This window comes from Malus domestica, chromosome 04, assembly GCF_042453785.1.
Source record: "Malus domestica chromosome 04, GDT2T_hap1".
NCBI lineage: Eukaryota > Viridiplantae > Streptophyta > Magnoliopsida > Rosales > Rosaceae > Malus > Malus domestica.
The window spans coordinates 6,412,070-6,484,158 of record NC_091664.1 but is presented as its reverse complement, the minus strand read 5'-3'; the positions used below and the strand labels follow the sequence as shown (position 1 = coordinate 6,484,158).

The following is a 72,089-nucleotide window of genomic DNA, read 5'->3' as shown; positions in this document are numbered from 1 at the left end:
GGGGATTGTTCTTTTGCCAAGGGGTGTAAACATGTATTTATAGGCCCCAAAAACCTTAGAAAATCAGGTTAGGTTAAGGATGAAATGCATGGCAATTTGTGTGTGTGGTGTGCAATGGTCCAAGGGTGAAAATGAAGTGATGATGCAAAGTGTGAAGGGTAAAATGGAGTGGTCTTGTAGCTAGGGGGCATGAATGATTGTGTACATTGCATAGAGATGGAAAGGGAGGTGAAAATGTGTCAATAAATGGGTCAAAGGTGCAGCAACATGTGGTACACAAGGCATGGGATTCCAAATGTGAATGATGGAGCATCAATTGGTGCATGTAATGGATGTAAATGTTGTCTAAAATCTAATGAGTGAAGGGAACAAGAGGTATCAAGCAATTGAGTGTAATAATTAAATGAATTGAAGCATGAAATTAGAAATTATGTAGGGGACAAGAGTGATCAAGCATGGCATGGAATCCAAAGGGAATTCTATGTGGTTTGCATGGCAAGGAATGCAAGTTGGGTGACAGATTTTTGGGCTGTTTTCTTCATCTTTTGGACCATAATTCTTCATATTCTTGGCCTCTTTAGTTCTCAAATTCGTCCATCCACTTGGCCCATGCATTTGCTATCCATTCCAAGCCCGAAACATGCTCCAAAGGCCTCCAAAATGCATCTTCTTGCACACTTTGTACTTAGAGTCTGAAAACACACGAAAATGACTTTAAACATTAAAATAACTAAGGAAACACGACATAAATGCACAAGAACAAGCCAACTAAGTCGCATAAATATGCTCCTATCAGCTGGTGGCTTCGCCATGACAGTCAATTGTTCTGGGGGTCGGGAAAATTCACAGAAGCATTTCAGCCTCCCCCTGGCCACCATCGTGCGATTCACTAGCGTCATGAATCAAATTCAGTACGTGCCCTGTGGAATACGGACCTAGAATACGCCATCACCATTAGGCCACTCCGTGGTGGTTAACTTAAACTTGTTTCAAGCTTTAGCTTTTCGTTCCATTTTGTAAACCATTATATGTACCCATCCTTCCTCTATCCTTCATCTCTATTGGTTATCAAGTGAAAGTTAAAAGAGCATCTCCACCCTCCAAAAAATTGCTCCAGCCCAGTCCAAACAAGTATGGCTACATTGAAAAGCAAAGAGGCACAACTACTCACTCGGGCCAAAATCGTCCAACCCAATGCCTGAGGCAGTTTGACGTCACTCACGTTATAATTTTTTTTCACTTGAGTGCACGCGAGTTATCCAACAAAATCCAAATGGCAGGCCCATGCTGCAAATTCTTTAAAACATGGGAGATTTTGAATTGTTGGATTTCTAAAGATCATGTGATCGAACGGCCATAATAATTCATTTTTTGGCTTTATAGATTAAAAACAAAAAATTTGTTTTGTCATAGAGCAAAATCTGATCACTGAAGAGATTATGCCACGTGGCACAATCTATTCGCTAAAGCAGTAATTGCCTTAACAAATTTAAGTTAACAAAATGGGAGGGGAGAAAGACAAAATTGTTTCAAGACCTAGTAATTGCCTTAAACTTGTTTCAAGCTTTAGCTTTTCGTTCCACGTGGCAACAATTACCGTGGAAGGGTAGAGTTGCTCTAAGACATGGTCATTGTTCAGCAATTCGAAAATTTTGGGTTTCAAATCGGGTCGGGCCGAGTTCGTTGGGCTGATCAGATTGGACTCCAAATTTTGAAAACTAGCCTTTTTGAAATTCCAATTCTAATAAAAACCGAAGATTGAGAGGCATAGTTAGCTTTGAATTTGGACATGATGTAGCTTAAGCTTGATTGATTTGTAATGCATGGTTGCTTTTGGTTTCGTAGAATTTTAATCGGACATAAAATATCTACATTTTACGTGCAACATTAAAAATAAAAACTTGTGAGGAAGGTAAGGCTTTTTTGTCAAAATGGTTCTGAGTTTGACATAACTTTGATCTTTAAAATTAAAATTAATAGAATTGATCTCAGTTTGTCCACCATCAATAATTTTAATCCTTACGTAAAAAAAAATTGTTAGAACCAAAATGACAAAAATAACCTCAATTTAATAAACAATGGGCCAAAATGATTAATGGTGAACAACCTCAGAGACCACTTCTATTAATTTCAAATCTCATGACCAAAGTGAAAAGTTATGCCAATGTCAGGACCATTTTGACTAAAAAGCTTGAGAGATCATTACCATAATATTCTCATATATATATATATATATATATGAAACGAACGGAAACACATTGCAGAAACAACCCAAATGGTATTGGCCAGCTTGCAAGCAAAGCAACCATATAATACAAGAGAAAGAAATGAAATTTCTTGAAACATTAGTTAGTATCACAAAACACATGGCTCTCAATCTCAGGTGTGCTTCAACTATCAGTATCCGATCGAAACACGAAATCTTTTCACCGTTGGAAGATTAAATAAAAGCCTTTTGCAAGAGATGCCACTCAAATTAGCTGAAAAGTCGCATAATTCCACAAATCTACCAACTCACAAGTTACCAACTTTGAATTAGTGAATCAACGTACAAGTCAAAAGAAATCTTCCATAGCTTCTCATCATCCTGCAAAACGCAATCTCTTTCTTCTTCAAGGCACATAATCCTCCTACATTATATATTTCTTACTTCTAATTTACCTACACAATACAAAACATATATCCTAAATCATCCATTAATCTTAAAAGCAAACTTACAGAAGCAAGTCTCCGCTCAGCTCTCCAATCTCCTTTCTACGATTCGTCAAGCGAGACGACCTTCATCTTCTTCTTCCTCTTGGTTTCCCACAATGCCTTCACACAAGCATCCACCATCTGCTTCTCTGACTCCATTATCAGCTGATTTTGCTTCATCTCCATCTTCATTCTCATCTTCGCCATCTCCCCCGCCATCTCCATCTTCCTCTTCTCCATCTTCACAAACACTTCTCCCAGAAACTCTATGGAAGACGCCATCGCTTCAATCGGATCATCCGCCCCTTTCCCGGATGAACTCCCACCCAAATCTTCTAAACCAACACCATTAGAATGCATACCCCCTCGAAATTTCTGATTAAACCCACTCCTTGAACCAACTCCATTGCTGCCACTGCGCTTCGAGATAAGCTTGGGATTAAACTTCTCGTTACTTTTACCATAACCCTTGATCCTAAAATCTGAAGGCCCCAAATTCCTATCCCCCAATGATTTTACAGGAAACTCACTACCACCATCACTTCCTCGACTACCATATCGATCATAACCAGCTGAAACTCCTGAATTCGGACCTCGAACAGGATCTTTGACCCGAAACCCACCTCCGAATCCGGCACCTTTTGGGGTTGTCTCATCTGGGTCACTCAAATTTTGATCAGAATCAGCTAAGTACCTGTAACTTTCATAATTTCTGACCCGAAACCCCCCTCCATATTGGACACCGACGCGGATTTCCAGATCTGGGTTGGACCCGAAAACGAAAGGAGAGTCGCATTCCAAGTCGATCATGGGCTGAAACAGATCCCAGGCAGAGAAAAACGGAGCCGGATCCGGGTGTATGGAAGCGCGTTCTTTCTCAGTCCGAAAGCGCCTCCGGAGCTTCTCCATCTTGTGACGGCACTGTATGGCGGTCTTGGGCGGCGAGACAAGCGGGCATCGGTCATTGACAGAGGACGCAACGGAGTCCCAGTCGGCGGATTTGAGATTGGATCGGCCGAGAGTTAACCATCGGTCCTTGTAGACGGCGATAAGGGCGTGGGACTCGTCGTGGGTCCAGCAGGGCGGTGGGAACGTGCGGGATTTGGGTTCGGCGGGTGGGGACATGGTGGGTTTGGGTTGGGGTGCAGGATAAGGAGGAAGAGGAAAAGGAGGGTGGGGGTTAGGAGAGGAATGGTGGAGGAGGTGGTGGTTGTGGAGGGCATTGTAGTTTAATTAGTTGGGTGTGAGTGGGTAATGCTAATGTGCGCAGGTGGAAGCAGTACGCATGTAGTCTGTCGAGGCTACTATGTACAAGTTACAACTGGAGAGGGTAGGGAGCCACTGCGCCTCCAGGGTGAGGCTGCCCACTACTGTACTTCCAAAAAAGTTGGGGGACAGGCGGTGGTGCCTCAGCCTCTCTCTCTCTCTTCTCTCTCTCGTTGACGTTTTACAACCTTTCTGCTGACTCTTTCTCTCACTTGAATTGAATTGGGCCTTAAGATGGGCCTCAAAAAATAAAATGAAAAGGTTAAAAAGAGCGGGGTTTGAACCCGACGTGAATCGAACACGCAACCTTCTGATCTGGAGTCAGACGCGCTACCATTGCGCCACGGATCCGATGTTGATAGTTGCGTGCACATGCTTGCAAATGACAATTTCTGTTTGTGCCCTTGTAGTAATTTCGGTTTTTTTTTTTCTCGGTTGGAATGTTCTTGTATTGTAGTATTTTGCCTCCTTTTTCATAATTTTCCCTCCATGAGATGAGCCCAGTGCATTGGACCGATGGATAAGAGAACTGACTGAGTTGGCCTATCAAACTATCGTGCAAGTTAACTAACTAACACAATCAATTGATTTAGTCGACATTTGCATACTTTTGCTTCCATTAATACAAATATATTGGGAATTTAGTCGACATTTTCGAGTAGTTGTACTTTTTCTTCCATTGACACAATCAATTGATTTAGTCGATATTTTTTGACATTTGCGTACTTTTTTGGGCATATTAACTTCATATTACGCAACTCTAAAGGAATACAGTATAGTCGTCGTCTTTCACACAACTACTCAAGGCCACATGGCACAAGTACAAGCCATGTGTGTTTTAATACAGACTAGGATTTTCTCCTCTCTTTTTTTCCCTCCCCTTCCCTCTTTCCCTATTTGAACGGTCATGGTTAAACCACGTCAATATCTTATATTAATTTTTTTTATAGAAAAAGAAAGATAAAATAGAGAAAGTAAGAGGAGGTGATGGAAGAGGACGTAAAGAGGAGGGGAGAGAATCCTAGTTTTTTTAATACAACCTAGGGTGGAGACAGAATCCCATATTCGGCATTCATGTCCATTCTTAATGAGTGAGAATCCTCGCTAGATCTTCAAATCATATTCGTTCATCATATATTGTGGTGATAAAAAATTATTGTAAATTCTTTTATTTAAAATTGAATATAAACCGTACTTGACGAAAATTGACCGCATGATATACGATGAACAGATGTGATTAGAGGATTTCCAATATCCTCACAAAGAAGATCTGGTGAGAATCCTCACTCATTCTTAATTTCAAATTGTGTTCTTCTTGTTATAAACCACACCAAGAATAGTTGTGGTAACTGCAACTAGTGATTTATTTGTCAAGCTTGACGTAACAATTTACGTAATAACACAACACATGAGGAAAAGAAGAAAAATCCCCCTCATGATAAAAAGTGCAAAAAATTCCAAAAAATATTTGTCAGACTTTAAAAGTGACACAAAGCTATCTCCAAGAAGTGAGAAAAATATTTCTCATACTTTAGAACTGCCATTGACCGGAAAATCTTTGTTAGATTTTAATCTGTCTTTCCTCAATCGATCTGCTATCAAAAAGGCCAGTTCAAGAGACTGGGATGCATTCAGCCTGGGGTCACAATGTGTGTGGTAACGAGAGGTCAAGTCACTGTCGGTCACAGCCTTTGACCCTCCGATGCACTCTGTCACATTCTGCCCAGTCATCTCCAGATGCACTCCTCCAGGATAGCTCCCTTCTTGTTCATGGACGTCAAAGAAAGCTCTCAATTCAGCCTGAGCCAAAGCAAACAGCCACCAAGTGATCAGTAAAATGGACTAGCAACTCGCATGTAATAAAATGTGTAGGATGAACACAGTTTTAGCTCCACTAGTTGAGTACTTACCCTGATTGCATCAAATGGCCGTGTCTTCAGCCCACATGGAGCCTTTATGGTGTTCCCGTGCATGGGATCACTGACCCACGTGACGATAAGCCCTGCCTGGCGCACAGCTCTGATCAAATGGGGGAGCTTTTTCCTCATATTTTCCGCCCCCATCCGGGTAATTATTGTCAGTCTACCAGGTTTGTTATGAGGGTTAAGAACTTCACACAATTTGACAAGCTCTGTTGGGTCCATTTTTTCACTCACCTGCACGAGTTCATACATCATTACCTAATTATTAATGGAGACAAACTATTTTGCAACCTCTGTTTTCATCTTACAAAACCATACTAACTACAAATAAAACTCGCATTTTATTGTTTCTTTGAATTCTAAAGTAACATCCAAATTACCTTAATGCCAAGAGGATTGGATACACCCCGAAGGAATTCAACATGTGCTCCATCCAATTGTCGAGTCCTCTCGCCTACCCACAGCATGTGTGCGGAACAGTCATAGTAGTGTCCTGTTGTCGAATCCTCTCGAGTCAAGGCTTGCTCGTACAGTAAATGAAGGCATTCATGAGATACCCAAAACTCCACCGTGTTCATTATTGGATTGTCACTAGTAGCCCCAGCAGCATCAAGGAAACCAATAGCTTCATCTACTCTCTGTGCAAGTTCCATGTACCTATCCTCATCCGGGAATAATTTGTTGCAACCAGAAATAAACCTCGTCAATGTGGATACTGAAGTATCATTTCACACCAAAAATTTCTAGTAGAGCATGAGAATAAAAAAGATCTGCATCTGGGTCATGTAAAACATGGTAGCAAACTTCTAGGTGCTTGACTCCATCAATCACTTCCAGAACATAAAGAATTTAATTTATAAAGTACACAAGAGAGCTGTAATTTAATTACAAGAACCACATCTTGGCAACTTGTCGCACGCTCCAGAACATGAGGAGGATAATTGATAATATTTGAGACCACTCATATGGAAATGCTAACTGCTTAAGAAAAGGACAATTGCATGCTCAACGTGTACGTAGCTTTCTGCGTGCCTAGAAGTGCAGGCTAATTTGCAGAAAGCCAACAGTTATGGTTGGAAGTATCACATGAAAGTCAAGATGTGATTTGTAGCAGATACACACCTGTTTCCTTGCTCACTATGTTCTACGAAGTCCAGATTCCAATCTGAGACTCTTTGCATGGCAGCGTATCCACCAGTGGCAAATGCTCTAAGGAGATTCAGTGTGCCAACAGATTGAAGGTATGCTCTGAGTAACCTTTGTGGGTCTGGTATTCTGGATTTTTCATCGAAGGCATCACCGTTGATATTGTCTCCCCGATAACTTGGGAGTTTCACGCCATCTCTAACCTCAAATGGTTCAGAGCGAGGCTTTGCAAACTGGCCCGCCATTCTTCCAACCTGTCATGTATAGTAAATATCAGGTTATGTAAGTGATGTTGTGTTTCAGATTTGGCTCGTCAAAATACCAAGGCCAAACAGGTTTCGGTTTCCAAATGGTGTTGGGAAAGGAGAAAAGGGATGTGCACACTTATTTCCATAAGAATTGGGAAATAGGTTTTTCTTCGTGATCCCAAGCAGTTTGCATAATACCGGAGACCGATAAGTTTGGTAAATTCTTTGTGTTTGTGTGTGGCATGTTTACTTTGTTGTTCATATATTCACATAGCATCATCTTATAAGTTTGCATAACACTGGAGACTATCGATAAACAAGAGCAACTAAGGGGGATTAGAATCAACACAGTGCATATGCTGGATTATCAGGCCCTTCAATGACAGAACCCAAAGTTAAACATAATGAAGCAACTTAGAATTTGGCCATCATGCGAAAGGTTTGATGTAAGTAATTATATACTTATATTAAAGCAGGATGAGGCCTGCTTATGAGCACTCGCTACAACCTAGGACAATGATATTTAAAAAACCTAGCAAGGAACAGTGAATCAATCATCCTTGTTGATGAGTGCATGTAGCAACCACTATATTTCTCCATCCCAAACCAATACAAGATTCAAACTTCTGAATTGTTTCCCTTGTATTGTCAATTAGCATTGGGGAGAAGGTTTCACTCAGCAACTTAACAATTCGTGCCATGAAACGAAAACCCAATTAATAGAGTGGCCAAAAGTCAAAACTACATCTTTTTTTGGGTCATTTTACTCACACCTGCCCAGAAAACTTAAACTAAAACATAAACCAATCCAATGGTAACATCATAAGCTCAAGTGCAAACTCAATCCCATGAATGCATAAACTAATCCTAAGAAAATATGTGGGGTAGGCTGTTCTCTTGCACCCGTGTTCGGACTCCCATTCCTTGTACCGACGTAGTTTAGAATAGAACACCGTTTCGTCAAAACTCAAAACTTTAAAAGAGTGTAACTTTCAAAAGGAGAAAAATTAAAGGAGATTTAACGGAACACTCGGATACTGTTTATTTTTAACGAAAATGATATCTTTATTTAAAAAAATTACTCATATTCACTTACTAACATTTTTTTATCATTTTAATCAAAAGGTAAAGTTTTTATACATTTTTCATTAGTTTTTTTTTAAAATTAAATACTCAGATAATTAAAAGGAAAACCCAAATTATAATTAATTGGAGAGAACGAAGAAAGGAGGACCTTGATGACGGGCATTTGGGCGCCGTAAATGAGAGTAATGGCCATCTGCAAGAAGACCCTGAAGGTGTCTCTGATGTTATTGGCATTGAACTCCTTGAAGCTCTCGGCGCAGTCTCCGCCTTGCAGCAGAAACGCCTCTCCCACTGCGGCCTTTCCCAGCCACGTCTCCAGCCGCCTCGCCTCTCCGGCGAACACGATTGGCGGGAACGTCTCCAGAGTCGTCAGAACATCCCGGAGCTCGTCTGGGTCCGGGTAAACCGGCAGCTGATGGGCCTGCTTGGATTTCCACGAGTCCAAGGCCCATGCTGAAGGCCCAAGATTGGTGGATGAAAGCGTGGAAGAGGAAGAAGGAGAGAGTGATGAATGAGTGGCGATGGTGGGGTTGGGCTTTCTGGTGAGGTGGAGGAGTTTGAGAAGGTTTGTGTGTGGTGAGGAGGCGGTGGTACGATGGAGGAAGGGGTTTGGGGCGGTGAGGTTAGCAAAGCCTGTGGCTGTAGGTGTCAGAGCCATGTCAGGTTTATTCTTCTGTGCTTCAGTCAGACTGTGATGCTGCTGGATTGATACAAGATTCATCTCTCTTGTCTATCTATTTATTATTTTAATATTATATCCTAATGTTGAACTCTCGTTCAATCCTAAACCCTAAAGAGATCCTCTTTGGATCTCTTCCCTCTAATCCACCAAATCAAGAAATTCAGACCTTTAAAATTTGATTCAACGGTTATAAACATGGGATCTCTTCAAAAATTATAATAATTTTAGCCGTTTGATCAAATTCAAGGTCCGGATTATTTGATTAGGTGGATTAGATCCGAAGATGATCTCTTTCCCTAAATCCTAATCTAATTCTTCACCTTCACACAACAGTCGAGTTGCCGCGTGGCATCCTTGCTGAGAGACACATCACGTATGCTGAGGTGGCGGTTTCAAAACCAATCATGTGATGCCACGTGAAAAATTTAAATGTGTAACAACGCGTGGTAGATTTAAAAGGCGACCACTTCGGTGTTCCCCTTTCATAGCATTCCTTCTTATGAATGCATTAAAGAGCAAAATCTCTAGTACTTCCGTTTCCATTATTTAAATAAGAAAGTGTTTCTAGTAGTAGTAGGTAGAGGATAGAACTACCTCAAATATAAGTATATATTTTAGTGAAATATCAAAGTACGCGACGTACAAAATTACAAAATAATAAGAATATTATTAAATAAACAAGAATGCCGAAACGGCTACAAAACTCGAGGAGACTACATTGTGACTAACTTGCTTTTCAAACTATATTACAAGCAATATTTATAGAGAACTAAACTTAAGAAATCCTAACTTGGATGGACTAGGCCTAAATCCTAAACTAACAAGCAAAACCTTGATACGTGACATGAGCAAATGCGGATGCAAGCTTTATTATGCTAATTTTCGATGCCAATTCCAATTCGAAATTCCATCGGTGCAAGTGCAAGATTCCAAATGTCAATGTCAATGCAAGATTCCAAATGCCAATGTCAATGCAAGATTCCAATGACAGTGCTAGTGCAAGATTCCAATGCCACAGTGCAAGATCCTCATGCCAGTGCCAGTGTAAGATTTCCATGCCAATTGTGAGCTTGTGAACAAACATGAACAAACAGGCTAAAAACCCAACTTTCGCAACATCACTTGAGTGGTCACCAATCCAAGCACTTAAGCGATCGTTGCGGTAAGCAGTGCAAGATTCCCATGCCAATTGTGAGCTTTCAAACAAAACTGAACAAACAAGCAAAAAACCCAACTTTCGCAACGTCACTCGAGTGGTCACCAATCCAAGCACTTAAGCGATCGTTGCGGTAAACAATAACAGACAACCAAATAGCATCAACAAACTCATTATGGGACTCCAAACCAGGCCCATTAGTAGCTTCAAACAACAAGTGGGGCCTAAATACTTCAAACAAACTAAGCAGCAAAAAAAACTAGAAACCTGTATTGGCCTCAAACCAATTTTTTCTTTTTCATTTTTCTTGTTTCTTCCTTTTTTTTTTCTTTTTATTCCATTATCCTTCCTCTTTTTGGTTTGCAGTGACACAGACTTGCGGGTTACTCCCACAGGTTGCAACAGCAGCATTCAAGGGTTTAGAAACAACGTCAGTGCAAGTGGTTTTACGAAATCCAGTGCGGTTGGGGAGGTGCAGACTAGAGTGGCTGGGGATACGGGCGGTGCAGCGTGGTTCACAGATTCGTTCGACAGCAGGTCAGATTGCAGTGGTGGTAGAACACATTTAGGTACAAGCAGATGATGGTGCAGATATGTGGACCAGGTGCAGGTTAATCAAACAAGTTGCATGGGTGTAGGTCAAACAACGGAGTACAGGACAAAAACTATTGAAACCAATTATTGGATCTCAAGGATAGTTTTTAACCATCACTTTTTTTTTTTTTTTGGAAATTTTAACCATCACTTTAGCAAAGTCATGAGATAAAGTGATATCTACAACCTTACCTATTTGTCATCCCATACCTTGTCATTCATACTTACCTTTTTGTCAATCATTTTCCCTTATTTCAAGGGTCTCTTTTTCTTGTAAATGATTATTAGTTTTGTCCAGTTGTTAGGGCTTAATTCATGGGATTGTGTAGGGTTGGTTACCTTACAATCCTTGTAGTCTACTTCTTTGGCTCTCTATAAGAGTTGCCTTCTCTCTTATAAAGTATCTTATGATGAAATACAAGACTATTGAAGCTAAAGGTTAACATGGAATCAGAGCATGAACCATGTGGTATTGTCTCTGTCTTTTTTTTTTTAGTTCAATTTTCTCTTATGTTCATCATCAGTTGAGATGACAGAAGATAATCCTTTTGGCTATGGGGCTAAAAACAGCTCAACATTATCTCCCAGCATAACTCATGGTGAGACCAATCCAAACCAACGATTGTGCTTAGTGTTGTTGACCAAGTTCAATTATCTCCCTTGGTCACAAGCTATCTCACTTGCCTTATGAGGAAGGTCGAAGCTAGAGTATGTCAATGGAAGCATTATGCCTTTAGAATTCTCTTCACAAACTTATGATGCATGTCACTCCACTGATCAACTTGTCATGCCCTCAATACTCAACTCCATGGAGCCCAAATTGTTTGAGCTATTCAGCTACTCAAAATCCTCACATCTTCTATGGGAATCTACGAAGGAAATGTATGGCAACCAAAACAATGCGGTGTGTATCTTTCAACTAAAGAAGAACATTGATGGTTTGAAGCAAGGTGACCAATCCTTTGTTCAACATCTTGGAAGCATGAAATCCATGGGGAATGAGCTTGATATGTACCGTCTACACATAACTGACTTTGTTATGTTGTTGAAGTTGGTTGATGAAGATTAAGTGTTTCAACTCCCGACAAGTTTGGGAACTGAGTATGAAGATCTTCACAGTCATTTATTAATGACACCAGAGTTACCATCTTTCATCAGTGTGTGCCATGCAGTCTAAAAAGAGGAAACTCAAAGAAAAATGATGCATGTTGAGCCCAATTCTAACTCCGAGGCTAGGGTTTTCACGTCCAACCACAAAACAACTGATGAAAGATTTTTTGGGAAGAAATATGACTGGAAGTGTACATATTGCAACATGAAAGGGCACTTGAGGGGAAAATGTTGGATTTTGCATCCTGAGTTAAAGCCTAAGTTTGATAGGGAAGGCAGGATGATTAAGGATGGGAAAGGGTTTGCTCCAAAAGCCATTCACACAACTAGTTATTTAGCTAATGGGATGGCAAATTTCCCATCAAATCCTATTGCCTTGATAAATGAGTTTGCTGCTTTTCTCCAAAAGAAGAAGGGAATCACTGAGAATGAAGAGGTGATCAATGAAATCCTACTGTAATGTTAGGGAAATTTGTTGGTTTCTTGGCAGGCTTAGAGAACACATCACAAGACAATATTACAGGTATTATCAGCGTCATTTCCACTACTCTTAATGCAAGTCTTACTCATGTTTTTTGGATTATAGACTCAGATGCCACTGATCATATAACTAATAAACCTTCGAGTCTTCATGAGTTTCAAAAATTAATCAATCTTACTCATGTGTCAGTAGCAACTGGGAAATGGGAACCTATTCTAGGAAAAGGGAAAATTAGATTGATGAGTGATGATGTAGAGTTCACTACTCTCTACGTGCCTTCATTTCCACTTCAGCTTTTGTCCATAGGAAAAATCACAAACACTTTAGACTGTCTTGCCATATTCTCTCCTCATAATTTTGTGTTTCAGGATTGAGTTACTCAAAAGAAGATTGGTGAAGGGTTCTTCTTAAATGGACTCTACTATCTCTCAAATGAGTCCAATTTTGTCAAAAATCTCAGTGCCAACTTAAGTCATGCTTACCAACTTTGGCACCAATGTCTTCCTCATCCCTCATAATCAGTGATGTTCAAGTTATTTCCAATTTTTTGTATAACCACACTTGAGTGTGAAACTTGTCAAATGTCAAAAGCCACTAGACTTCTGATTGTTTCCTTTAAGTCTAGAACCAGCAAGCTTTTTGAAGTAGTTCACTCATACATCTGGGGTTCTTCTCGTGTATAATCATTTGATGGTTACAAATATTATTTTACTTTTGTTGATGACTATTCTAGAGTAACGTGATTATATCTCTTAAAGCTTAAAAGTGACTTGCTTGATGCCTTTAAGAATTTTCATAACCTAATCATAAATCAATTTTCCTCTATTAAGATTAGATAATGGCACTGAATACACCTCCAATAACATGTGTAATTACTTGAGCAATCATGGCATCTTGCATCAAACTAGATGTGTTGGTACATCATAACAAAATGGTGTGGCTGAGAGAAAGAATAGGGATCTATTGGAGAAAACTAGATCTCTTATGTTCCAAATGCATATACGCAAGAAGTTTTGGTCTCAAGCTCTCCTTACTACCACATACATCATTAATCGACTGTCAACTCATGTGTTGCATGCCAAATCTCCTTTTGAAGTCATGAAAGGTAGGACCATAGACTTGTCTCACCTCAGGACCTTTGGTTGCACGTGTTATATGCCCATCCAAGCTTTTCATCGTGATAAACTTGATCTTAGGGCTATCAAATTTGTGTTTATGGGATACTCTAGCTCTTAAAAGGGTTACAAAGTTTACAACCCTCATACTGGGAGGCTGGCAGTCTCAAGGGATGTTCGATTTGATGAATCTTCTCCTTACTTTCACACATATTTGGAGACTTGATCCTAATAAGAAAAACTTTATGGAAATCTTCCCACTGCCTACTCTTGCAGAAATACATGAATGCATCCCTGTACATACCACCATTGAGCATCTTCACTTCACTAAGATTGCAAGTGAAGAAGTTCCTAGCACTTAGGGATCACCAGAACCAGAACTTGCCCCACCAAATGTCGTTGCACCAAGAAGGAATCCTGCACGAGATAGACATCCACAAGTGAAGTTATAAAAGTACATTACTTACATGTAAGACACCCTATTTCTGCAGCCATTACTTATCAAAGATTGTCACCCTCTCATGTCTCATTCCTCAATAAATTGTCCAACAACTTTGAGCCAAGGAATTTTCAAGAAGCTGTGTGTAAACCTGAGTGGCAAAATGTTATGACTAAAGAACTTGAAGCACTGAATGATAACCAAATGTGAAGTGTGGTTGAACTTCCCAAAGGTAAGAAGGCAGTTGGGAGTAAGTGGATATATAAGACAAAGTTCAACTCTAATGGTACCATTGAGAGACACAAGGCTCATTTGGTAGCTTAAGGCTTTACATAAACCTATAACATCAATTACAAGGAGACATTTGGTCTTGTTGCCAAAATGAACACTATGAGGGTATTATTGTCTATGGTAGTCAATCATGAATGACCCTTATTTCAAATGGATATGAAGAATGCATTCATTCATGGTGATCTTGAAGAAAAAGTGTACATGAAGTTGCCTTTTAGCCATCCAAGAGAGAGGGAATCCAACAAGGTTTGCAAGCTTCACAAAGTTATATATGGTCTTAAACAGTCTCCTCGAGCTTGTTATCCAAAGCTCAATTTAGTCCTTGAAAAAATGAGCCATTCTGACTCTTCTTTGTTTGTTCGAAGTGTAAAGCTGGCAAACTAGTTATGCTTATATATGTTGATGACCTAATTATTACAGAAGACAATGTGAATGAAATTAAGGCCCTTAAGCAATTTCTTCATTAACAATTTGCCATTAGCATTGAAATACTTTCTTGGAATTGAGGTGGCTACTTCTTCAAATGGATTATTCTTAAATCAAAGAAGTATATTTTGGATCTTTTAAATGAAGCGAACATGATGGAGTGCAAACTTGCTCGAACTCCCCTAGCGAGCAAGCTTCAGTTACATGATAAAGGTGAACCTCTCTCAGACCCTAGTGTTTATCAACGAATGGTTGGGAAACTCATTTATCTCACCATTACTAGGTCTGATATCTATTATTTAGTGACCCTAGCCAATCAATTTATGCACTCTCTTACATTAGCTCATTGGGAAATCATCAAAAGAATACTTCGTTATCTCAAAAGCTTAGTGGGTAGGGGCATAATCATGAAGAACAATGGTTCCAATCATATAATGTCTTACACCGATGCTGAATGGGCTGGAAATGCACTGGACTGAAAGTCTACCATAGGTTTTTGCACCTTTGTTGGAGGCAATCTTGTCACTTGGTAGAGCAAGAAACAAAATGTAATTGCATGATCTAGTGCAGAAGCTAAGTATAGGGTCATGGCAGCAACAACTTGTGAACTAATATGAGGGTCTTCTTTCCAACCTTGGTTTCACCAACAAGACACCAAGCTGCCATGCACATTGCCTCCAATCTTTTTTTCCATGAAAGGACAAAACATATTGAAGTTGATTGCCATGTTATTCGTGCTCAAGTTTAATCCAAAGTGATAAACATGGTTTTCACACGAAGTCATGATCAACTTGCTGATCTCTTCACGAAAGCCCTAGACTCTACTTAGTTCCAACGGTTGTTGTGCAAGCTTGGATTAATCAATCCCCTTGATCCAACTTGATGGGGAGTATTGAAACCGATTATTGATCTCAAGGATAGGTTGTAATGATCACTTTAGCTAAGTCATAAGATAAAGTGCTATCTACAACCTTACCTACCTGTCATCCCATACCTTGTCATTCATACTTACCATTTTGTCAATCTTTTTCCCTTATTTTTGGGATCTCTTTTTCTTGTAAATGATTATTAGTTTTGTCCAGTTGTTAGGACTTAATTCATAGGATTGTGTAATGCTAGTTAGTTTACTATCCTTGTAGTCCACTTTTTCGGCTCTCTATAAGAGTTGTTTTCTCTCTTATAAAGTCTCTTATGCGGAAATATACAAAACCATTGAAGCCAAATGTTAACAAAAACGAACAAATAACTTTTTTTCTTCTTATAATGAAGAATGAACTACAATTTTCACGATAAATCTAAACTGAAACAATCAAACAGCGGAAGACGACAACAAATTGATATGAGACGAGCATAGTAAACACCAGAGGATAAAATCTGTTCTGATACCAAGTTGAATAATAGAGTGCACAACCAACAATATTACAAAATAATAAGAATATTATTAAATAAATAAGAATGTCGTAACGAAGACAAAACTCGAAGTAACTACATTGTGACTAACTTACTTCTCAAACTATATTACATGCAATATTTATAGAGAACTAAACCTAAGATACCCTAACTCGGATGGGTTAGGCCCAAATCCTAAACTAACAAGCAAAACCTAAATACTAATATTTTCCAACAATTTTGAATTGGAGTTGTTACCAGGATTCCAAAAATCTCATTGTACGCTTCAAGATTTTGTATATTAGAAAGAAAAAATTGATATAGAAATACGATTTTTGAAGTGTCAGTAATAGCACCATTTGAATATACTAATTTGTAATGACTCAACAAGAAAAATACGACTCTAGTTCTAATTTTTTAGATTAGTGATGCTAAAGAAATCACATTTGGTAAACCGCATCTAAATGACCTCTCTAATAGAGATAAGATCTAGTTCTATTAAAAATGTATTTTGAATGTGATCTACTAAATGTAGTCCCCTTGCATTTTTCTTTAGAGAAAGCAGCAGCAAGCCACCACCCATCTTCAGTGATTGCCTTCCATCATCATGATATTTTTCTACATGTCTAAAAATAGTGGAGAAGAAAAAAAGTTACAACCTCTTAAAAATACTTGTGGATGCAAATTTCCGCATTCTTCTTCTTGGACAAAATTGCAACTACAAAACAATTAACACCTTAAGTCAAGACCAAGAGCCTCACGCTCCCACGATGAATTGGGGAGGGGCTTTGGCCGAAGAACCTCCGATGCCAAAGTTAGAATTTAGAGAGAAAAGTATTTGGAGAGTTTTTGGGAGTTTTGCAAGAGTATCAACTTATCTTTTTAGATGAAATAGGGTCATATATATAGGGAATGAGGTGTTATTTGGTGATTCAATTAGCAATTAATATATTAATTAGGTATAAATATATTAATTGGCTAATTATCATAATAAAAGAAATGTTTTGGGAGGTTTTTGGAGGTTATGGAATGAGGATGGATGAGACAAATTTGAACTTGTTATCTATTTTGGGTACTCCTGATTTGGTTGATGGATGATTCTCCACTGCTCGTGTGTAGGAGACTCGGTATACCTCGAGGGTAAATTTGTCATCTTCATCCAAAAATCCACGTGTCGCTTTGTGATTATCTTTGGCTCCACAAATGCCCCCACACTTGTTGGGCTGTCGTAGGAAAGTGCAGCAGGTGTAGAGATCTTCTTGCTCTAGGAAACTTAGGACTGCTTCCTGTTTTGATGTAGATTCCCTTTTTAATATGAAATTAGATCCTTATAGGAAAGAGAAATAAATTTCTCTCAAAGCCTATTTAAGTCCACCTTAAGTGGATTATTAAATCAACTTTGGAGAGTGATTTATTCTACCCTACAAGAGAGAGAGAGCTTAGAGGATATTTGTTCCCCCTCCTCTAGCAATATTCTACATCTTGCATGTGCGAAGATCGTCTTTCGTTGCTTTCTTCGTCTTCTCTGTGCCGCACCGATTTAAGGAAAACTTAATTCTCCTTGTCTTCTTCTTGGGAGGTGCTGCCACGAGGCAGCCGTTGGGGTTGTGCGGCACGTCGGCTGGCAGAGGCCAAGAGTCAGCTTGTCATGGGCCAATGAGATGGCGTGGCATGGGTAACAATTTAGGCTGCCATATCTGGCCTACTTGCAAAAAATGAGGAAGTTGTTTAAGTTTGATTTCTCAGCTACCATAGATGGAGCAGTCAAGGATAAAGCTGTCAAGATCGGAGCTACTGAAGATGAAGTGTCGAATGAGTGAACTGTTAAGTGCAAAAGTGGCTGCTACTCCTGACCATTTGCTGCCTAGTTGATCTTCAAGCATTCGATCTTTTAAGTTATGTGGCCTTCTCGCACTAGAGAGCTTACCCAGATGGGTGTCGGGGAATTAGTTTACCCTTTCGCACTGGAGAGCAATTAGTTTACCCTACCGCGCTGTAGAGCAATTAGTTTACCCTCTTGCATTGGAGAACAATTAGTTTATCATCTCGCACTGGAGAGCAAACCCATATGGGTGTCGGGGAATTAGTTTACCCTATCTCACTCGAGAGCAATTAGTTTATCCTCTCGCACTGGAGAGCAAACCCATATGGGTGTCGAGGAATTGGTTTACCCTCTCGCATTGGAGAACAGACCTTTTTGGGTGTCGGGGAATTGGTTTACCCTCTCGCACTGGAGAGCAATTAGTTTATCCTCTCGCACTGGAGAGCAAACCTATATGGGTGTCGGGGAATTGGTTTACCCTCTCGCATTGAAGAGCATGGAAGTCGTTGTCGTGAGTGCAGCTGAGGAAAACTGGATTGCTGGGACAACTGAAATAATCCTTAGCCTGCGAGGTCATGTTTGGTGATCTGCTTAAGACTTCAAACTTCTTGTGGATCTCGCGTAAGGGTGTAAGCGTAGTGAACTGCTCCCAGAATTATTATGCCATCATTAGGTGTTTCGTCATGTGCCTTTTTGAGGCTTGGTTGGCACGAGCCACATGGCAAGATTGGCATGGCTGGGAGCCATGGTGCAAAATTGGCACAGTTATGAGCTATGGTGATAGATTAATGGTTGTCGGAAGCTGTGGAGCAGGCAGGCGTGGTTGTGAAATCAGAGATGGGGCTGGCTTAGGCCAGGTTGTGCGCAACGAGAGGAATTATCTGGAGTGTTGAGAACAAGGTCTGCCCAAGGTTCTTGGTAGTCCGGCTGATGTGTCCTTCTGGTACTCGTCTGCCCCCAGCGTGCCATTAGGCTGAGCTGCTGCGTTTGTCGGAACAAAAAAAGTCTTTATATCCAGCAATCTATGTGGGGTAGTCCTGTCTGCTCGATCTTGTCATTGAAAGATGACTCGCTTGTGTTGGTCATGTCTCATCAAAGCGCTTTGTCAATAGCTTTGTTACGTGGGAAATCGCGCAATCGGTCAGGAGTATTTCTACTTCTTCCTGAATTTGCCTTTGTTGGGGTGGCAGAGCCCTCGACTGCCCCCGGTCGTGACCTGCTGGTCTAGGCTGTTCTTCTATGTGTTCGGCTCGTTTATACCGCGGATGCGGTCGATGTGGTATGTTTCTAGCAGAAGAGCGAGTAACTCGCAGGCTGCTGGTTGAACTTGAGCCAGATTGAGTGATTGCTTATCTCCGTCCACTATGCTGCCACTCCGATGTGAGGTGGAAGATGATTCTTGCGGGTCTTGCCGCGAATGAACACTTTGCCTAGAAGGTTGCTCATGTTGATTATCGGAGTATGGCCCCAACCATGAGTGTATGTTCGTCTGTGGGCCTAATCGAGAGTGCATGCTCATTCGCGCGGTAAGATGAAAGTATACGTTATCTCGAGGGCCCAGTCGGGAGTGTACACTGCCCGAACGCTTGGTTCGTAGCTGGTCGAGTGGCTGCTTACCGGGACGCTGCTGGAGATGTTCTTCGTCTGCCCTTGTCCTACTTCAGGAGACCTTGTCTGGGGCACGTTGCATCTTGGTGCGCTGCAAGAGCTGGTTCACCAAAGTCGTCTACTGTGCAAGGGCGCTCATTAACTCTATGACTTATCGAGACAAGTGTTGTTCGCCACTTGGATTGGAAGAGCTTGGAAGGAATATGCCTCCTTGGGCAATGGAAGGGTGGTAAACTCCGGGCGCGAGATTTGAGTTAGGAAATGTTAGGTCCACGGAAAAATGTGGTGAGAATACCCTCGGCTCGATGGTAGGTCCGGATGGTTGAGATAATCTTGGGCTTACTTGGGCTGCTTGGAAAGCCACGGGAGCAGGCTGGGCCATGAGAGTGGGCTGCTTGTCGGGAGTAGGCTGGGCCACGAGAGCAGGCTGCTCGGCGGGAGCAGGTTGCTCAGCTGGAGCAGGCTGGGCCACGGGAGTGAGTTGCTCGTCGACAGCACGTTGCTTGGCAGGAATAGGCTGGGCCATGGGAGTGGGCTGCTCGTCGGAAGCGGGCTGGGCCACGAGAGCAGGCTACTCGGCGGGAACAGGTTGGGCGGCGAGAACAAGCTGGGCCACAGGAGTGGGTTGCTTGGTGAGAGCAGGCTACTCAGTGTGTGATGCATTTAAATGTGAGGCTTGGGCTCGGGCCCGTGCAAGCTTGGATGACACGGCTTGGGCCATGGTGGAACCTCGTAGTGGTAGTACCACTCCGCATATGACCACATTTAGCCTTGTGGATCGCCGCGGTCCCATTTCTTGAGTATTAGAATTTTCACTTGTGGAATTTTCTAAATTTCTAGCCATTATATTTTTCTTATACATTTTATCAAAGAACCTTTGCAAATAAAAAATTCTAATAATAAGAACGTATGAAAAATATTCAAATGGACTAGAAAATAGACAAAAACCTTTTTATGCGAGAGTCTTCTACAAGTATGGATCTCAACTCTCAATGAAAGCACCAATTTGTGGATGCAAATTTCCGCCTTCTTCTTCTTGGACAAAATTGCACCTACAAAACAATTAACACCTTAGGTCAAGGCCAAGAGCCTCACGCGCCCACGATGAATTGGGGGGGGGCTTTGGCCGAAGAACCTCCGATGCCAAAGTTAGAATTTAGAGAGAAAAGTATTTGGAGAGTTTTTAGGAGTTTTGCAAGAGTATCAACTTATCTTTTTAGAAGAAATAGGGTTATATATATAGGGAATGGGGTGTTATTTGGTGATTCAATTAGCAATTAATATATTAATTAGGTATAAATATATTAATTGGCTAATTATCATAATAAAAGAAATGTTTTGGGAGGTTTTTGGAGGTTATGGAATGAGGATGGATGAGACAAATTTGAACTTGTTACCTATTTTAGGTACTCCTGATTTGGTTGATGGATGATTCTCCACTGCTCGTGTGTAGGAGACCCGGTATGCCTCGAGGGTAAATTTGTCATCTTCACCCAAAAATCCACGTGTCGCTTTGTGATTATCTTTGGCTCCACAATACTCATCAAACTATAAGGTATGGATGGATAACGGTTATGGCGGGCAAGTAATTGCAGTTGTTTAGCCATAACCGTTTAAGCTATTACCCGTATAACTATTTGCACGTTAAGTAATTGCATAAAAGGGTATATCCATACCTATAACCATTTATAAACGGTTTACCGTACCTATAAGTAGGACCTCCTATCATCAAACACTGGTTAATGGATTCAAAACAGTTTGCTTAGCGGCTTTTTATTTGAGACATTTGCTTTCTTCATGGACAGTGGGAACTCAAATGGGTTATATTTATCATGAGAATTTTGCTACAGCATGAAGGAATAAAAACATTTCTCATATATGACTGCATCAAAAGTATCAGCACATGTCTTAGTTAAACTATTTGATGAGAACTGTGAATCTTCCGATGATGGTTCTTGGTAGATTATGCCTGCAATTTTGTCTACTTTATTCAGAAAATTTACGAGTATGCTTCAACTTATATCCGGACTTACATTCACTTGTTACATGATTATTTAATTATTTTTGTTACTTAGAAAGACTTTTCGCAACACGCTGAGAGTGAGCTTCCTTAAAATTTCATTCAAACTATACTTCAGTTTCTTGAGAATTTTTGCAACGCATTGAAAGTGTACTTCCCTGAAATTTCGTAACTATTAAAGTCAAGTCTCATTTCACACGTTTTTCGTTATCAAGTTTTGTCATTTCTTTGTCCAAAAAAAAAAAAGTTGTCCTTTCATTATTTTTCCAGTTCTTTGTTTTAGGAAAGAGATCTCATCCGGATCTTTCCCACGAAAGCCTAGGGATCAGGAGATTCGGACCCTTGAAATTTGATCCAACAATTACAATTATTATAACTTTTAGAGAGTCCACCTATTTGTAACCGTTGGATCAAGTTTCAAGAGTCCGAATCTCCAAATCCCTACAATTTGGTGGTTCCTTTGTTTTGGCTCCACATATAATTGTTTATTTATTTATTTAGAGTTGGTGAGATGCTTTAGTTCTCAATGATCAAATAATTAATCTTTTGTTTACTTTAATGTCTTGATAATGTAATTTAATAATTAAATATTGTTTGATCATCGTAATAATTGAAAAGAGAGAACGAAGACCATTGGCGAAAGAGACCAAGAAATAAAAAAAAATTAAAATTAAATAAAAAGAAAACCTCTCTTCATCATCTGTTCCTACTTTGGTGTAAGTGATTTTCTGCCGACAATTACCATTCCTCTCATATAGTGAGGAGCCAATATTTAAGGAAAATGACCTTCGCTGAATCATTTTCTTGGGGATTTTAGGAATTATGTGATCGTGATCGTTCATTGTATATCGTGCGGTTAGAAATTATTTTAAAATTTAAAATTTAAAATTAAGTACAAATAGTACCTAACGAAAACTGACCGCACGATATACAATGAATGATTAAGACCGTGGAATCCCTAGGATAGCCAGGAAAATAATCTGGCGATGATTCTTTTCCAATATTTAAAAAACCTAGTACGGAACCTTGAATTCCATCATTCTTATTTATGAGTGCTTGCAGCAACCACTACATTTCTCCATCCCAAACCAATACAAGATTAAGCTTCTGAATTGTTTCCCTTATATTGTCAGCATCCAAAATTGGCATTGAGGAGATCGTTGCACTCGCCAACTTAACAATTTGTGTCATGAAATGAAAACGCAGTTGATAGTGATAAAAAGTCACCAAAAACTAATCCAATGGTAATATAAATATAGGGTAAAGTGAATAGTACTAGGATTGACTTTTCGATAAAGTTCCCTATAAAAGGAAAACTAATAAAAATGGCTTGAAAACTTTGAGTTTTAATGATAAGGACAAAATAAAGGGTAAAGTGAATAGTACTAGGATTGACTTTTTAGTGTAAAAATGTGGTTTTTCGTTAAAATGAACAGTACCAAGAGCTTTTCGTTAAAGTTCCCTTAATAAAAGCATACTTTCAGAAATTAACAAAAACTCAAGTTGCACTCACGAACTTAATTTTTGACTATCGGAATGAATGAAGTGATGATGATCAAATGACATAAATTAACAAAAATGTGTGGGAGAAGAAATAAGGGTGTGTGGATAGTACAACCCAAAAATTTGGCCTCCCTAAGTGAAGCGTACCATTTCACTCATTTAATGTAATTAATTAAAAATTAACTAGAGTCAAGTTAAATGACATGTCAAGCTATTAGACGGGTGATGAGCATATCTTATAGTTAAGCGTGGTGAGCAAAAATGTTCTCTAATATTATATCCGAAGAATTCTCATTCAATCCTAAATCCTAATCCAATTCTTCATCTTCACAATAGCCGAATTATCAAGTGACATCCCTGCTAAGAGACACATCACATATGCTAAGGTGGCGGTTTAAAAACCAATCATGCGATGTCACATGAATATATTTAAAAGTGTGGTAGATTTAAAAGACGATCACTCAATATTACAGTTTAGTGATATTTCTTTTCACTTGTAAGTGAGAGTTCTTAGTTTGAATCTCGTAGATGGCGAATTCATTACCAAATTAGTTTACCTATTGTATGACTTAGCCAAACTCTCATTCCTCTTAGTGTAAAATATATCGTTGTACTTCCGTTTCCATTACTCAAATAAGAAAGCGTTTCTAAAAGTAATAGGTAGAGAAGATAGAACTACCCCAAATATGAGTATATATTTTGAATTGGAGTTGTTAACATAACTCCAAAAATCTCATTGTATACTTCAAAATTTTGTATATTTAAAAAGAAAAAATTGATATTAGGATTGCACAATAAGATTTTTGAAATGTCAATAATAACACCATTTCAATATACTAATTTGTAATGACTCAACAAGAAAAATACGCCTCTAGTGTTAATTTTTGAGATTAGTGATACTAAGGAGATCACATTTGGTAAACCACATCTAAACACCTCTCTAATAGAGATAGGATTCACTTCTATTAAAAGGATAGTTTAAAAGTGATCTACGAATGTAGCACCCTTGCATTTTCCTTTAGAGAAAGCAGCAGCAAGCCACCACCCATCTTCAATGATTGCCTTCTATCACCACGATATTTTTCTACATGTTTAAAAATGGTGGAAAAAAGTTACACCGTCTTAAAATTACTCATCAAACTATAAGATATAGATGAGCAACGGTTATGGCGGGCGGTAAACGCAGTTGTTTATCCATAACCGTTTAAACTCTTACCCGCATAACCATTTACATGTTGAGTAATTGTATAAATAGGTATATCCATACCCATAACCGTTTATTAACGTTAACCGTACCCATAAGTAGGATCTCCTATCATCAAACACTCTGGTTAATTGATTCAAAACAGTTTGCTTAGTTGCTTTTTATTTTAGATACTTGCTTTCTTTATGGATAGTGGGAACTCAAATTGGTTATATTCATCGTGAGAATTTTGGACGCTATTTTCTGGATCCTGAGAACAAGATGCCGTGCTGGTTGACATTAGTCTTGGAGTCCCATTTGAATTAATTCCAATTCAACTTTTTATTTGACAAGAATTCTAGTTCTAGTGTTTTATGGTAATCTAGATGATGACGACGATGACTGATCAGAATCTGTTGCATCATTTGCTACAGCATGAAGGATTCGAAACATTTCTTATATATGACTGCACCAAAAGTATCAGCACATGTTTCAGTTAAACTATATTTGATGAGAATTGTGAATCTTCCAATGATGGTTCTTGGTATATGGATGATGCCTACAATTTTGTCTGCTTTATTCAGAAATTTACGAGTATGCTTCAATTTATATCTGGACTTTCATTCACGAACATGCACTTGTTACATGATTATTTAATTATTTTTGTTACTCAGAAAGACTTTTCGCAACGCGTCTAGAGTGAGCTTCCTTGAAATTTCGTTCAAACTATACTTCAGTTTCTCAAGAATTTTCGCAATGCGTTGAGAGTTTGCTTCCCTGAAATTTTCTAACTATTGAGTCGAGTCTCCTTTCACACGTTTTTAATTGTTAAGTTTTGTCCCTTCATTATTTTTCCTGCTCTTTGTTTTGGCTCTACATACAACTGTTTATTTATTTAGAGTTGGTGAGATGTTGTAGTTCTCAATGATTATTAATCTTTTGTTTACCTTAACGTCTTGATAATGTAATATAATAGTTTTTTTTTTTTGAGTACATCGATATTTTTACACTAAGAGTAGAGGAAGTTTGGCTAAGTCACACAATGGGTAGCCTAATTTAGTATCGAATTCACCATCCACGAGATTCAAACCTAAGACTGTGGAGCTAAAAATAATCACAAGGTGACACGTGGATTTTTGGACAATAGAGGACAAAAATACCCTTGAGGCATAACGGGATTCCTACGTGCGAGCAGCGGGTAATCATCCCCTCAACCAATTCAAAAGTGCCCAAAATAGGTAACAATTCAAAACCTATCTCATCAAATCCCTTCTACAAGGTAACTTCCAAAACCTATTTCATTCCATATATTTTTTTACCTCATTTTCCTTTTTTTTAGCTAATCAATTAGCTAATTATCTTAATCATTTCATAACTCCCCAAATAATTTCTTTCAAAATATGTTAATTAGTCAATTAATAGATTTATGATCTAATTAATCTATTAATGGCTAATTAACCACAATTTACACCCCAAAAATACCTAAATGGCCGGTCCCTATTCTCCTAATAGGGCCAGCCATATCCCTATATATATATAGCTCACCATTCTCGCCCAAAAACAACTTCCAACTCTTGCTAAAATTCTCTAGATTCTCATACACTTTTTCTCTCTAAATTCTAACTTTGGCATCGGAGGTTCTTCGGCCAAAGCCCCCCCATTCATCGTGGGCCCGTGAGGCTCTTGGCCTTGACCTAAGATGTTAATTGTTTTGTACGTGTAATTTTGACCAAGATCAAGGAGAAGTAAATTTGTATCCACAAAGACCTCTCACTTCCAAGTGAAGAGGAATACAACCAGACTGTAGTACTGAGTGACAATGTAATATAATAATTAAATATTGTTTGATCATCCAAATAATTAAAGAGAGAAAACAACAAAAGAGACCAAAATAAAAAATAAAATAAAACCTCTCTTCATCATCTGTTTCTTTGGCGTGAGTGATTTTTTGCCGACAATTACCATTCCTCTCAGATTGTTAGGAGCCACTTTGCATTAGCGTTTTGCACGCAAAGGGCCTCTGCATCTCTTTCTTTCATTTGAATCAGCTTCTCAATTTAAGTATGAAGTGTTTCTGAATTTTATTGAGGTGATAATTTAAAAACTAAATCAACATTTTACCATTTCTTATATATGATTGCACTAAAAGTATCAGCACACGTCTCAATTAAACTATTTGATGAGAATTGTGAATCTTCCGATTATAGTTCTTGGTACATGGATGATGCCTACAATTTTGTTTGCTTTATTCAGAAAATTTACGAGTATGCTTCAATCTATATATGGACTTTCATTCACGAACATGCACTTGTTACATGATTATTTAATTATTTTTGTTACTTAGAAAGATTATTCGCAATGCGTCGAGAGTATGCTTCCTTGAAATTTCATTCAAACTATACTTTAGTTTCTCGAGAATTTTCGCAATGCGTTGAGAGTGTGCTTCCTTGAAATTTCCTAACTATTAAGTCAAATCTCCTTTCACATGTTTTACATTTTTAGTTGTTAAGTTTTGTCCTTTCATTATTTTTCCACCTCTTTGTTATTTTTTTTTTAAAGCATGGAATTCACATTCCAAAGCTAAGAAGCCAAACAGGTACATGAAAGCCTACCACGAGGCAAACACGATAATAGACCAACCAAGAACAAGGCAGTGAAAGGGGAACAGACACTTCAATCAAGTAAAAGTGTCACCCCAAACACCACCATAGCTAAACTAATGAAGACACGGGAGACCATCATTACACAAGACATGAACTAATGAAGATGGGGGCCTATCGACCCATACAGAATCACACATCTTCGTAAGACCAGCCGACGCAAGAGCATTCGCCGCCATATTGGTTGATCTTGGCACCCAAGACCAGTGACAATTCTGGAAAACCTCACTCAGCCGATGAACCCTTGCCAAGATGGGGTAAGCCTCCCAACTACCATTTTTTAGATAACCACAAAGACAAGAGATCACTTCAAGAGAATTCGATTCGATAACGGCAGAGCTAACACCCAGCTCACACCCATGAAACAGCGTCATAGCCTCAGCCGCTGCAACATTAGAAGTCATAAGAGGATACCTTGCGGTAGCCAAGAAACGACCTCCCTCAGCCCTGATAACCACCCTAGCGAAACCCAACCTCGACACTTTGGACCAGTTAGCATCGACGTTAATTTTTGAAAAGGGAGAAAGAGGAGGACTCCACCGCGAAACCTGATCCTCCTGCGCACCCACCTCAGGCCTACAAACCCCCAAGTCCCTCACTCCATGTAAAAAAGATCCCATAGTATTCGAAAGAGCAAAAAGCACTAATTGAGACCTGATTGAACACGAACTCACACCGGGCTTTCCAAATAAACCAACAGGTGAAGGCAACATAAGACTGAAACCAATTCCGGTCAGTCAATGACCCCAGGTTAGAAGACAAAACTGCCTGCAACCAAAGAACCCACAAATGGATACCAGCACTATCAACTTTATAAGAAAGAACACCGCCAAACCAAATAACATCCACCCATGGACAACGAAGAAACAAATGCTCAACAGTTTCATCATGGCAAAGACAAATATGACAGGTAGAGGAAGGGGTGGACCGCCTTTTGAAAAGAGCACCACGAGTTGGAAGACCATTGTGCAATGATAGCCATAGGAAGTTACAAATTTTAGAAGGCACATCCGATTGCCAGATAATTTTCCAAACTTCCTTTAGGACCGACCGGGCACCAAGCAGGCAATGATCCCTCGAATCTAAGGACCTCGATTGAAACCACCGATATCATGACTTAACTAGATACCGACCATTCCTACTAGTAGCCCAAACTAAACGATCTTTCCTCTGTGGGTCTCCGATAGGCGTAGCATTAATAGCCTCTTGATCCGCTACAAGAATAAAAAGCTGTAGAAAGCCAAAATCCCACTCACGGGAAGAGGGGTCAATTAGGGTGCATTTGGTACGTGGAATGGGACGGAACAGAGTGGGACGGACGCGTTCCGTCCCATGTTTGGTGCGCTAAAATTATGTGGAACGCACGTCCCACGAAACGAAAATGGGTTAGATTTTGGTTCCCCCTCCCCCCCTGGAACGGGTTTTTCCATCCCGTGGGACACAAAATTATATTTTTTTGGACAATAATACCCCTCTTATTTTTCATTAATTACATTGTCTACCTCCCTTTCTCTCCCGTAACCTCCCTCTCTTCTACCCTTATCTCTCCCGTAGCCCTCCTCTTCCTCCACCACAAACCCAGTAACCCAACTGCTAACCCAATACCAGCAAACCCATCTGACGACGACGACGTCACCATAGCAAACCTTCTTCTTCTCCGGCGTCGTTTGGCGTCACGAACATAACCCGCATCTCGTCATCTCAGTCCGTGTGAGCGAGGTGGATCTGATCAGGAACACGACTCAATTCGAAGCTAAGCTCGTCATCTGAGGTGGCTAGCAGGTGGGCGGTGCCCGGGAAGGGGTTGTGGTCCTGGTCGAGGTGGTTGGGGTCGACCTCAGACTCGTTCCAGCAGAAAATCGGGAATGAGTAGTTGAATCGGAGATTGACCAGAGGGAAGGAAATGGAGCCCGACCCAGATTTCCATGTGGGGGCGGAGGAAAGGAACTTGTATCCTATAAAGTTGTCGTGGTGGGAGGAAGGGGACGAGTAGATGCCGAGCCAGTCGAGTCGGGAGGGCGAGTCGATGCCAGACCATTGGATTAGGACGGAGTCGCCCGATTTGGAGAGGGAAGTTGGGGAGAGAGAAAGTGAAACAGTTTGGTGGGTCGGAAGGAAGAAGGTGGATGCTACACGGAGGATGATGACGATGATGCAGGGAGGACGATGATGAAGCTGCAGAAATTGATTGAAATGAATTTTGGGATTTTTCTGTGTTTGATTTGAAGAGAAAGAAATTGTTTGGGGGTCTGATTCATCATTTTTATTCTTCTTGTAATTGTTTGGGGGTCTGATTGGTTGCCGAGAAAACGAAGGAAAACGACGACGCTGCAGAAATTGTACAAACAAGGCTAAGTTAGTCATTTAACACGAAATCCGAACCGTTCCGTCCTATGCATACCAAACATAACACGAACCTCCATTTCGTTCCGTTCCGTCCCGTCCCGTCCCGTCCCGTCTGCGTACCAAACGGTACCTTAGGGAACAAACACACAAATTTATAGTGATTGCAACCTCACCAAGCGGCACGGGGTGGCCCGAAGGTAAAGATGGCAGCCACCTATCCATCCAAACACGCACACCCTCACCCCCCATTATCTATGATAATTAAATATTGTTTGATAATGTAAAATAATATCATAGTTAAATATAATAGTTAAATATTGTTTGATCATCCAAATAATTAAATATTGTTTGAGCTTCCTTAAATTTCATTCAAACTATACTTCAATTTCTTAAGAATTTTCGCAACGCGTTGAGAGTGTGTTTCCCTAAAATTTCGTAACTATTAGTCTTCAAGTTTTGTCCTTTCATTATTTTTCTAGTTCTTTGTTTTGGCTTACATAAATCTGTTTATTTTTATTTATTTAGAGTTGAGATGCTTTCAATGATCAAATAATTAATCTTTTGTTTACTTTAACGTCTTGATAATGTAATTTAATAATTAAATATTGTTTGATCATCCAAATAATTAAAGAGAGAGAACGAAGACCATTGGTGAAAGAGACTCCTCGATGGAAGTATGACGTGTTTCTGAGTTTCAGAGGTGTAGACACCCGCAAGGGTTTTGTCTCCCATCTATACCACGAATTGTGCAAGTGCCAAGGAATTATGACTTTCATGGACGACCGAGAGCTTGCAGGTGGAACAAGTATTCCTCTGGAGCTCCCGAGTGCGATCAAAGAATCACATACTGCAATTGTTGTTCTCTCGCCAAACTATGCTTCTTCCAAATGGTGCTTGACTGAGCTTACAAACATTATTCAGTGCATGGAAGCCATGAACTCAATTCTCCCAGTCTTTTATGGTGTGGATCCCTCTGACGTAGGAAATCAGAGGGGGAGGTTTGCCGAAGCCTTCGCCAAGCATGAAGGAAAGTTGACTAGCACTGAAGACAAAATAAAGGTGACTCAGTGGAAAGCTGCTTTAAAAACAGTGTCGAAAATTTCTGGGTGGGATTTGAAGAATTTTAAGTAAGCAAGCAAGAACAACTTGCCCATGTCTTAATATAGTCATCCATACTTGATTGCTTACTTATGTTCTCTTTTTTGTTACTCTATTTTTCTTCTTTGCAGGTGTGAAAGAGAGCTGATTGATGACATTGTCAAATGTGTGTGGAGGAAGGTGCAAGCTACAATCACTTCGTCAGATTCCTCACAGAAGTTAGTCGGAATTGATTCCGCACTCGAGCAACTAACTATGCTATTAGCTCTTGATGCAAATGATGTTCGCTTTATTGGGATAACTGGGATGGGTGGTTTAGGCAAGACAACCCTTGCTAAGCTAGTTTTTGATAAAATCTTCCATCATTTTGAAGTTCACTGTTTTCTTGCTAATGTTAGAGAGGTTTGTGCAAGAGATCGTACTGTTGTTGGCCTTCAAAAAAAACTTCTTTTCCCAATCTTGAAGAAAAAGATTGAAGAAATTTGGGATGATGAGTGCGGAAGAATGTACAGTATGAAGTGCTTGTGCAATAAAAAGGTTCTTCTCGTACTTGATGATGTGGATGAATTAAACCAACTAGAAGTACTGGCTGGGAATCAAAGTTGGTTTGGTATGGGGAGCAGAATCATCATTACAACAAGAAATGAAGGTCTGCTCGTCCAGCATGGTATAGCAACATCATATAAGGTTGAGAGATTGAATTATGGAGAAGCTCTTGAGCTCTTTAGCTTGAATGCCTTCAAAAAAGACCAACCCGAGGAAGACTTTTTGGAACTCTCTGAGCGTTTCCTAAACCATGCCGGAGGCCTTCCCTTAGTTCTTAAAGTTGTAGGTTCTTTTTTGTATAGGAGAGGGCGAGATGCATGGAATAGTGAGTTGGATAATCTACATAAAATACACAATCAGAATATTTTTTATTCGCTCAAAGTTAGTTATGATGGACTCCGGCTGATGGAGAAAAGAATTTTCCTTGATGTTGCATGTTTCCACAAAGGGAAGTACACAAAGCAAGTAATTCAAGTACTAGACAATTCTTTCGGAATTTCTAGTTGTATTCTAATAGATTTGCTAATTGAGAGATCTCTTCTATACAACGATTACGGAAACAAAATAGGGATGCATGATTTGATACAACAAATGGCATGGACAATTGTTCGTCAAGAGTCTGAAGAGTCTGGTCTACGTAGTCGATTGTGGCTTCCTAATGACATTTTTCATGTATTCATGACCAATACAGTAAGAAATTATGTAAATACCAAGTTCAAAAATGGATATGATTTCTATTAACATAATATTAGCATGTGAAATTGATGTTTCCTACATTCTTGGTTATCAGGGGACACATGCTATTGAAGGCATAGTCTTACAGTTACCCGAATCAAAAGAGGTGCACTGGAATTTGGAAGCCTTCTCTAATATGCGTGAACTGAGGTTTCTGGAATTCAATAATTTGATCATTTCTTCATGCCCCAAATTTCTTCCATGTTCCTTGAGAATTATAAATTGGAGTTTCTATCCTTCCAAGTGTCTTCCGACCAGCTTTCACTTGTGTTTGCTTACTCAACTAAAGATGCGTAAGAGCAAAATTGTTCGGCTTTGGAAGGGAAAATTGGTAATAGTATTGAATAAATGCTATTTAATTTACAGAATAATCATTTATTTATTATTTTGAATAAACTTTAAGATTGTAGAAGCTAAATATACGATCTGAACCATATCAATGTTGTACAGGACTTGCCCAACTTGAAATATATCGATCTTGGCTTCTCCAAAAAATTGATTAATACCCCAGATTTCACTGGTGTTCCAAATCTTGTGGAGTTGGCTCTTGGGCATTGTAAGAATTTAGTTGAGATACACCCGTCTATTACAGTCCTCAAAAGACTTAAACTTTTGAATCTTAATGGCTGTGATAGCATTAAGAGCCTCCCAAGTGAAGTTGAAATGGATTCTCTGGAATCTTTATATCTTAATGGCTGCTTAAATGTGAAAAAGATTCCAGAATTTGGGGAGCAGATGAAGAACTTATCCAAGCTTCACTTAGGTGGGACTGCGATTGAGAAAATGCCTTCATCAATTGAACATTTGGTTGGCCTTAAGGATTTGAATCTATTTAATTGCAAAAATCTCTTGGACCTTCCAAGGGCTATTTGTAATTTGAAGTCTCTTAGACGCCTCTGTATGGGACAATGCTCAAAAATTGACAAACTCCCAGGAGACATGGATCACTTAGAGACGCTTGTATTGGGAGCCACTTTGACAGAGCCGATTGGGGGTATGAAAAATCTCAAACATCTACAATTATACGGATCGTATGCTAAAGAAAGGGACGGGTGGGGCATTCTTCGCATATTAGGACTTGGAAAAAGTGCTCCTGATCCTCCTCCTTGTCGGGGTTTCATGTTTTCTTCTCTAAATCGTTTATGCACTTTGAAGACCATAAATCTAAAAGATTGTAAACTCTGTGATGGGGATATTCCTGATGATATTGGCTGCTTGTCCTTTTTGGAAAGATTGAATCTTGGTGGAAATAATTTCGTGAGTCTACCTGAAAGCATTAGGTGCCTTTCTAAGCTTTGTTATCTTGGTCTGTCAAGCTGCAAAAGCCTTCAAAAATTGCCACCTCTTCCATCTAATGGCAAATTGCATGTAGATGTAAACGATTGTACTTCCTTACGAAGTTTGTCAGATACATCCAAGTTGAGCAGCAGATTCATCAATTTGTATGATTTTAGTTTCACTTGCCGGAATTGCATTGCATTGGTTCAAGATGAAGGCTGGACTAATACAATACTCTCAAGGATTCTAAAATTTGCCACTCAGAACAAGGTACTCTCTCTCTCTCTCTCTCTCTCTCTCTCTCTCTCTCTCTCTCTCTCTCTCTCTCTCTCTCTCTATATATATATATATATATATATATATGATAGTTCTTTGGTTACAGGATTATTACCGAAAGCAACCGGCTGTATTTCCTGGAAGCGAAATTCCCGAGTGGTTTAGTAATCAAAGTATGGGACATTTAGTAAATGTGGAGCTTCCTCCACCATCATGTACCAACTGGCTGGGAATTGCCTTTTGTGTTGTTTTTCAAGTTCCTAAGGAAAACTTGGCCAATCTAGCCGCCCATTTTTATCGTATTGATTTAAAAATTGAGTTTTTATCAAAACCCTTCTACTCTATGATTTGTGGGTCTCTTGTGTCAGAACACATTTGGGTATTTCATTTGCCTCGTGAAATTTGTCATCAGGAACAGTTTTTATTCGGAACTTACTTTAGTTGTATTGGAGGGGTAAACGTAGAAGCAGACTTGAATAAGGTGAAGAAGTGTGGGGCTCGTTTGGTGTACAAGCAAGATTTGGAAGAACTCAACCAAACACTGAAAATCCTGAAACGAACACATGAATATTGTGACGAGGCATCTCCAAGTGGACCTATAAGTGCTAGCTTCAACGACACAGAGCAAATCCACAAAAAACATTGTTACTAGTTACCATCTTATAATAAATGCAGACAACTCACTATCGATTTATCCCATCAGCTTAATGGTTATCGGAATTTGAGCCCCGAGGTTGAAAATGGTATCTGCCAAGTTAGCCCACATGTCGCTGGACTCTGAGACGTCTCCTGGGTCTAGTTCGACAATGTCTAATGAAGCGAAGAAGCTTGGTGCATTTTTTAAACAATTAATTGAGACAGATACTTGTAGAGACAGGGACCATATCTGAATTCTTTAACAGTTGTACTTGGTTAAATATCCAGTGTCTTTTCGGTAGATTTTGTTTCTATGATCAGTAAACTCTCTCATGAGCTTTTTATTTTGCACTAAGAATGGATGAATGAATGAATGAACTAGTGCGATTGTTAATGGTGTTAAAAGACAGGCGATTGTTAATGGTGTTAAAAGACAGATTTTACCCTTGGTTTTCTTGGTGGCAGCAGAGTAAGAGGCTTTTCGCCTTTACGAATCCTAGTAGCTTCCTTCACCATTGGCCTCTTCACATGGTTTGGGTGCACACAAGCAAGTCCAGTCATCAGCATCCTCTCCATCTCTACCATATCAAACTGCCGCATCAACCTAGCAGTTTCCCATTTTCCCACATGCTCCAAACCCAATCAACAACCAACGTTCCATCATCCTCCACTGATTTTCTTCACGTTGCCACCTCTAACACCACCACACCAAAGCTGCAAACACACCTGAATAAACGTACCGGAGCAACATATCCCACTGTTCCAGCTGGTATAGTTGCTTCTCTTGCAATGATGGAACTATGCTCATACATTTCTGCTAGACCAAAATCCCCTAGCGAGTTCCGCCAAGCTCTTACACCCATCCATTATGGCCCTGTAATTTGAAATCTGTAACACCCGGGAGTCGTCTCAAAATTCCACCGCATACGTATTGTAGTTTTCAGCCCTGAAAATTTACAATACCCCGTCAGATTTATGCTATGAGTATCAAGTGATGAACAAACAAACCAAAGCTCAGGTAATGAGAGGCATTCCATGGTCAGCTCAGGGACTGAACTATTTGACTGGGAACGACTGATGTGGTTCTACTATTACATAATTTTCCCTCTTGCGGAACATGTACCACTGGTGACTAAACGTTTTTTCCACCATTAATATCCACTAATAATTACTTTCATTGAAGAAAAAAAAAAGCATAAGGAGGGCCCTGTGTAGATGACATGCTCTGCTGAAAAAGAGAGTGAATTCTCCCATTGCCCTCTACGAGCAGGAAAGATTTTAATATAGGCTTATGACGTGACAATTGCAACATGCAAAAACAAGTTGCATCTTACCTCACGTCGTCCTCCACAATTCCATCTTCAGAGGGTACACCAACTGTAGTTGCTTTGCTCTCGTCAGGTTCATCTGATTTGCCTTAAGAGTAGCAAATATGTCAGCAGTAGCATGCAGACTGCGAGACCAGATGATTCGCAACCGGGGAAAGTGTAGAACAAGCCACGACAGCTTAGATATAAAACTATTTGGTGTGACATCATCACCAATATCACTTGCAGACTGCAACTAAATATCCAACAATATATCCACCTCAGCATTAAGCCAACCAATTAACCAATCTCTAAATATATGATTCAGATTTACCCGAAAGGAGAAACTTTTATCCTGTGAAAATTCAATCAGCAGAATAGGTATTCTATAGTATCGAACCATTGTTTCCTCTTGGTGATAAAGACGCCCTGATGTGAAACTCATAAAAAGATCTTGGATACTCTTTCTCTCCACACATATCAGTGGAGAAAGGATGTAATCCCCAACTTAAAGATCTTGGATACTCTTTCTCTCCACACATATCAGTGGAGAAAGGATGTAATCCCCAACTTCCAAAGTCACAGGCAATATGCGCATGCCTTTTTAGCGGAGAACATTCGGAAGGCTGCTTATGAACTCCCTCATGTCTAGGCTTGGCCATTTAACCGTAACTGCATACTTGTTTTTTTGACATTTAAAAATTAAAAAGGAAATTTGTCATAATTTCTTTTTCTGACAATTAAACGCCGTTATTGATACATTTAACATGCATTTTCCTATTTTCATCTTTTAAGTCCTCATATCATTCCGGAAGTTGAAATAATAATTTATAAACGATATTTTTAGCTATTATTGTGGAGCCAAAAATAATCAAGAAGAATATGGAGGTGACATGTGGATTCTAGGGTAAAAAGGACAAAACTACCCTCGAGGAACACCGGAAATCCTACGTGCGAGCAGTGGACAACCATTCCTCAATCAAGTCAAAATTGCTCTCCAGTGTGAGAGGGTAAACCAATTCCCTGACACCCTCATGGGTTTGCTTTCCAAGGTGGGAAGATAAACTTTACACTCCGAATATCCAGACATGGATGAGTTGGGCTGCCTTAGTATAACTAGGTGCACGATGACTTGCACAGGGATTCCTAGAAGTAGCCACAATGGCCTTTTTCAAGGCTTAGCTAGCTGAAGGATTTTGGGTCTCTTAGCCTAATCCGCGGGGAACCTGGCCCCAGAGATGGAGGGGCACATTACGTAGTACGCCCTACAGACGGCTGCCCTGGAACCCTAAAGCTACTACGGAGTACATTAAGATAGCCTACGATTTCCAAAAGACTGTCTACAACTTGCCTTTCAAGCAGTAAAGCCATGCTAAACTTATACAACCGCACATTCTTGTGAAAGGTTAAACAAGCTAGCGTGCATATACGAACCTTTATTCATTGTCAACATGCTACGTAGTCGATAAGCTTTACCTCTGCCAAGCGCGAAACGACCTACACCAAGTCCTAAAGTGTTGTGATACGCAACCTACGAATTTGGAGAAAGCCAAGGTTAACAGCCTAGTGGTCATGCGAACTTGTCTGCTTTTATAAGTAAGGCATCCGGCTGCCAAACTTATGGCCAACAATTTTGCAAAGTTTTACGCCAACACCTACGACTGCATCGGCTACGCGGGCCTGCCTACTTATAGAAAAGTAGCACGCCTGCCATTGGTCTATGAAGTCTAAAGGTTAGGGCATGAACAAAAGAAGCAAAGATGGAGAAAAGAGAAGAAGCAAGTTTATTAAATTTTCTAGCAAAATTGATAAACAACTAGCAACGACAGAATGAGTTCAAGCAAAGTAAAAAGCAATGAGGGAAACAGAGAAAATCCTAAAGACAACGTAGAAGACTACTCTTCAGCAGCTTGGACACTCCACGATTACTTAGTCGCCACACATTCAGCAACTGCAACATTCTCAGCAACGGCACCATTCGGCACTTCACCCCCAGCTGCTCCAACCTGGGAACCAACATCTCCGACTACTTCACCAATGGAGGCCTCAAAAGTACAAGCAAGTCTTCCGGAGAAATAGAGAAAGTTTCGAAGTCTCTCTCAGCAAACTCGAAGTCGGACGGCTTATCAAAGAGACGATCTACATAACCCAGCTTATAGAAATCAACCTCACTCTGAACAAGCGAAGCCTCTGGCTCAGCCTTCTCACCTTTCGGCTGCCTGATTTCCTTGAGCAGATCAACACGGACGAGTTGCAGCTCATCCACTTATTTCTTCAAACTTTCATTGATCTTTAGTGCACCTTGGAGTTCCCAACACTTAGGGTTCAAGCCTATCAATGACCTTCTTGAAGTGATCACTTGGTTATAAGCAGCAATGAACTCTTCATCCTTTGCAAAAGCAGTGAAATGAAGCTTAGAAACAATATGCTCAAGATCTTGAATTTGAGGTATATGACATCCGATCTCCTTCTACTTAAGTTGTATCATGTCAAGCCTGGTCTTCAAGTCAACGATCTCTTGGCGAGTGGTCTCAAGCTGCAGAGAAGTAGGGGTAGAGATATTATACCCCTTCAAAGTGACGAGCTCAGATTCCAACCTATTGATCTTCTTGGCAGAAGAATAAGCTTCGGCTGCCACAACCTTTACCACCTCTTTGGTAGCCTTGGTATCCTCTTGGTCAAGGAGCATAGACTCGGCTGCTAGAATAGCCATCTTTTTCATCATTACAAGTAGAGCAGTCTTCCTACACTTGGCCATATGCTTCACAAAGGAACTTGGGTAAACAACCTTTCTAACGTCATCGACAAACTTGGCATAAGAGTCCATGTCTTCAACCAGATCTGGTTTCAAAAGCGCACAGATCTCAGCAGCTTCCTCAGAAGCAGTCTTAGTGGATTCCTCATAGCTACCCACGCGAGCAGTTTCTTCTTTCCCAGCAGGCGAATCAATCTCATCAGTAAAAGAGTAGGCCTTGGTGCCACTTTAGCAACAGAGTCCACCTTATCACTCTTCATATTAGCAAGTCTTTTCAAAGGTGAACCAGAGTTAGCTTCCAACGGACGCTTCGACACTGGTTTCGATGCTGGGGCACGACGGAACCTCTACGCTGAGCAATCCTATCAGCAATCGAACTAACCATCTTTGGCATAGCAGGCGTCATTGGTTCAAATCTAGCAGCCCTATCTTTCGTCCCCTAGGAAGAAGTCTTTGGTTTTTTCTCAGCCAACACCTTTTGAGCAGGCGGGGAAGATCTATTTTCCCACCTTCATACGCAGCAGGCTCCACTACAGCGATCGGGCAAGCCAACATTTCCGACTTTGTTCTCTTTATCTCCTCTCTCAGGGGCAGCCCACCTTTCTCTCAGCAAAGAGGACTAAGCAGCCAACGCCGTTCATTGCTACATGCCCAGCATTCCAGCAACCCATAAGGCCTATGACTTTTTCATTTCTCTCAATCACCGGCCTAGCCCGTGTCAAGTTTAAAAGCCTAAAAGGATATAAGTCATACGACTCGCCTAGCACTGTGCCCCAACGCCACAATCCGCGACCCCAGCCGCACAGCTGCCCTTGGCTTTAGCCAAACCGAGCAGCCCAAGTAGTGGTCCCTGCCACAACACCTCATCGGGCCATGCCAAGCCAACTCTTATCCCCTGCCAGCGGACATGCTGCACTACCCTGACGAAGAAAGCAACGAAAGACAGTCCTTTGCACGGGCAAATGTAGAATATTGCTAAAGGAGGGGGAACAAATATCCTCTAGCTTTCTCTCTCTTGTATGGTAGAATAGATTGCTCTCTAAAGTTAATTTAATCATCTACTTAAGGTAGACTTAATTAGACTTTAGAAGTGATTTATTTCCCTTTCCTAGAAGGATCTAATTTCTAATTAAAGAGGGAATCTACAACAAAATAGGAAACAATCTTATGTTTCCTAAAGCAAGAAGATCTTTACACCTACTGCCCTTTCCTACGAGCAGCCTAATAGGTGTGGGGCATTTGTGGAGCAAAAAATAATCAAGAATAATATGGAGGTGACACGTGGATTCTAGGGTAAAAAGGACAAAACCACCCTCGAGGAACACCGAAACTCCTACGCGCGAGCAGTGGACAACCATCCCTTAATCAAGTCAAAAGTGCCCAAAATAGGTATTTATTTAAAATCATCCATCCTCATCAAATATTCTCCACAAGGTAACCCCCAAATCTTTCCTTTCAAATTATATTAATTAGCTAATTAATTGATTTATTATTCAATTTTATTAATTAGCTACAAATCATGAATCTCACCCAAAAAACCATCCAAGTGGCCGGTCCATCTCCTCCCAAATGGGCCAGCCACACCCCTATATAAACACCCTCATTTTCAAAACCTAAATTCCAACTCTCTTGCAAAATTCTCTAAATTCTCCAAACACTTTTCCCTCAAAATTTTAACTTTGGCATCAGACGTTCTTCAGCTAAAGCTCCCCCCCCCCGGCCCCCAAATTCATCGTGGGTGCGTGAGGCTCTTGGCCTTGACCTAAGGTGTTATTTATTTTGTCGGGTGCAATTTTGTCCAAGAAGAAGAAGATGAAAATTTGCATCCACAGTTATCAATGAAGGTAATATAATATATTTTCCAAGAATTGATCGGGTTACTAACAGAAGACCTCTCATTACTTAACCAGGTAAACGTCAAATATCAAAGCCGTATTTATTTTTACAAACTAAAGTATATTGGAAAGAAAATTCATGCATTTTCAACATATTTTTCCTCTACACCCAAGCAAGTCTTCAATTATAACATCTAGACCAAGAGTAAAATAAAGGGAATTGTTATTAGCACTCCAAAAATCTCATTTTGCACTCCAAACTTTCTATAATTAGAAAGAAAAATACACTTACAAAGAGCGTAGAATGAGATTTTTAGAGTGCTAATAACAGTTCCCAAAATAATTTAAGCTCCATATGATTTTATGATTACAAAGTAAAGCTTCTAAAATATCAAGGTAATCCTCTTCGCTTAGAAGTGAAGAGGTCTTATGTTCGAATCTCATGGATGGCGAATTTGGTACCAAATTAGGCTGCCTTGGTGGTATTCCTTTTCGCTTAAAAGTGAGAAGTCTTAGGTTCGAATCTCATGGATGGCAAATTTGATACCAAATTAGGCTGCCCATTGTGTGGCTTAGCCGAACTCTATCTCCCCCTAATGTAAAAATATCGATGTACTAAAAAAAAAAAAAAAATCAAGGTAATCATTATCTTGAATGCTAGATGATTCAAATCTCCAAAATATTCCAAAACTAAACTTTCAAACACTCAAATGCTTTAGCACGCGCCCAATCACAAAGTCTCATCGACTAGTTGTCACCAAAATAAACGGTTAAATGGGTACCTATAATCACCCCTTTAAATTTTGTGGGTAAATGGTTAAACCCATAGCTCTTTTTTTGCTTGAACGATTACTTATAAACTGTGAATTTTAAATAGGTAGATAACCTCGGTAACCCATACCGCGGATGTTTTGCCCATCTCTATGTACGACCACCTATCATCAAACACTCTAGTTAATGGATTTACAACAGTTTGCTTAGTTGCTTTTTATTTGAGATATTTGCTTTCTTTATGGACAGTGGGAACTCAAATTGGTAATATCTATCGTGATAATTTTGGATGCGATTTTCTGGATCCTAAGAACAAAATGGCGTGTTGGTTGCCATTAGTCATGAAGTGCCATTTGAATTAGTTCTAATTCTAGTTTTTCATTTGACAAGAATTCCAATTCTAGTTCTATCATTTGAATCATTTCTTCCTGTATGTATGGGGGTGTTATACGTTTATGTTGCTGTCTTGCTGACATGAATTGTGCTTTCTTTATCATTATGGTAATACAGATGATGACGACGATGACTGATCAGAATCTATTGCATCATTTGTTATAGCATGAAGGAGTCGAAACATTTCTTATATATGACTGCACCAAAAGTATCAGCACACGTCTTAGTTAAACAATTTGATGAGAATTGTGAATCTTCTGATGATGGTTCTTAGTATACGGATGATGCCTGCTTGTACCATACTTAACCAATCCCGAAATTACCAAGCACCAGTCAACGTCATACCTTCAAAGACCCATTGAGGGGTTCATGCTGAGGCACCCCTGCTGAAGCATAAGAATTTCTCACTAACCAGGAGGCTAATCGCAGCATGACACATGTTAACGTCAGAATAAAGCTCATAGAGTCCTACATCGACCGCGAACAAAAGCTAAAGGTTCTCCTCAACTATAAAAGGAGACCATTCTCCTACAATTAGTCCTTAATGTCATTATTGTACTTAAACTAGTCATTAGTACCCACTAATGATGATTATGCTTGAACCTATGTATTTGTGTAAACCCTTCACTATTAATGAGAACTCCTCTACTTCGTGGATGTAGCCAAACTTAAGGTAAACTATTTACATCTTGTGTTTGCTTTCCTATCTCTATCTCTTTACATATTATCCTTACTAGTGATAGGAGCAACCGAGCGAAGGTCACAAACTTGACACTTTACGTTGTTCCAAAGTTTTCACTGATTTTGTGCATCAACATTTGGTGCCGTCTGTGGGAAGCACACTTATTCCTACTCTCTTCAGCTTTGTCAAGATATTTTCCATCGTTCGTACACTCTCATTCGATTAGGCAGCCCTCTCCAACATGGGGAGTGAAGGAAGTTACAGCACGCAGAACGACACTCCTCTTGTGCCTAGCGTGAAGCAACGAAGGAAGGAACGAAAGAAGTTTGCTCTTCAAGCTAAAGTTGAAGAGTTGGAGGCTTAGAACAACAAGATAGCAATGAAGAATGAAATCTTCCAGGAATAGTATGAGAAGCTCTTCAGAATGCTCCATGAGGCTAGGTATACTCAGTCACACGAGCCCATTGCTCTTGTAGATGCTAAGCATCACCTAGGTACCCCCCAACACAACGGGTCACCAGTCTTCAGCATGGATATTCCTAATGAGGAGCAAGCTACTCATCAATATGTTGATCAACGTGAGACTTCTCTCAACCGAGCTACTTCGACCCTAAACATGAGAAGTAGAGGGAGACACCTCCTTGTAGAGGGAGTGGAAGGATCGAAAGCTGTTTATTGTGACTATTGAGACTTTTTGAGGCAACGTCGAGAAAACCCTATCCATATAAGCTCAAAAATCAATGACCCAAGGGTTTTTGAAAGACTCGGTCCTCTACCATGGCCCAGGCCAGCTACCAATCCAGGGAATGAGCGACAAGTCCTAGGACCTTCTTGTCTTACAGCTCCTTGCGGAAGTAAACAAGTTGAAGGTCGAAAGTCAGGCCGAGATACCTGACTGGAATTAACCAAGGCCCGACCTTTTTACAAAGAGGATCCTTGACACACCCCTCCAAGCAAAGACAAAGTAGAAGCTCGGCTTACAACTATATACTGGAATAGAGGATCTAATTGAACACCTTAACCTCTTTGAGTCCACCATGGCATACGGAATGCATACTGATGAAGAACGATATCTTCTTTTCCTTTCCACCCTCTCTAGTAGAGCTCTGAACTGGCATTGCTGCCTTCCATCTGAGACGGTAAATTTCTTTAAGGAGCTGAGGAAACTGTTTGTTTCTCAACACATTTTCCAAACCGATCACTTGCATTCTGTAGATGACTTGTACACTATTCTCCAAAAGCCAAATGAGTCACTAGCTAGCCATTTCAGCCATGAGGTTGCGCTGAGGCAAATGACAAGATTTCCCTCAAGGCCTTCACAGCAGGTATACATGAGTGTTTCTTCAAGTACATGATCAATGCCAACACTTAGAAGACTTTCTCTGAGGTGATGGCACATGCTTATAACCATGTATCTGCCAAAGTAATGACATATCATAGGAAACCCCCTATGGCTATCCTCTATTAACAAGTGGGAAATGGGAGCCAAATCAAACCAAGTGAGAAAACCTCGACCTTCTAGACGGTTGTTGCATCTCCCTCTACCTTACCTAGTGTGTTGCTAGGATAACAAACATATCAATCTCAAGGCAAGAGGAAGGATTTCCATCCTCAATAGTCTCATTTTAATAAGAAGAGTAAGGGACACTATCGGGATAACCAAAGTTCTCACTATGATAACGCCTGCCCTCAAACAGTTAATACGATAGGCCAAACACAGGTTAAGACAAGCCCTACCTTAATGTATGAAACATACACACCTTTGAATGTCACATGAACAACGATTTACCCCAGTATAGCTCACTTGATACCAAAGTCAAAGCTGAGGCAGCCAGATTATAAGTCCACGAAGAACACATGCATGTTTAGCAATTACCACGAGTATAACCGCTATGACAGCGAGAAGTGTATCACCCTCCATGACCATATCGAAGCTTTGGCACGCGAAAGGAAAATTGATCCATTCCTCTTCACCTTCCCAGGGATAACCGTAACCAACACCAGGTGAACGTGATATATTCTATCAGCGGTGGCACACCCCTATCTAAATCTTCCAACAAGGCCATGAAAAACAGTGAACGAACTTTGAGGTCTGGCCACCAAGTGTTTCATGTGGAAAACATCAGGGAAGGCAATTATCAAAAGCCTAAATATGATCTGATATATTTCTACCCTGAGGAGGAATGAGGCATCATCTACCCTCACAACGACCCACTGATCATGAAGGCTCACATAGCCAACTTTGATGTGCGACAGATCATTGTAGACACAGGTGTTTCGGTCAATATCATGTTCGCCGAAGCTTTTAGGGCACTTAATGTAGTTGAACACTTGCTTGATCCCTCAATTACTCCCATGATAAGTTTTTTTGATGATACCGTGCAACCTTTGGGGAGCATACACTTACCACTCACCATTGATACAGGCCCTTGTACAGTTACTATTACCACTAATTTCTTTGTGGTCGACTGCCTGACAGCGTACAATATCATCTTTGGGTGCACATGCATCATTGATCTTAAAGCCATGGTATCCATACATATGGTGTTGATGAAGTTTCCAACACCTTCTAGCAATGGTTACATCAGAGGAGATCAACTTAGTGCACGATTATGCTACAACTCTTCAGTCAAGTAACAACGTTTGCATGTGCCCAAGGAAACCTTCTCTATACATAGCCAAGTCATAAAGACCAGCCCTGATAAAGCCAACTTGGCTCTTCGTGATGGCAATGGTCAACCTAACGATCCACGAGATGACTCTTTCACTCAGCAAGCACAGCCTGCTGAAGAGTTGGAGAAGCTTTTTATCTCAAAAGACTATCCAGATCGTATGATGAAGATTGGAACCACCCATTCGGTTGACATTAATCTCCTTTTTGCAAGAGAACACCTAGGTATTTACTTGGGCATACGAGGACATGCTAGAAATTTCTCCCGATATCATCTGTCATCGCTTGATCATTGATCCCAAGACCAAGTCGGTGAGACAGAAGCGAAGATCTTATGACACCAAACAGTACGAGGCAATGAAGGCAGAAGTTGAAAAATTTAAAGATATAGGCTTCTTCCATGAGGTCATCTATCCAATGTGGGTAACAAGTGCTTATGTACCCTCAGGACAAAGATCACACAACTTTCACCACTGACAAATGACTTTATAAAGTCATGCCCTTCGACCTTAAGAATGCAGGCGTGACTTATCAGGGATTAGTTAATTCAATGTTCGCCGAGCAGATTGGCAAGAACATGGAAGTTTATGTTGATGATATGATAGTCAAAAGAAAACATGCTAACCAACACATCATCAACTTGTTTGAAACCTTCACCATCCTGAGGAGGTACCAAATGAGGTTGAACCTCAACAAATGTGCCTCAACGTGGGCTCTGGCAAATTCTTGGGCTTCATGATTAGCCAACGATGCATTCAAGCTAACTCCGAGAAGATCAAAGCAATCCTTAACATGAGAGAACCAATAACTTCAAAAGACATTTAGAGCCTTACTGGCAAAGTGGCAGCTTTGACCATGCTTATCTCTAAGGCCATAGACAGATATGCTCATTTCTTCAAAGTGCTTAAGGGAAGTAAGAAATACATTACATGGACTAATAAATGTGCCAAGGCATTCAAGAACCTCAAAGAGTACATGAGTAAAGCCCCTTACTCTCCAAACCTAAAGTTGATGATGTTATCATTATCTATTTATATGTTTCAGCTTTAGCAATTAGTTTTATTCTCATTCAAAAGAATGGTAATGTTGAACGACCCGTCTACTACACTAGCAAAGCCTTATAAGATACAGAGATACGATACTCTAACATTGAGAAATTGGCTCTAGCATTGATCATGTCTGCTTGAAAACTTCGCTCTTACTTCCAACCACACTCTATCATCGTGTTTACCAATCACCCCCTTCGACAAATACTCTAGAGTCTTGACACTTCGGGACGAATGATCAAATGACGATAACATTGGGTGAGTTTGATGTCTCTTACCAACTAAAGCCAGTTGAGAAGGGTTAAGCAATTGCAGACTTCATCACTGAATTCACATATCCAGTTGACATTTCTCCTACACCTGAGGCATTGGCTTTGTTACCTTAAGAAGCTCGAAAAGGAGAACCAACCTTCCCAGTATGGTCTTTGTATGTTGATGGCTCATCCAACCAACAAGTCTGTGGAGTAAGACTGGTCTTTACTATGCCTAACAAAATTGCAATGGAGTATGCCCTTCTTTTCAAATTCAAAGCGTCAAACAATAAGGCCTAGTATGAAGTCCTCCTAGTAAGCGCGTTTAGCCAAACACCTTGGAGTTAAACAACTTGATATCTTCAGCGACTCTCAGGTAGTGGTTAACCAAGTCACGAACAACTTTGACGCTAAGGATAGCTCCATGGACGCATATCTTACGCAGGCACAACTTTTGCTCAAGCATTTCCACTACTATATCACCCAAGTCCTTCGAGCAGTAAATAGCCATGCAGACGCCTTGGCTCGCCTCACCTCAGCAGTGGAAGACGAGATTGGAAGAAACATTCATGTCGAGTTATTGGCAGCACCAAGCACCATAGCCATGGAAGTGTGCAACGTACAACAAAGGGATAGTTGGATCACCCCAATCTATAAATTCCTTACTCATGGCACCTTCCCAGATGATAAAGTCCAAGCTAAGCAAATTTGATTCAAGTCTGCTAGCAACCTGATCATCAATGACCAACTCTATAAGCAAGGTTTTACCCTGCCTTACTTGAGGTGTCTGACTCCGGATAACGGAGATCAAAGAGAAACCATAAGTGAACATTCAAAGATAAACAACTCGGCACTCTAAGGAATCCACCAAAGAGATAAGAGTTTACAGATAGGAAGAAAAACACTCTTCAATAAAACAAGTTTAAAAGTAATTTTTAATTTCTGAATAATTGTGTTTCCATACATGAGTAGTGGTTTTAAATAGCTAGGCATGGAACAACCTTCAACCTTCCATGAATAGGTTACTAAGCATGAAGTTAATGTAAGACTAATCATGAACTTAAATGAGAACATGAACCATCATTGAATTAAATATGCTGAATACACCATGTAATAATTAGACGAGTCCAAATTCGGTGTCATACATTTCTGTTGTGCGATAACTCGTCCTCAAGTTTTGTTTGGTCTTCCTCGATCTTTCAAATGTCCAACTAACATTTTCCACAATAGCCAATTTAGCACCAATAAATTTGAAGACCTTGAAAAATTCCAAGAAGCCCAACAGTCCAAATAAATATTGATTTTTCATATTCTCATCAGGGGTGCTGCCAGATTGTTTGATGTAGAGTCGCTTCGATCCATCATGATGACGTGCATCATTCTTCACAACATGATTGTGGAAGATGAGTACGATTATGAAGCCGTTGATGAATATGAGCCAGACACGATGAACAATTCAAGAACACGTATATATTGTGCTCATGACGCCACCGATGAGCCCGTGCAACATGAGCCATTAGAAAGGGATGGACGTTACAATGAAAGGATCATCCAACGATATACTGCACTTCAAAGGTCATATATGCACAATGCCCGCCAACTTGACTTGATAGAGCACCAGTGGGAATTGAGGGGTGCTGACGATACTTAAGTTCATTAGTGTTTGTTTTTATTTGGTGTGTTTATTTTATTTTATGTGGTGTGTTTTTTAGTTCATTTAGTGAGTTGAAATGTAATTTTATTTTATTTGGTGTGTTTATTTTATTTTATGTGGTGTGTTTTTTTAGTTCATTTAGTGAGTTGAAATGTAATTTTATTTTATTTGGTGTGTTTTTTTGGTGTGTTGATGTTATTTTATTTGGTGTGTTTAAATGTGTTTTGAATAAAGTACTAAGTTCAATAAATTGGAAACAACATAAAGTACTCTATTCAATGAATAAGAAATTACAACCCGAATAAGAAATTACAACCCGAATTGATTGGAAAATTATGGGTTCGTGAATGGATGATAACCATCACCTAACCAATTTGTGGTGCTAGGATGATCTTCTCTTGTCGTGCTAGGATAATCTTCTCTAGTGGTGCTAGGACCATCTCCTCTTGCTCTCGCTTCTCTTGCACGCCTCCTTCGCACCACGTCCGCTTTCTCTGACTTCCAAAAATATTTAGAGTCTGGAGACTTCCCTTCTAAAGGCTCCTTCATAATGTCACGATCTCGTTCAGCCATTCTTTCTTCTCTTCTATGTTCCCTTTCTTGCCGAAGTAGTTCTCTTTCTCTCTCATCAGCTTCAAATTTTCTCTCAAAAGCTGCAGCTTTTGCATCCTTTAGCCTTATCAGCCTCAAATTTAGCCATTTCCCGGGCCAAATTCAATTCACCTTGGCAGGCAAGATCTTCCATATACTTTGCATAATCATTCTTGGAAGCATTACCTTTTCTCTTTGAAGCCTTCTTACCTTGAGGCCTAATTGGAAAACGGGTCGACCCCGACGCTTGTTCAACGGGGGGCGTTTCAGGCACTTCTTCATAATCATCTTCATCATGATCATGCGAGGCATGCTCAGGTATAGAGTGTAGAGGGGTGTTGTTCATGAAAACTTCTGGACCGACATGCACAACTCTAAATTTAGGACAATCTTTGACAATATTCCAACATTCAAACCAGGTGAATGTTTTGTTTTTGCTTTTGGTTTTGGCACCATACCAAGCTTGTGCTTGAAGTTCCTACACAAACAAATAATTATAATGAGAATAGGTAACAAATAAATAATTATAATGAAAGTATGTAACAAATAAATAATACAAACAAATAATTATAAATGAAAGTAGCTAACAAATAATTATAATGAAAGTAGGTAACAAATAATACAAACAAATAAATATAATGAAAGTAGCTAACAAATAATTATAATGAAAGTAGGTAACAAATAAATAATACAACCAAATAATTATAATGAAAGTAGGTAACAAATAAATAATACAAACAAATAATTATAATGAAAGTAGCTAACAAATAATTATAATGAAAGTAGGTAACAAATAATACAAACAAATAAATATAATGAAAGTAGCTAACAAATAATTATAATGAAAGAAGATAACAAATAAATAATACAAACAAATAAATATAATGAAAGTAGCTAACAAATAAATAATATATTGTTACCTGATCCGTTAAATTTTCCCCACTTCGAAGATTACCACTAGCTTGTGCCAAGGCGTCTCTCGACATACTAAACGATTGACTAAGTAATTTCTAACGACTGGACATCGATTCTTTAGTTCTTTGCCCACCCATTTTCTCAAGATAATTGGTATGAATAAGACTCCACATTTCTCGCAACTGCATCTCATTACCCCTAATCGAATCATGAGTAACTTGAACCCAACTAGTACACAACGCAACATCTTCCAGAAGCGTCCAATTCGTACCTGGTTGAGTAGTCATTTTGTTGGAAAAAAATTGGATTGAAACTTTGAAAGAAAGATAGGAATGTGGTTGAAAGTAGTTGAGAAAATATGAAATTGTGGTGTAGGGTAGAAGATAATGAGAAGGTATTTATAGAAAAGTAAAATCAAAATTTTTTATAATTTTCCATAATTTTTTTTTCGGATTTTTAAGAATTTTTTTACATTTTTTTAAAATTTTTATTCACCTAATTAATCTCTGCCGTTGGATTTAAAAAAATTTAAATTCCAACACTCCAGATTGTGCCACGTGTCACAACGGTAACATTTTAGATTTTTAAACAGTTTTTTCTTTTTTTTTATATAATTTACAAAGGTCCATAAAATATGAGATTTTTAAATCAAACGGATGAAATTAAATGATATTTTTAAATGTTTTTTACCGTTGGAAATCCAACGGTCCATAAAATATGACCGTTTCAATCGAACAGACATGGGGAAGCCACGTGGCTTCCCCAACGGTTACTTTTCATAACTGAAATCGCGGGCCCCAGCCCTGTTTTTTTGTCGGACGACTCGCGCCCACGCGCGCGTGAAACGCACGCGCCTGACGCAGCCCTCGGGCTCTCGGGCTGGCAATCCTCGACGGGCCTGCTCCTCGGGCCTCGCCTGTTGCTCGGGCTTCCATACGCTGGAGCTCATCCCCCCAGCAATTTGCTACTGTTTGATCCACAGCCCCCGAGCAACCTCCCCCGCTGGAGGTGCTCTTAACATAATATTAGTATGTGAAACTGACGCTTCCTACCTTCTTGGTTATTAGGGGACACGTGCTATTGAAGGCATAGTCCTACGGTTACCCGAATCAAAAGAGGTGCATTGGAATTCGGAAGCCTTCTCTAATATGCATGAACTGAGGTTTCTGGAATTCAATAATTTGGTCATTTCTTCATGTCCCAAATTTCTTCCATGTTCCTTGAGAATTATAAACTGGAGTTTCTATCCTTCCAAGTTTCTTCCAACCAGCTTTCACCCGCATTTGCTTACTCAACTTGCGATGCGAAAGAGCAAACTTGTTCGGCTTTGGAAGGGAAAATTGGTAAGAGTAATATTGAATAAATGCTATATAAATTATAAAATAATCATTTATTTATTATTTTGGATAAACTTTAAGGTTGTAAAAGCTAAGTATAGGATCTAGGGATGGGCAAATACCCATTGGTTATGGGTAACCGCGGTTACCCACCCATTTAAATTAAACGGTTACGGTTATGGGTAACCGTTTAGATAAATAAATGGTTATGGGTATTAACCACGGTTATAAACGAGTAACCGTTTACCCATTTATTTTATATATGTAAAACTAACACAAACCATGTTCTCGATCCAATAATACTTAGCACCCAATAAATTTGCAAGGAATTCATCGGTCATTCTCTCAATAACACTACTACAGGAATGATGATTCTCATCATCAAGGAATTAGCCAAATTAATTTAAATTCCTTGCAGGTAACCGTGAAATTGACAGAAATGCTATGACAGAAATGTCTTCTAAACAATTTTTGTAACCCAATAATACTTAGCAAATATTATATTTACCTTCATTAGTAACAATTAAAAATATCGTCCGTAAACTATTATTTCAATTATTGGAATAGTATAAGGACTTAAAAAATTAAAATATGGAAATGTATGATGAACGTACCTATAACAGTGTTTAATTGTCAAAAAAAAAATTATGACAAGTTTTTTTAATTTTCAGGTTGTTAAAAAACATGTAGACGGGTGAAAAAAGAGTAATGGTAAAAAAAAAAAAAGATAAACGGGTTAAAAAGGATAAATGGGTAAACGGGTATTAAACGGTTACGGTTAAATGGATATGCAGTTATGAGTATGGTTAACCGTTTATAAACGGTTATAGGTATGGGTATAACCGTTTAGGCAATTACCCAACGGGTAAACGGTTATGCGGGTATGAACATAAACGGTTATGGGTAAATTAACCGTGGTTACCTGCCCGCATAACCATTGCCCATCCCTAATAGGATATGAACCTTATCAGTGTTGTACAGGACTTGCCCAACTTGAAAAATATCAATCTTGGCTTCTCCAAAAATTTGATTAGTACCCCAGATTTCAGTGGTGTTCCAAATCTTGTGAAGTTGAATCTTTTTGAATGTAAGAATTTAGTTGAGATACACCCCTCTATTGCAGTCCTCAAAAGACTTAAAGTTCTAAACCTTGCATGGTGTGAAAGCATTAAGAGCCTCCCAAGTGCGGTTGAAATGGATTCTCTAGAATCTTTATATCTTAGTGGCTGCTCAAATGTGAAAAAGATTCCAGAATTTAGGAAGCAGATGAAGAATTTATCCAAGCTTCACTTAAGCGGGACTGCAATTGAGAAAATGCCTTCATCAATTGACCATTTGGTTGGCCTTAAGGATTTGAATCTATTTAATTGCAAAAATCTCTTGAACCTTCCTGGGGCTATTTGTAATTTGAAGTCTCTTAGACGCCTCTATGTGGGAAAATGCTCAAAAATTCACAAACTCCCAGGAGACATGGATCACTTGAGGCTCTTGGATTGGAAGCCACATTGACAGAGCCGCTTGTGGGTATGAAAAATCTCAAACAACTACTGTTATGCAGATCATATGCTTAAGCAAGGGACAAGTGGGGCCTTCTCCGCATATTAGGACTTGGAAAGAGTGCTCCTGATCCTCCTCCTTGTTGGGGTTTGATGTTTTCTTATCTAAATCGTTTATGCACTTTGAGGACCATAAATCTAACAGATTGTAAACTTTGTGAAGGGGATATCCCCGATGATATTGGTTGCTTGTCCTTTTTGGAAAAATTGGATCTTGGTGAAAATAATTTCGTCAATCTACCTGAAAGCATTAGATGCCTTTCTAAGCTTTATTATCTTGGTCTGTCGAGCTGCAAAAGCCTTCAAAAATTGCCACCTCTTCCATCTAATGGCAAATTGCATGTAGATGTAGACGATTGTACTCCCTTACGAAGTTTGTCAAATACATCCAAGTTGAGCAACAGATTCACCAATTTGTATGATTTTAGTTTCACTTGCCGGAATTGCATTGCATTGGTTCAAGATGAAGGTTGGACTAATAATACAATACTCTCTAGGATTCTAAAATTTGCCACTCAGAACAAGGTACTCTCTCTCTCTCTCTCTCTATTTATACACACACACACACATAAGTTGAATATCAGAGCGTGCAACAAACAAAATTACAAAATAATAAAAATATTATTAAACAAACAAGAATACTGAAACGGCTACAAAATTCCAAAAGATTACATCGTGACTAACTTGTTCTTGACTGAATAACAAGTACGCTATTTATAATAAACTAACCCTAATCCTAAAATGTAAGAAATCAAAACTCTAATGCTAATGGGCTAAGCCCAGAAAATGAAACATTCAAATAAACCAAAATACTAAGGGCCTGTTTGGTATCTTATTTGAAATTTTTTATCATTTCTCAAAACATTTCTTAAAAACAATTTTCTTTAAGACTAAAAAACTTGATTGATTTGTGATTTAAAATTTTTAAATCTTACAACTTAAACTAGACAAAGAAATCTAAAAAGAGGGAGTCACAAGAGAAGGAGAAAGAGGAGAGAGGAGAAGAGAGGAGGAAATAAAATAAAAGATGATTGAATGAAAGAGAAAGAAGAGAGAGGATTGGACGAGATAGAGATGAAGAGAAGAGAGAGAAAGAACCGAGAAAATGAAGAGAACGGATTGGATGAGACACGAAAAAGGTCAACAAAAAAAAAAGGAGAGAGAAAGAAGAAAAGAGAGAGATTTGGAGTGAGAGGGGAAGAGGGAGAGAAAAGAAATGAGTAAAGTTTAAGTTTAAATATTCAAAAAACTTACTTTCTATGTTTTTAGAAAATAGACTATATTTTTGAGTTAGTCTTGAGTTCAGTTTTTGAAACTAGTCATACCAAACAAGTTTTTAAGGTCTAAAACTTGAAAATTGTTTTTGAGTCAAAAAAGTTGGATTCAAGTAGAATATCAAACAGACCTTAATATTTTCCAACAAGATATATATAATAGTTTTTTTTTTTTTTTGGTAGAATATATAATAGTTCTTTGGTTACAGGATTATTACCGAAAGCCACAGGTTGTATTCCCTGGAAGCGAAATTTCGGACTGGTTCAGTAATCAAAGTGTGGGAGACTCAGTAAATATGGAGCTTCCTCCCGCATCATGTACCAACTGGCTGGGAATTGCCTTTTGTGTTGTTTTTCAAGTTTCTAAGGAAAACTTGGTCAATCCAGGTCCAGCTGCCCATTTTTATCATATTAATTTAAAATTTGAGTTTTTATCAAAACCCTTTTACCCTATGATTTGTTCAAAGATGATAGGGTCTCTTATGTCAGAACACCTTTGGGTATTTCAGTTGCCTCGTGAAATTTGTCATCAGGAACAGTTTTTATTCGAAACTTACTTTAGTTGTATTGGAGGGGTAAACGTAGAAGCAGACTTGAATAAGGTGAAGAAGTGTGGGGCTCGTTTGGTGTACAAGCAAGATTTGGAAGAACTCAACCAAACACTGAAAATCCTGAAACGAACACATGAATATTGTGACGAGGCATCTCCAAGTGGACCTATAAGTGCTAGCTTCAACGACACAGAGCAAATCCACAAAAAACATTGTTACTAGTTACCATCTTATAATAAAGGGAACTTTAACGAAAAGCACCCGGTACTGTTCACTTTAACGAAAAACCACATTTTTACACTAAAAAGTCAATCCTAGTACTATTCACTTTACCCTTTATTTTGTCCTTATCATTAAAACTCAAAGTTTTCAAGCCCTTTTCATTAGTTTTCCTTATAATAAATGCAGACAACTCACTATCGATTTATCCCATCAGCTTAATGGTTATCGGAATTTGAGCCCCGAGGTTGAAAATGGTATCTGCCAAGTTAGCCCATATGTGGTTGGACTCTGAGACGCCCCCTGGGTCTAGTTCGACAATGTCTAATGAAGCGAAGAAGCTTGGTGAATTTTTTGAACAATTAATTGAGACAGATACTTGTAGAGACAGGGACCATATCTGAATTGTTGTACTTGGTTGAATATCCAGTGTCTTTAGATAAATGAATGCTAATGATATTGCTCTAATTCTCACCATCTCAGAATTCATGTTAGTAAGCCACCATCTAACTCCCAGCCTTTATTCTTTCTTAATCTGGTTCTTCCTTTGTGCTTTACGATATCTTTTAGTCATACCTTTGTTAGATTCATCCAACGTCTGGAAATCCCAGATTTAGGCCGTACCAGTGATAAGTTTTCGGTAGATTTTGTTTCTGTGATCAGTAAACTCTCTCATGAACTTTTTATTTTGCACTAAGAATGGATGAATGAATTGTTGTGCTTGAGCACCAAATGGAACAAATAAAATGAAAGAAATAACTCTCAATTTATTAACTGATTGAGATAACAAATGTACAAAGAAGAATCTCACAAATTGGCTCACACAAATTATTTCTACGTGAGCTCCTTTTATTACAAAACAAATGGTTTGCCTTCTAATACGTAAAGCCATAAACAAGTTTGTGATGGAGAGAAAAACAAGGATAACCAATACAAAGTAATTGACCAAGATTTATATCGAGCCACATGTCAACAATCTCCACCTTGGCAAGATTCGTAATCACAAACATATTCAGGCACATAGTATATGAGCTATGCTTAAACAATGCTCAAACTTGGCAGGTCTGAGCACATTAGTTAACATATCAGCTGGGTTGTCCGCAGTTGGAACTTTCTGAAGAATAATCTTTCTTTTGGAAAAAAAATCTCACGAATAAAATGAAACCAAACATCGATATCGAATGATAAACTTGGAATTTTGACAAGTGAATAGCACTTTGACTATCACAATGTAGCTCCACCTACTTTTGATAAATTCCTAGATTCTTTATCAGTCCATGTATCCAAATGGCCTCCTTTACAGCTTCTCCAATAGACATATATTCGACCTCCGTTGTTGACAAAGCAACTGTGGATTGTAGTGTAGACCTCCAACTAACTGGTCCTTTGGCCATGGTAAATAAGTAGCCAGTAGTTGATCTTTTTCTATCCAAATCTCTAGCACAGTCAAAATCAACATATTCAACCACAAAATTCTCAAAACTGCTATCACTTCGCTGAAAACATAAGTCGACGTCTCTAGTCCCATGTAGGTATCTTAGAATCCACTTAGCTGCTTGCCAATGTTCTTTTCCTGGATTGTGCATATAGCGACTAACCAAACCAACGGCATGAGCAATATTTGGTCGAGAACATACCATAGTATACATCAAGCCACCAACCAAATTAGAATATGGAATATTCTTCATCTGCAGCTTCTCTTCATTGTTTTTTGGAGATAACAAAGCACTCAACTTAAAGTGAAGAGCCATTGGAGTACTTACAGGTTTGGTGGCATCATTAATACCAAAACATTGAAGCAATTTACACAAATATTGCTTTTGTGTAAGATACCCCAAGCCTTTTTCTCGGTTACGAGTAATTTCCATACCGAGTACCTTTTTCGCTTCACCAAGATCTTTCATCTCAAAATTGTGCTTCATCTGTGCTTTCAACTTTTCAATCTCCTTAACATTCTTCGATGCAAACATATCATCAACATAGAGTAATAAATAAATGAAAGACCCATTTGCAACTTTTTGAAATAAACGCAATGATCATATTGACTTCTTAAATAGTGTTGACCTCTCATGAATTCGTCAAACTTCAAATACCACTGTCTTGGAGATTGCTTCAATCCATATAAAGACTTATTCAATTTACAAACCCATTTCTCTTTTCCAGTTACCTGATACCCATTAGGCTGAGACGTGTAAATTTCTTCATCAAGATCTCCATGTAAGAAAGTTGTCTTAACACTAGTTCAAGATTAAATTGTGCAACAAAGGCTAACATAATACAAATAGATGAATGCTTCACAAAATGAGAAAATACTTCATTATAATCAATACCTTCCTTTTGTTCATATCCTTTTGCTACCACTCGTGCTTTGAATCTTACACTGTCTTCTCCTGGACGACCTTCTTTTTAGTATACACCCACTTGCAGCCAATAGCTCTCTTACTGGGAGGCAATTGAACTAACTCCCAAGTGTTGTTCTTCACAAGAGAATTCATTTCTTCATCCATAGCCTTACCCCACTCTGTATTTTCAGAGCTGTTCATAACTTCTGTCACGCCCCGATCCCGACATACGTCTAGGATCGACACGTGACGTCACCTAATACTCGTATCTATCATACCCCGCCTCCCGGATATGGGTAGAGCATAATTCGATAATCGAATCGCATAGTAATTTTTTGTATGCTTTATGGTTGCATCTAACCTCCTCGTTAGATTGCCTATGTACCCTAAACAGGGATCAAGCCATTCGTAGTTCGTCATGCACTATAATTGACATATGTCACAGTCCGTTTAAGCCGAAAGGCATAACATTTCTCAATCAATCAATAGAACTTGACAAGGATGAAATTACTAGACTCAGGGTTACATAACAAACCCACCTGAAAATCATGATTTCCCTTCAATCTTCTATATAAGTCATTATGTCACAACATGATACTGCAATTAACAACATATATCATATCAAGGAACCAACGAAGCACAATACAATTCTCTAGCCACATTAATTAACTAATTTGTCCAAAATAATAACAACTATAACGATATCTTCTAAATTCATACTTTATGAAATCATAATCGAATCATAGGAAATCCTGAATGAGTCACCTAAACGTCCAACAACTTTTCTAATTCAATTCATAAGATTCTCAAAACCATTGCTCACAAATATTCTAAAACTAAGGCTAGAGTGATACAGTTAAGCCAAGCCTACATCTCAAATCCAAGAAACCAACAAGTCAAGTGATGCAACTTTGGACCACTTAACGGAATCTAAACCAGGAAACGATTCCGGACCATCACTCAACAGAATTGCATAGCAGAAGGGATTCCGGATCATCACTTAACGGAATCCAAACAAGGATATGATTCCAGACCATCACTCAACGGAATAGCAAAGTAGAAGGGATTCCGGACCATCACTCAACGGAATCCAAACAAGGATACGATTCCGGACCATTACTCAACGGAATCACTTGCACTATCAACTTCTCATGACCACTAACTATTTTATCATACAAGCATGAAAGTTATACATAATACTTCTCATAAGATTCTGGGTTCACATCGTCCTAAAAACAATCATACACATCATACTGATCATACATATCTAACCACATTTCATAAACATTTCCAAGCTATAGTCGAATCAGAATTAATAAACATAGATCGATGCTAAAAATAAAATAACACTTTAATAAAAAGCACATTTAATTAACAAGTGAAGGGTTAAACCTGAATTTGGTCGAGAAACACCTCAATTCACGACGAATCCGCCGAAACCCTAGAAATTGGATGTGCTTCAATTCGATCTCCTTGGTGTTTCATCACCCCTACAACTGATTGGGCTTTCACTAGTAGAAAAAACACTTTGCGCGACGTAGGTACTTCGTCGTGCAAAGTCAAAAATTGTTGCCTAAGGGTTTGCGCGACGCACGTTCGTCGCGCACTAACCGTCGTGCCAAAGCAATGACGGTAAGGTTTGCGTGATGAAGAAGTAACATGCGTTGCGCAAAGAGGCTTTAAGCGACGCATGCCCCTACGTCACGCAAAGCTGCTTTGAACGACGCACGTCCTGCATCGTGCAAAGCCACTTTGCACGACGTACGATGTGTCGCGCAAAGCCTCTTTGCGTGACGCACCGTATGTCGCACAAGAGACCCCTTTTTTTGTTTTGGTCAAAAATATTTTTTTTTAATTTTTAATAATATTGTAATTAAATTCTAAACAATAATTAATTAACCAAAGAAAATTATTTAATTATAAAATATATGAAAATATACATACAAGATGTCTGAACAAAAAAAGAAAAAACTACAAGTAATTGTCTAAGTGGAATGGCTACTGGGTATTGGCAGAGTGAAATGGCTCGAAGGTTGAAGATGTAGCAAGATTAGGTATTGGTAGCGAGATTTGGAGGTCGGACATCTGTATGGCTCGTACAAGATCTCTCATGTGCCCGACATAGGCCTTCATCTCCTCAACCTGCTCGCCATGGACCGCAAGCTGACCCCTTAGGGTTGTCACTTCTTCCTTCAAAGGAATAGGTCTTATAATGAGGCAAAACCAAATTGTATAATAGACTGAAATGAAACTGTGGCGGGAGCAACACCATTGTATGTTAGCAAATAGAAACATGAATAGCAGCATACTTAAGTGTAAAAAAACGAGAAAATAATTAAGGATCAGATAAGTTTGAGCGGTTACTATACTTTGCATATTTTAACATGAATAAACCAGTGTTGTTAATCAAGATAATCAACAGCAAAGACAAACCTCAAAGGATTGTCTTCTCCAATTCTGCCTCTAACATTATCCTTACTCTCTCCATGCCTAGTAAGTAATATTGGGCGGGGCATGAGGTGTGTATTCACCTACAACAATGTACCAGAAATATATGAATACATGACCAAAGTATGAAGAGACAAAACGACCAAAAAGGAGCCAAAGGAGCACAAAAGAGGCGAAGGGGGTGGGGAGGGCGTTTGGGGCTTGGGGATAATCAAATTATCTCAGTTTTTTATGTTGAGATTCCACTGTAAGATTTTGGTATGGTAATTACAAGTGCAATTTAAAAGAGGAACCTTTTACTAAGATGGTTAACTGTAATTTCATCAAGTGCAGATATAGATATATTCACCAAACAAGACATGTAATTAAAACTAGACAAAAACGACTAACAATGAAGATAAATGCATGAATTCAAACCATTTAGAAACAAACTATAACTTAAGGTTCTGTGAGAAAACTAGCTTATTTAACTCGAACTATAACCATTTCATACTCCTACTAACTCAGCATATCAAAGCTCGAAATTAATTCCATAAATAATGAACCAATGTAAATGTCTTGACCTTTTCCCTGACCAATCTGTGCTTGATATTCATGTGCTTGGTTCCTGAAGACCTCTTGTTGTTCTTAGAATAGAAAACTGTAGCAGTATTGTCAAAAAGAATCTGTAATGGCCTTTTAATGATATCTAGAACCCTCATTCCTTCTATAAATTCTCCTACCCATACAGTGCAGATATCATTGTACTATGCTCACGATTTTTTGACTATTAACACAATCTTCTTGAAGCAATGATAACACACACATAATCAACCTAACATAATCCAGGACAGAAATTATAAATACAAACCAAATTCCCCTGTATCGATCATGACAGCTATTTCAGTTAGTTTTTGGCCTTGAACGGCTACAATGATTCCAGTCTCTTAAACTGTAACGATAACTATTAACATACATAGAGAGAAATTCTTAAACCCTGAAATTTAGCCCATTTCCTAATAATTTATCCCAAATAAAAACCTGATTCAATCCCCATTTCAAAATTAAAACCCTAATTCCCATTCACAATTTTTTAAACCTTGAAATCCATCCCATGCCCTAGTAATTTATCCCAAATTAAAACCCTAAATTCTAAAATTCATCTCAATTCACAATCAAAATCCTTAATTTCACAATTCCATAATTTGTAATTAGACTTACTTTCAAGGAGAGAGACGAGCACGACGAAGGGGGTGGTGGCTGCCCGTCGTTTAGAATAAGAGGGAGAGAGACAACCGACAGTGGGTTCGAGATTGGTGCAATTTGGGGTTCAAGATTTGGGGTTCGAGCGTGATGAGCGAAGAGGAGGAAGCCTACGGGAAAGAGGGTGTGATGAGCGAAGAGGAGGAAGGCTACGGAAGAGAGAGGCCAAGTGAGAGAGAGAGAAAAAGGGTCTGGGAAGAAGAGGAGGGCGTGAAGAGCGAAGGGGTCTGGGAAGATTTTGTCCAAAATTATCAAAACTGGCGCTTATTTTTTACACTTGTGCCAAAATATTCAAAATTGGCGCGACGTAGGTATACCATTCGATGTCGCGCAAAGTGTTTTTGTGCGAGCATAAAGGCGTCGCACAAGGTATTTTTTCTTTAAAAGAAATTATTATAAAAATTACTAAAAATGTGACTTTACTCACTTCAAATTTAATTATTTTTACATAAAACCCATAATAATATATTTTACTAACAAAAACCTGACTAATAAATTGGTAGCTACTTAATAAATATACATATCATTCAATTTCTTAAGTATTATATGTAAAACATAAATAAATTTAAATCTACTTAATAAATATATATACTATTGAACTTGATGCGATACCGCATTTTACGAAACTAATTTCAACGATCTAACCGTCAAATTTGTTTGTATATACTTCGAGATCGCATACACCAAAAATGGCCAAAAACAAACCTTCAGAGATCAAGTAACGGGACAAAACTTTTCGACGGCTATAAACGAAAAAATCACGATTTAATAGTTATTTTAACAACGATTTTGATGATTTTTTACAACTACACTCCTGGATCCAATATGAATACAAGGAACTGATTCGATCATCAATTTATAACATTTACACAAGTGGATACTACAAAATCTTATGTTATACTTAATGAAAGTATAAATAAAATATAAGTGTTAGGGAATCTATTGTTTTAATGGGATACGCATTGTACAAAACTAGTTTCAACGATCCAATTGTCAAACTTGTTTGTATATGCTTCAAAATTGCATACGCCAAAAATGGAAAAAAAACAAACCTTCAAAGATCAAGTAACGGGACAAAACTTTTCGACGGTTATAAACGAAAAAAATCACGATTTAACGGTTATTTTAACTCCGATTTTGATGATTTTTTACAGCTACACTCTTGGATCCTATATGAATACAAGGAATCGGTTCGATCACCCATTTAAAACATTTACACAAATGGATACCACAAAATCTTATGTTATACTTGATGAAAGTATAAATAAAATATAAGTGTTAGAGAATCTATCGTTTTAATGGGATATGCATTGTACGAAACTAGTTTCAACGATCTAACCGTCAAATTTGTTTGTATATGCTTCGAGATCGCATACACCAAAAATGGAAAAAAACAAACTTTCAGAGATCAGGTAACAGGACAAAACTTTTCGACGGTTATAAACGAAAAAATCAAGATTTAATGGTTATTTTAACTCCGATTTTGATGATTTTTTACAACTACACTCATGGATCCTATATGAATAGAAGGAATTGATTCGATCGTCAATTTAAAACATTTACACAAGTGGATACCACAAAATCTTATGTTATACTTGATAAAAGTATAAATAAAATTAAGTGTTATGGAATTTATTGTTTTAATAGGATACGCATTGTACAAAACTAGTTTCAACGATCCAACTGTCAAATTATTTGTATATGCTTCAAGATCGCATACGCCAAAAATGGAAAAAAAAAATCTTCAGAGATCAAGTAACGGGACAAAACGTTTCGACGGTTATAAACGAAAAAATCACGATTTAGCGGTTATTTTAACTCCGATTTTGTTTATTTTTAACAGCTACACTCCTAGATCCTATATGAATACAAGGAATTGGGTCAATCATCAATTTAAAACATTTACGCAAGTGGATACCACAAAATCTTATTTATACTTGATAAAAGTATAAATAAAATATAAGTGTTAGAGAATCTATCGTTTTAATGGGATACGCATTGTACGAAACTAGTTTCAACGATCCCACTGTCAAATTTGTTTGTATATGCTTCGAGATCACATATGCCAAAAATGGCAAAAACAAACCTTCAGAGATTAGGTAACGGGACAAAACGTTTCGACGGTTATAAACGAAAAAATCAAGATTTAACAGTTATTTTAACTCCGATTTTGATGATTTTTTACAACTACACTCCTCGTTCCTATATGAATACAAGGAACTGATTCGATCGTCAATTTAAAACATTTACACAAGTGGATACCACAAAATCTTATGTTATACTTGATGAAAGTATAAATAAAATATAAGTATTAGGGAATCTATTGTTTTAATGGGATACACATCGTACAAAACCAGTGTCAACGATCCAATCATCAAACTTATTTGTATATGCTTTGAGATCGCATATGCCAAAAATGGCAAAAAACAAAACTTCAGAGATCAAGTAACGAGACAAAACTTTTCGACGGTTATAAAACAAAAATCACGAGTTAACGGTTATTTTAACTTCGATTTTGATGATTTTTTACAGCTACACTCTTGGATCCTATATGAATACAAGGAATTAGTTCGATCGTCAATTTAAAACATTTACACAAGTGGATACCGGAAAATCGTATGGTATACTTGATGAAAGTATAAATAAAATATAAGTGTTAGAGAATATATCGTTTTAATGGGATACGCATTGTACGAAACTAGTTTTAACGATCCAACCGTTAAATTTGTTTGTATATGCTTCGAGATCACATACGCCAAAAATGGCAGAAAATAAAACTTCAGAGATCAGGTAACGGGACAAAACTTTTTGACGGTTATAAACGAAAAAATCACGATTTAACGGTTATTTTAACTCTGATTTTGATATTTTTTACAGCTACACTCCTGGATCCTATATGAATACAAGGAATTGGTTCGATCATCAATTTAAAACATTTATACAAGTGGATACCACAAAATCTTATGTTATACTTGATGAAAGTATAAATAAAATGTAAGTATTAGAGAATCTATCGTTTTAATGGGATACACATTGTACGAAACTAGTTTCAATGATCCAACCATCAAATTTGTTTGTATATGCTTTGAGATTGCATACGCCAAAAATGGCAAAAAAAACCTTCAGAGATCAGGTAACGGGACAAAACTTTTCGATGGTTATAAACGAAAAAAATCAAGATTTAACGGTTATTTTAACTCCGATTTTGATGATTTTTTACAACTACACTCCTAGATCCCATATGAATACAAGGAACTGATTTGATCGTCAATTTAAAACATTTACACAAGGGGATACCACAAAATCTTATGTTATACTTGATGAAAGTATAAATAAAATATAAGTATTAGGGAATCTATTGTTTTAATGGGATACACATCGTACAAAACCAGTGTCAACGATCCAATCATCAAACTTATTTGTATATGCTTTGAGATCGCATACGCCAAAAATGGTAAAAAACAAACCTTTAGAGATCAAGTAAAGGGACAAAACCTTTCGACGGTTATAAAAGAAAAAAATCACGAGTTAACGGTTATTTTAACTTCGATTTTGATGATTTTTTACAGCTACACTCTTGGATCCTATATGAATACAAGGAACTAATTCGATCGTCAATTTAAAATATTTACACAAGTGGCTACCACAAAAGAAAAAGGCAATGCAAGAACCCCAAAAGAAAAGCAAAAGGAAAAAAAAACAAAAAAACAAAAACTTTGCGCGACGGAGGTACACATGCGTTGCGCAAAGTTTTTTTTTTTATATTTTTTATTTTCCTATGTTCCACAGTTTTAACTTATTGTATACCTCTTCCACTCCTGCCTTAAAATTATTGTTTAAGGACCTATATGATGAGACCACGTATTCAAAATCGTAAAGGGTAGAGACTACACCTAAAATGATTGCTAACCACGTAATAGAATAGTGGTTTCACAAAGCTATAAACTGGCTTCTTCTCTAAATCTCTAACATTCTAGTTTCCTCCTCCCAATTTGGTGAGAAATGAAATCATTTTTTAGCACACATCAATCTATCCCTAAATTAGATCAAGTTAACTTAGCAGCTTACAGTTTCTTAGCTTTTGTTTCCCTAAACCTATCAAAATCCTTCATACTCCTAGTCATTCATTCTACTCATTCAATTGTTCAAAACCAAAACTCAACTTCTTAAAAATAAGCATTGACAAAGATAATTAAAGAAAAACATAAACACACAAAAATAAAAAAAATCCAAACATACATGTAATCAATAAATAGTTAATTAATTAATCAAATAAATACAATTCTTGAAGGTGAAGATGGTGAAGGTTGAGAGAGATGGAGAGTCTGAAAGAGAGAGGTTGAGTGTGAAGAAAAAGGCCCTTATGTGTGGTTATTTTAGAAAAAAAAAGTCGTCGACTTTGCGCGACACCACATACGTTGCGCAAAACAGCTTTGTGCGATGTAGGTTCAATTACGTCGCACAAAGCTGTTTTGCGCGACGTAGGTGCACCTGCGTCACATAAAGTTGGGATGGTTTGGCGCCAAAATTTTGTGCAACACATAAAATGTCGCGCAAACAGCCTTTGCGCGACGCAAGCCTTCGTCGTGCAAAGTCTGTTTGCGCGACGTTTTGTGTTTAGCGTCACGCAAATATACTTTGCGCGACGAAATTTGCTGCGTCGCGCAAACATGTTTTTGTACTAGTGTTTGTTCCAAGGCTCAAGGGGAGTCCAATGGTGGTGGAGATCGAAGGAAATCGTTTCCAAAATGGCGGATTGAAGACAAGGAACCCTTGCACCCACTGGTGCGAGTTTCACCAAATTCAACCCAATTTTCGTCCAATCTTGAATGAATATCGAAGGAGAAGGAGTGTGGTGGTGATTTCAGGTGATGATTGGCGAAAAGAGGGGGTATGTTCCCTTTTTTTTTTTCTTCTTCTTCTCCTTTTCTCTCGCAACTCCCGTGGCTTTTTTTTTTTTTTCCTTCTTTCTTTCAGCCACTCCTGTGGTTTTTTCTTCTCTTTTCATTCATTTTCTTTTAGCAACAACTTCAAACGTCCGTAACTATACCGTTATAATCCGGACTCGTAAACGGCTTTCGCCTATGCATTTGTGATCTCGATATCAACAATATAAATTGTGACCTCAAATGGTCTACGGATTTTAAATAATTAATTTCTCGAAAAATAATATAAAATCTCTATAATACCAATACGTAGATTATAATAATGAAATCCAGGAATGAGATTTCACATTCTTCCCCCCTTAAAAAAATTTCATCCTCGAAATTTTAGTATCAATTCCATATCCACCAATGCCACAATTCAACCGAATGACAATTTTGAAATGGCATTTACTCTTTAATTATAATCAAATTTAATTAACATCAAGCTCGACAACATTGAATCACAACTCACAAATACAATTATCATCGTCTCAGCACGACTTCACCACCAATCTTTGCACAATCACAAAGAATGGCACTACTAACAAGAATTCATCAATATACTCATAATTCTGGCAACCATACCAACCAATTTTTGTAATTACAAGCATTTCCCATTATTCCATTTAAGGTGAATAAGATCATAACCTCAGTCTACGAGTTTATTCAACTCAAAACAAATAAATTAACAGATAGATCATCATGATTCTCACCCGTATACTCAGATTCCCAGCAACATTTATTAGCATAATAAATATTATAAATTCTAGCCATACACTTTGACAAAATATTTATCAAACATCAAGCCGCAGTCTTCATAACTTAAAATAATTACTAAATTATCAAATCACATTTACTATTGGTTAGACATATACTAACATAATAATTACAATCATTGGTAAACCATCCACCATCATTGGCTATACATAGTCGTAACTACGATTCTTTCTCAAAATTTCTAGCCACATTCCCTTGCAAAATAATATCCACCTTAAGCCGTAAGTCTTGTTGGCTAAATGAATATTAAAATTTCAACCAACGATTAAAATTGACAAATCAAGTTCCAAAATTCCAACCAAAATTATTGGAATTTCCAATCACATCACTAGGTAATGGAAAGAAGAATACCAAGTGATCACAAATGAACCGAATTATGAGTCATTGATCAAATTTGACTCAAATTATTTCCATATCATCTGTTATATGGTTACTTTTGCTCAAAAACAAATTTTGACATTCCTTTAGTGTTGTTTTTAGAGCATACCTATGTCATATTTTACTACACAAGGAATGAGATCATAGGTATCAATGTGAAAGTTGTGAAAACAATCCTTGAATCAAGAATAGCTATCATGGCAGCAGTTATTTTCTTTCTTACAAATGAAGGGTTAAACTTTAGTCAACATGTCACATTCAACCAATTTGTTCCCAATTTCTCACCAAAACAGATTATGCAACCAGTTCATGTATCAATTTAAAGATAGTCTCAGTCATAGAACTAACTTATCTCACATTGACAAAGTCACATGCCAAATCTCAAGCCATGACTAACGTGGCTAACAAAATATCGGAATTTCATACCATAATGCGTTAATGGTAAACCAACCAATCAAGTTTATAATTATCAACCTTTCCCGTCAATTATTTTCATCAAACGAAGAAACTCAGTTGGGAAAGCATTTATATTAAATGAATTCAAAAATTTCATTCCATAATTTCATTCATATTCACCCACCATTCTCATTATAATGGCAAACCGTAATCATAGTTTATAATTTCATTCCCCTTCAACAAATCACCATATCTTCCTTAAATATTAACATTTCCAACGACTTTAATCGTTGGCCAAAACACTTTTATAATGGAAAGCTGTAAATAACCATTTACGACGCTCTTTGTGCACAGCAAAAGACCAATTTTGTTGTAGTGTCATGAAATGAAAACCCAATTAATAGAGTGATCAAAAGTCACCAAAAACTAATCCAATGGTAATATAAAAGCATACTTTCAGAAATCAACAAAAACCCAAGTAGCACTCACCAACTTAATTTTCGATTGTCGGAACGGATGAAGTGATGGCGATCAAAGGACATAAATTAACAACGAATGTGTGAGAAGTAAATAAGGGGGTGGGGATAGTAACACCCCAAAAATTTGGCCTCCTTGAGTGAAGTGCACCATATCTCATTTAATATAATTAATTAAAAACTAACTATAGTTAAGTCAAATGACACATGTCAAAGCTATTAGATGGGTGATGAGCATACCCTATAGTTAAGGGTGGTGAACAAAAATGTTTCCTAATATTATATCTGAAGAATTCTCATTCAATCCTAAATCCTAATCCAATTCTTCACCTTCACAACAATCGAGTTGCTACGTGGCATCTCTGCTGAGAGATGCATTACGTATGCTAAGGTGGCGGTTTCAAAATCAATCATGCGATGCCACATGAAAATATTTAAAAGTGTGGTCGATTTAAAGGATGCATTAAAGAGCGAAACCTCTAGTACTTCCGTTTCCATTATTCAAATAAGGAAGCATTTCTAACAATATTAGGTGGAGGATAGAACTACCCCAAATATGAGTATATATTTTGAATTGGAGTTGTTATCGGGACTCCAAATATCTCATTGTATACTTCAAAATTTTGTATATTTAAAATGAAAAAATTGATAGTAGGACGCACAATAAGATTTTTGAAATGTTAATAATAACACATGTTGATGCACAAAATCAGTGAGGATTTTGGTACAATAGAAAGTGTTAAGTTAATGACCTTCGCTAGATTGCTCCGGTCACTAATGTGAATATGTATGTAAATGGATAGGGACAGGGAAGCAAACACAAGATGTACGTGGTTCACCCAGATTGGCTACGTCCACGGAGTAGAGGAGTTCTCATTAGTTGTGAAGGGTTACACAAGTGCATAGCTTCAAGCTCTCCTTTAGAGAGTACTAGTGAATGATTTAGTACAAATGACATTAGGAAATATTGTGAGAGAATGATCTCTATTTATAGAAGAGAGTTTATAGTTTCATTTTGACATTTACACGTATCGTGTTGTGATTGGCTTCAGATGTTGACACGGGTCTCGTTATGATTGGCTTCTGATGTCGACACGTGTCGCGCTATGATTGGCCTTCTGGTTGGAGAGAAACTCTTCTGGGTCCTTGACAGTATAACGTTGACCGGTGCTCAGTAGTTTCGAGATTGGTCAAGTATGGTACAAATAGTGCTCCCCTAAGTTCCCGAGTGAGGGAAGCTCATCGGTTAGGGACTTGTAAGATCCAAGCCATTGAGTAATCACAAAACTTCTAAGTACCAAAGTGTGGTATCATTTTCACTTGCCTTATCTGTCTCATATGTAGATGTGGCATCTTCTCTGGAAGTACTTTTCCTCCATCCAGGGGTGGTATCTTTAACCGATGAAGATGCATAAGGTAATGTATCAATTTCACTTGAAGCTTACTTATAGTTTCGGGATTGGACAAGTGTGATACAACCCCTATAGTAGGAGTCCCCCAAGTCGTCGAGCTAGGAGATTTGCCAAAGGAGGTAACAAACAAGGTAAGCAATCAGACTTCCAAGCAAGCAACCTGGATCGGAGGTTCGACTTCGGCTTCCGGTTGATTGTTCTCTTTCTCCTTGTGTCATAAACAGCAACAAGGATAAGGAGAAGCAAATGGAGAAGAGATGATATGAGATACTTTTGCTTTTAAAGAAGTAACTTTCCACAGGCTTATTCTTAAACTGGGCTGGAGGGTTTTCTGGTTTCCTCCAGAGTATAAGGCCGACTCAAGAATTTGAGAGTCAAAACAAGTCTATCAAATCTAGAGTACGATCGACCCTGATGATATGGGATACTTTTGCTGTTGACACAGTAGTGGATGTATCGGCACGTGTTCTGTTACGTTTAGCTCCACATGCTTCCTTGTATCCTTCTCACTTGCCCTATCAGTTCCTCAGGCAGATGCATTATCTTCTCTGGAAGCATAAGATGTTGAAGATGAGTACTCGAGAGCAATGCCAGGTAAGTAATCAGGCAAGGGGTTCCAGGCAGTCAGTTCCTGACTGGAAGCTTGATTCTAAGTGCTGACCGATTGCTCTTTTCTCCTTATCTTGTAGGTAAGAACAAGGCCAAAGGAAAAGACATGGAAAATCATGATATGGTATACTTTTGCTTTTAACCCTGATGATATGAGATACTCTTGCTATGGTGTGGCTTGTTTGCAGAGGTATTATCGGGGGGGAAAAGAAGTTGAGTATTTCGAGAGACTGCTGAAAGTGCCCTCTCGGATGTGAAGAAAAGTTAAGAATTTTTTTTATTTGCAGGTCTACCTGGCTGTGGAGGATGAAGGTCGACATATATAGGAATTGTCCCAATAACGAGTGGTAATGTTGTTCCTTTACCCTTCTCGGTCATAGTAATGTAGTGGGAGCTGCAAGATTCACTTGTTTTAACTTTGTCAGAGCACTTTGAAAAAGTGGTCTGTGGTATCTGGAAAGCTGATGTTACGTGTGAAGATTGCAGATAAGCTTTATCCAAGGAAATCTAGCTCTCGAAGTTCGGAAAGCGGTGCCTCTTCGGTTTTCGAACAAGCAATCCTGTCGGGGATCTGGCTCTCAAGATTAAGATAACGGTGCTTCTTCAATTTTCGAGAAAGCAATCATGTTGGGAGTCTGGCTCTTGAGATTCGGATAGCGGTGCCTCTTTGATTTTTGAGCAAGTAATCCTGTTGGGAGTTTGGCTCTCGAGATTCGGAGAGCAGTGCCTCTTCGATTTTTGAGCAAGTAATCCTGTTAGGAGTCTGGCTCTCGAAATTCGGAGAGTGTGCCTCTTCAATTTTTGAGCAAGCAATCTTGTTGGGAGTGTTTTCTCGAATGTGAGTAAAGGTTGGGCATTTTTGCCAGTCTGCCTTGCCATGGAGCACGGAGGTTGACACACATATGGACTTTCCAGTTATCAAGTAGTGGTGTTGTTCCTTTACCCTTGTGGGTAATAGTAGGGTACCTGGACCTTCAAAATTTATGTGTCTAAACTTTGTCAAAGATCTTTGGCAAAGTTATCAGTGGTACCTGAGGAGCTGTTGTTCCGTGTAAGGATTGTCGACATATTTTACTCAGGAAAATCTGCTTCTCGAAATCCGAAGAGTGGTGCCTCTTCGATTTTTGAACCAATGGCCCTGTTGCGCTTTCTTTTATAGGGGCACCAATTGTGTGCAAGAAGTACGTTCATAGAGTTATTGGTTGTAAGAATTTTCTCCTTATTTTTGTACTTCAAAGATTTATTGCACCTCATTTCTCCTTCATTACTTCTAAGAATGTCTGGCCCATCCGACCGTCATTTTGACTTGAACTTTGGTGAAGAGGCAGTCATGCCCTCTCAAGACAATATATGGCGCTCATCCTTCTTATCCCCTACTAGTCCAATTACTGTTGGGGATTCTGTGATAAAGAATGATATGACAGCTGTGGTGGTGGCAAGGAACATTCTCACACCCAAAGATAACAGACTACTTTCCAAATGGTCTGATGAGTTGGCTGTTAAGGATTCTTTGGCTCTCAGTGTTCAGTGTGCAGGTTCTATTTCTAATATGGCCCAACGCCTATTTGCTCGAACCCGCCAAGTTGAATCATTGGCGGCTGAAGTGATAAGTCTCAAACAGGAGATCAGAGGGCTCAAGCATGAAAATAAACAGTTGCACAGACTCGCACATGACTACGTTACAAACATGAAGATGAACCTTGACTAGCTGTAGGAATCTGATGGTCAGATTTTACTTGATCATCAGAGGTTTGTGGGTTTGTTCCAAAGGCATTTATTGCCTTCGTCTTCTGGGGCTGTACCGCGTAATGAAGTTCCAAATGATCAACCTTCAATGCCTTCTCCTTTTGGGGTTCTGCCCAATACTGAGGCTTCGAATAATCACCCTTCGGTGCCTTCTCTTTTTGGGACTCTGCCGATTGCTAAGACTTCTCCAGAGCAACCTTTGTGAATACTCCCTCTTGTTTGTTTATTTTGATTTATGTATATGTACATATTTGTAACTTAGCGGAGGTATCAACAAACAAGCTTTACTTCATTTCAACGTATTATGCTAAATACACCAAGGCCTTCTTCACTAAATTCTTTGAATTTTTTCTTTTGTTGAAGCTTGTATGTTGAAGCTTTATGAGTGAAGCATGTATGTTGAGGTAGTGCTCCCTTAATTTCCCGAGTGAGAAAAACTTCTCGGTTGGAGACTTGAAAAATCCAAGTCACTGAGTGGTCGTGAGACTTCCGAGTATCAAGGTGCAGTAGCATATGGTAGGAGTCCCCCAAGTCTCCGGTCGAGGGAGTTGACGAATGAGGCATTTCCTTTCTAAGTGGTAGCCCAAAACTCCTCATTCATATATATTTGTTATGAAAGTTGTTAGGCCCAAAGAAGAGGAGGCCTAGGCAATTTTTTTTTCGAATTTTCGAATTTTTGAATTTTCGAAAATATATATATATATATATATATATATATATATTTTAAGCTTTGTAGGTGAAGCTTTGGTGTTAAAGTTTTGTAGGTGAAGCTTTGAGGTTGAAGTTTTGTTGGGTACCATGAATTGATTTTGCTTCATACTATCTTGATCAAGATAGTGTAAAGCTTTTGTAGGTGAAGCTTTTGTGGTGGGTGAAGCTTTTGTGGGTGAAGCTTTTGTAGGTGAAGCTTTTGTGTTAAAGCTTTGTAGGTGAAGCTTTTGTGGTGGGTGAAGCTTTTGTGGGTGAAGCTTTTGTAGGTGAAGCTTTGTAGGTGAAACTTTTGTGGTGGGTGAAGCTTTTGTGGGTGAAGCTTTTGTTGGTGAAGCTTTTGTAGGTGAAGCTTTGTAGGTGAAGCTTTTGTGGTGGGTGAAGCTTTTGTGGGTGAAGCTTTTGTGGGTGAAGTTTTTGTGGGTGAAGCTTTTGTAGGTGAAGCTTTTGTAGGTGAAGCTTTTGTGGGTGAAGATTTTGTAGGTGAAGCTTTTGTAGGTGAAGCTTTTGTTGGTGAAGCTTTTGTAGGTGAAGCGTTTGTTGGTGAAGCTTTTGTGGGTGAAGCTTTTGTGTTGAAACTTTGTAGGTGAAGCTTTGGAGTTGAAGCTTTGTAGGTGAAGCTTTTGTGTTGAAGCTTTTGTAGGTGAAGCTTTGGAGTTGAAGCTTTGTAGGTGAATCTTTGGAGTAGAAGCTTTTGTTGGGTACCATGAATTGATTTTGCTTCACACTATCTTGATCAAGATAGTGTGAAGCTTTTGAGAATTTGTAGTTGTCCTCCATTGATGAAGCTTTGTTGGGTACCATGAATTGATTTTGCTTCACACTATCTTGATCAAGATAGAATTAAGCTTTTGAGAATTTGTAGTTGTCCTCCATTGATGAAGCTTTGTTGAATTTCCCAATTTTTTTTTTTGGAAACTAGAAATTTGAAAATGTGAGAGAGACAACATATACAAATTTTGCTTCCGCACTGTTGAGCAAGAGATTGTGATGCAAGCCTCACCTTGTAGTAGTCGAAGGTTTGGACGAACCATATAAATTGAATTTGTTTTGAACAGTCTTGATC

The 72,089-nt window shown here is 38.7% G+C and overlaps 4 protein-coding genes, 1 long non-coding RNA gene and 1 other non-coding gene across 6 annotated transcripts; 2 read left to right on the top strand and 4 right to left on the bottom strand.

Annotated features, from left to right (window-relative positions):
* Positions 1 to 2,258: 2,258 nt before the first annotated feature.
* Positions 2,259 to 4,225, bottom strand: LOC103426294 (trihelix transcription factor ASIL2-like). Its single transcript, XM_008364384.3, has 2 exons — positions 2,719 to 4,225; positions 2,259 to 2,587 (listed from the first exon to the last, which is right to left on the bottom strand). Exon 1 carries the CDS (start codon positions 3,817 to 3,819, stop codon positions 2,755 to 2,757), a length of 1,065 nt encoding a protein of 354 aa, XP_008362606.3. The 5' UTR covers positions 3,820 to 4,225; the 3' UTR covers positions 2,259 to 2,587; positions 2,719 to 2,754.
* A 14-nt stretch (positions 4,226 to 4,239) lies between these two features.
* Positions 4,240 to 4,311, bottom strand: TRNAW-CCA (transfer RNA tryptophan (anticodon CCA)). Its single transcript has one exon. It is a non-coding gene; the product is annotated as a tRNA-Trp (tRNA).
* Positions 4,312 to 5,297: 986 nt separating this feature from the next.
* Positions 5,298 to 9,224, bottom strand: LOC103432862 (phospho-2-dehydro-3-deoxyheptonate aldolase 2, chloroplastic-like). The gene is made up of 5 exons (XM_029100966.2): positions 8,511 to 9,224; positions 7,005 to 7,282; positions 6,263 to 6,539; positions 5,871 to 6,116; positions 5,298 to 5,760 (listed from the first exon to the last, which is right to left on the bottom strand). Exons 1-5 carry the CDS (start codon positions 9,081 to 9,083, stop codon positions 5,485 to 5,487), a joined length of 1,650 nt encoding a protein of 549 aa, XP_028956799.1. The 5' UTR covers positions 9,084 to 9,224; the 3' UTR covers positions 5,298 to 5,484.
* Positions 9,225 to 29,854: 20,630 nt separating this feature from the next.
* Positions 29,855 to 34,094, top strand: LOC103406107 (TMV resistance protein N-like). The gene is made up of 5 exons (XM_029100965.2): positions 29,855 to 30,314; positions 30,417 to 31,521; positions 31,622 to 31,897; positions 32,017 to 33,114; positions 33,227 to 34,094. Exons 1-5 carry the CDS (start codon positions 29,953 to 29,955, stop codon positions 33,770 to 33,772), a joined length of 3,387 nt encoding a protein of 1,128 aa, XP_028956798.2. The 5' UTR covers positions 29,855 to 29,952; the 3' UTR covers positions 33,773 to 34,094.
* Positions 34,095 to 50,921: 16,827 nt separating this feature from the next.
* LOC114824477 (TMV resistance protein N-like) lies at positions 50,922 to 51,473 on the top strand. The gene has a single exon (XM_029101618.1). It carries the CDS (start codon positions 50,922 to 50,924, stop codon positions 51,471 to 51,473), a length of 552 nt encoding a protein of 183 aa, XP_028957451.1.
* Positions 51,474 to 57,801: 6,328 nt separating this feature from the next.
* LOC103436180 (uncharacterized) lies at positions 57,802 to 59,245 on the bottom strand. The gene is made up of 3 exons (XR_011579769.1): positions 58,918 to 59,245; positions 58,340 to 58,437; positions 57,802 to 58,096 (listed from the first exon to the last, which is right to left on the bottom strand). It is a non-coding gene; the product is annotated as an uncharacterized lncRNA (long non-coding RNA).
* Positions 59,246 to 72,089: the final 12,844 nt, after the last annotated feature.

Excerpts from the sequence above, each read along its gene's own strand:
- LOC103426294 (XM_008364384.3), bottom strand. The coding sequence starts at position 3,819 with ATGTCCCCACCCGCCGAACCCAAATCCCGCACGTTCCCACCGCCCTGC.
- LOC114824477 (XM_029101618.1), top strand. The coding sequence starts at position 50,922 with ATGAACCTTATCAGTGTTGTACAGGACTTGCCCAACTTGAAAAATATC.
- LOC103432862 (XM_029100966.2), bottom strand. The coding sequence starts at position 9,083 with ATGAATCTTGTATCAATCCAGCAGCATCACAGTCTGACTGAAGCACAG. Across the intron at positions 7,283-8,510 it reads CCCAAATGCCCGTCATCAAG|GTTGGAAGAATGGCGGGCCA; the intron begins GTCCTCCTTTCT and ends TATACATGACAG. Across the intron at positions 6,540-7,004 it reads CATAGTGAGCAAGGAAACAG|GTACATGGAACTTGCACAGA; the intron begins GTGTGTATCTGC and ends GGATGAGGATAG.
- LOC103406107 (XM_029100965.2), top strand. The coding sequence starts at position 29,953 with ATGACTTTCATGGACGACCGAGAGCTTGCAGGTGGAACAAGTATTCCT. Across the intron at positions 30,315-30,416 it reads TGGGATTTGAAGAATTTTAA|GTGTGAAAGAGAGCTGATTG; the intron begins GTAAGCAAGCAA and ends TCTTCTTTGCAG. Across the intron at positions 31,522-31,621 it reads ATGTATTCATGACCAATACA|GGGACACATGCTATTGAAGG; the intron begins GTAAGAAATTAT and ends CTTGGTTATCAG.